At 39.0% G+C, this 72,089-nt stretch overlaps 2 protein-coding genes across 3 annotated transcripts in view; both read right to left on the minus strand.

Annotated features, from left to right (window-relative positions):
* Positions 1–8,679: 8,679 nt before the first annotated feature.
* Positions 8,680–49,915, minus strand: LOC105939452 (vasorin). Its single transcript, XM_036137383.1, has 2 exons — positions 49,672–49,915; positions 8,680–14,165 (listed from the first exon to the last, which is right to left on the minus strand). The coding sequence occupies exon 2, from the start codon at positions 14,143–14,145 to the stop codon at positions 12,052–12,054; it is 2,094 nt and encodes a 697-aa protein (XP_035993276.1). The 5' UTR covers positions 14,146–14,165; positions 49,672–49,915; the 3' UTR covers positions 8,680–12,051.
* Positions 49,916–72,017: 22,102 nt separating this feature from the next.
* Positions 72,018–72,089, minus strand: part of LOC105939462 (beta-1,3-galactosyltransferase 2) — a 10,373-nt gene continuing 10,301 nt past the window's right edge. For both annotated transcript variants that reach the window (XM_012881624.3, XM_012881634.3), the window contains exon 3: positions 72,018–72,089. This exon is cut by the window's right edge and continues 1,167 nt beyond it. The gene's annotated coding sequence lies outside the window, so the exon portion shown is untranslated.

The following is a 72,089-nucleotide window of genomic DNA, read 5'->3' on the forward strand; positions in this document are numbered from 1 at the left end:
CTCAGTACTTCAGCTGTGGATAAAGGCCACTTGTTAATTATCCATTCAGCTTGGGTTAACTAGGTTACGTTGTGATGAATACTTTAGGATATCTGCCCTTTTTTGTGCATTCACACTTATTTTAATATTTCTGAACCTCAGTCAAAGAAATAAAAACAACCATAATGAGCTAGATGTCCAAATACAACTGAAAATGAAAAGCTGTAAGAGTTTGGACAGCAAAAAACAACAACAACAACAACAACATTTTCCTAGTGCATCATGCTTTAACACTTAATAGTAACTCATAAATCTGCGGTTGTAGTAGTTTCCCACTGTGCAAAGTAACCGACAACTAGTAGGACTTAAAACAAACAAATAACATGTCGTAAAAAGAACAAACATGTCCAAAGTTGTACTTGTACATTTCCTCCTCCTCCTCCTCCTCATCTCCTTCTTCTCTCCAATTTATCCCCCCTTTCCTGTTTGCCTTCCTGCTGGGCCGTGTTAAAACCTGCTCCACATCTGCCCTGAGAAAAAACAATAAAACAAGGCTCTTTGTTATAGGAGGCAGTTCAACAGCTTCATTGGTATCAATTTGATGACAGGATAAAAAAAAAAAAAAAAAAAAAAGCCCAGGGGCTTAAAACGTGTTTGTTTGCTCCGTGGAGGAACAGGCTGAATGAGATGAGGTGGAACACGGAAAGATAAAACCGATGAATAATGATCAATGCTACGATGCCAGAAATGAACTTGGATGCAAACTTTAAGCTGCACCGTGGTTTTTAGCCTGAAAGACAAAGGATAAGAATGATTTAGAGAAAGTCCCATAAAATTAATTAGAAACATGCCGACCGGAGTGAGGGCTGGACGAGCAAATTAAAAGCAGCAAAGACGGAGATGTTGGAGGGAGAATAAGAGAAACCGCCTAATTAAAGCTGACAGGGCATGAGATGTGTTACCCAAAATAGATCAATACTCCAAACAGACCCTTTCTTGTATAAGTGGGCATAAAGAGGTTGGTCATAGGCTGTTCCTGCGTGGGTCAAAGGTCACATGTTAAAGAGGTGAAAGGTCAGGGTCAAAAAGCCCTGCAGCCGTGAAGTGGTTGGAGAAAAACAAGAAGCATCATTAAAAGTAGATTTAGATTTTAACTCAAAATTAAATAGATGAAAGTAAGTAAAATTAATGATATCTGTCAAATCAGTATGAAAACTCAGCAGTGATGTGTTTTTATAAAGGAACGAGGTGAATTTACCCAGGCTGTTAGTTTATAAGTTTATACTTAACAGCCGCAATGTTTTTAGACTTGCATGATAAATAATGTACATATTAAACTATTACAGAGCCAGTCAAGTTTTCTACTGCTCATTACTAGGAGCTGACAAACTCTTCTTTTTACAAATACGACTTAAACTCAGTTTATATACCGTCTGAGAGATATTCAGTCATCGCTACCACAGGTAGTCACTACACAACCTTAGAAAACAGCTACAACAGGAGTTAAAAACAAATAACTTATCTATATATCTGTTCTCTTCTCTACCTTGGACCATAGACTCACCTTGCAATTTTAACCAGCCCGGTGTACAGGGTCTGTATATGTTAGGTGTTATCTTTTCATGCTAGGAGTGTTTGATGTAATGTGTTGGGCCCAGCCACGGGATGAAGTGAGGACTGAACTAAACACAGAGAGCAACAGAGACGGGTAAAATCTGAATCACAGATTCTGCAGTATTAACCCACTTTCATGACTCCTCCCTGGAAGGAGTAGTTTCTAACAGCTGGATTATCTGTGGCATCACAGAGGTGCGAAGCTTTATGCACAGCAGTATTCTTCCTCTTTGCCCGCAGCTCTCCACAGCACGCATTGGGGAGGAAACTCGCATTTGAATGTCTTGAGCTTGCTGGCCGAGTAAGATACTGAATCTTTGAAGGAGCCATAGCTCCAAAGTAGAGTGCGGTCTGATGTTTGTGAATCCGGAGACTAGCCACCAGAAACTGGCTGTCTGAGCTTCTGTAGAGATGAATCTGAGCCAAATACTCTCCAAGAATTGGAGAAGCGGTTTTAAAAACCACAGCTCTGCACGCCTGATGCGTGCACCAGTCCGAGCAGATGCTGGGCTCAGCTGCTAGACCAGTGCTTCTCAAATAGTGCACAGGGTGCACAAGAACAGTCTTGCCTTTTTTTGTTCAGAAAATACAGGCCTGCTAAATGTGACAACAGCACCCACCGTTGTTTGGTCTGTAGCTGCGGTTGATAGTATGATGAATACTATTAATAAACTCCTAAAAGAGTACAAAACTTAATGGAACTGAAGATTATTTTAATATTAATGGCTTGGTATTAATTTAGCCATATGTGGTACCTAGCTAGTTAAAAGTTGACAGCAGGTATGAGTCGGGCTAAAAGCCTCTTATATTGTTGTTAATATTGTATAGTTAAAAAAGTGTGGCAACGTTGAAACATTCTAGTTGTCAGAAACCATTGTTATGTTATAAATGAACCCATATATGTTATACATTTTAAAAGGGATTGTGGATAATTTTCAGAACGACAGCACTAAAACAGAAAATCATAAAAGTTACATTTTTGGCTTAATATTTTTCCTTCTTCAAACTAAAGGAGGGCGCAACAAAAAACATCTGAGAACCACAGCGCTAGACCAAAAGCAGCCGCCATGTCGCCTCTGTGTGTTCTCCTGTTCATGTTAGTGATTTCTAATTTAGAAAAAGAATTTGTGAAACATTATTTTGTTAAAATTGTGTCTAATTTTCCCTACTGCTTTGCATAGTGAACTAGTTGTTTAAACACCTAACAACTGTTGTTTTTTGTTAGCTTTCAGGGCTAATTTGACCTCATTCCTAATTCCTTATAGCAAACCTCGATTCATAAAAATACAGATTCACAGTGAATAACTATATTCCTGCATTAATATTTTAGTGGCATTTCAGTTTTATTCTTATTTGTTACTTTCTATAATTTTTCCCTCATAGTTTAGTAGTTTTCTTCGTTTTTTACATTTTTACTTAGATGTTTTGTTCAATCTTACTAACCTTGTGGAAAAGTTTCTTGGCTAAAATAATTTAAGTTAAAGAATCTTGTAAATTCATTCTTGTAATCTGTGAAGATGTGTAGTGCTTGCTGTTGGAAAATGCCAGTGCATGAATTCACTCCATTTTTTTATAGTACCACACCTCGCCAAGCAGGTATTCATAAAACAATAACTGACAGAGACTGAGACCTGTTTGGCGGTTATTTCCTGATAATCAGGTGGTGGCACAACTGTGTGAATTGGATTAAAGTTAAAAACTTTCTTAATGATTGCCTTTGGCACTTACAAATAACTTCCGTAGCCAAAAAAAAACAAAAAACTTTTGTTGCACAAAGATTGTTTTGGAAAATGTTGTGTTATGCAAATGTGAAGATGTGTGATGTTTTTTAACGGCTGTATTTTGACTGAGGAAGAAATTTAACTTTGTGCTACTTACAGGATATTTAAATCATATGTATATAACCGACTGATCAACATGTACTAGCCTAACTAACTAAAAAAACTTAGAACAGGTCTTCACACCTAATAGTCTCACATAGCAGTTTGATGGAGGACTCAGTTTGATTGGGGTTGCCACATTGTCCTGCTTTCACAAACACAGTTTATCAAATTAACTGTACCTTTTAACGATGTATTACCCTCCTCACCTGCTTTGGCTCCGCAGACAATGGCGTCTAGTTTTTTTTTCTTTCAACAAGGAAACTTGTCTTTTTGTTATCCTGCACGGCCACTTCTAGCAAGGCGTGTTAATTTAGACATTGTTGGCGGAGGTTTTTGTGCTGCACTACTTACACCTATACAGGGGAATCCCACAGATTCTGTTTTCATACTATTTGTTTTAAAATGTCATTCTTCTTGACTGAGAGCCTTGTGTGTCCTTATAAGCAATCGTGATACATGTTTGTCTCTCTATATTCCTGTCAGAGTTTTAAACCTGCTCTGTTCTCCGAAGTGATGAATTTTGCTTCTCCATCTGGCAATCTGATAGATTGATTTTGGTGGTTACCAGGAGAAAAGTACTCGTCTGACTGTAGTGTGCCAAGTGCCAAGGAGTGGAAGGGGGATTCAGGTGTGTGGTTGTTTCCCTTAGTCCCAGTGAATGAAACTCTGAATGCTTCAGCATACCAAGAGATTTTGGACAATTCCAAGCTGCCAATTTTGTGGGAAAAGTTTGGAGCTGGCCCCTTCCTCTTCCATCATGACTGTGCACCAGTGACCAAAGCAGGTTCCATAAAGACATAGATGAGAGTTTGGAGTGGACAATATTGACTGGCCTGTACGGAGTCCTGACCTCAACCCAACTAAAGGGGATTTAGAGCGGAGACCGAGAGCCTGGCCTTCTCGTCCAACATCAGTGTAGGACCTCACAAATAAACTATCAAGAATCTCCATAAACACTCTCCAATACCTTGTGGAGAGCCTTCCCAGAAAAAAAATTAAGCTGTTATAGCTGCAAATGGTGAACAGATTGAACCTTATGTCTGTCTGTCTGTCTGTCTGTCTGTCTGTCTGTCTGTCTGTCCGTCCGTCCGTCCGTCCGTCCGTCTATCTAATGTTACTGAAAGTTAATTTGTTTCAAGAAAAGTCTCACTAGTAATCTGTGACTCTGTTTCCTGAAGTATAACTGTGACATCACAGAGTCCCATTTCCGTCAAGATGGGAAAGACGAGTCATTCAGCTTAGGCAGATGTGTGTTTGTCCTCATGTGTCTGGTAATGAAGGCTAGAAAATATCTTAACTTGAAAATATCTGGAGTCATAAGTAGAATTAAAATTAACTCTAAAAGATCATCACAAATTTAAATACGCACAAGTGTCCATTTACTGGATTAAACTCGTCTGTTTTAGTTGCAAGAAATCATAAATTTAATCGGTTTGCAAAGTTTCATTACCTTTGAATCGGTTCTTTGCTTCTATGTTTCAGGTGAGCAAAAGGGAATGTTTTTAATAATAAATTCATGCATTTCGGTGTTAAAGTATGTGGTTTATATGCAAATAATCCTCGTTGTGGTGTAATATAGTTCTGGGCTGTTTTGCTACTTGAGGCCTGAAAATGTGGGTGAAGTAAGTAATCCCTGCTCAGTGCAGTTATGTCATCTCCTATCACAACATGACCCGGCCTGACCCCGAGGCTCTGATGTTGTGCCGCAAAGACAACAGAACCTGTGAACCAACAATGGCTGCTGTTCCAAGGCCCCGTGTTTCACTGCTCATTCACACATCTCCTCATTCCATTTTTACTTTTATTGGCTGTTACTAAAATAATATATTATGCACAAAGCACAAATAAAAGGAAGTTGTCAGTGTAAAATTATACATTTATGGTTCAAATGTATTGAAATGAATCAATTGAAAGAACAAACCGATATTTCTTCCATGCTCTTTCCCGCTTTGTCATTTCCATTTTATAATACTGTGTGAAACAGAAATGAGAAAAGTTCTAGTTTAAAATTACAGTTGTTTACTGAGAGATAAAAATGGTGTGACATCTTGGGTGGGCCTGCATGCGCTTTGTTGAAGAGCTGAATGTTAACTTCTGCCTCAGAGAGAATGGAAACCATTAAGGTCTCTGGGTAAGATGAGTCCACATGGTCGCAGGAAGAAATGAATAGCAATTACAGCTAATTCAATTAAACTGTGTGCATTTTAGAAAATAAAATAGCCGTTAGCAGATTTGATTTTTTTTTCTCATGAGAGGGAGAAACAAGAGCTCTTAAACCAGACAGCGTGGGAAGTCTCTCTGAACACCTAATTTGTCGCAAAAGCTGAGCAAGTCAACAGGAAATAAGGGCAAATATTTTTGTCCTTCTTTTTTTATTAGTCTGTTTTTGTTCTAATTTAATCTAATATTTTATTAAAGAACAGAATTCCAGCTGAAGATGTTTGAGAAATAAGTTTATTGGTAAAATAGAGGAAATGTGTCAAGAGGCAGTGAAATTTTAGTGTGCAGGAATTTGCAGTAAAATACATGTGACTTTTCTCTCTAGACAGCCCACTTGGGTATATCTTTTTATTTTTAACTCTGTTGTATTATCTGGATTAAGCCACTGCAGGAGCTACTTCTCTGACGTTTTCTTTCTGATCCAATAGATTGATCAGAAATACGATCAGACAGAGGGCTTAGATTCAATTAAATTCAATTCAATTCAATTTTATTTATATAGCGCCAAATCATGAAACATGTCATCTCAAGGCACTTTACAAAGTCAAGTTCAATCATATTATACAGATTGGGTCAGATTATACAGATTGGTCAAAAATGTCCTATATAAGGAAACTAGTTGATTGCATCAAAGTCCCGACAAGCAGCATTCACTCCTGGGGAAGCGTAGAGCCACAGGAAGAGTCATCTGCATTGTACATGGCTTTGCTGCAATCCCTCATACTGAGCAAGCATGAAGCGACAGTGGGAAGAAAAACCACCCATTAGCGGGAAGGAAAAAGCTCCGGCAGAACCGGGCTCAGTATGAACGGTCATCTGCCTCGACCGACTGTGTTTTTCTCTTAGGCAAAGCCATTTATTTAGCTTATTGCTTTTTAGTTGTTTGCATTTCTGCTCTGTCCTCACAGTTTCAGTCAGGTGAGGCCGACGGTTGCTGCAGCTTTCCTCCCGTTAAAAAGTCTTTTCTTCCCATTGTTGCCACATATTTGCTGCAAAGTTAATGGAAAATTGCCATTAACCTCCTCAGATGGATACTTTTTTGACAATTTTCTTAAACTAAGCAAATTTGACTGCACTGTATTTTACACAAGTTGGAAGTAGAATGTATGTGATTGAATATGTCTATATAGTCATATTGCATTGATTTCACGTCTCAACATGAATAGGACCATTTTGTTTTTTAAAGTGCCTGAGATAACATTTGTGAACTGGTTTTGTGTAAATAAACTGCACAGAACTGAATTATTGTGCAAGTATGTACAGTAAAAGGGGGAAAAAACTATAAAACTCTTTGCCCTAAAGAAAAGCTCTAAATCTCCTTTTCTTGCACTTTATTGTCTCAACCTGAGCTGACTTTTCCAAATACTGTACATGTTTTCAATCCCCTTTCTTGGGACTTGGGCTGCAAGAAAGCCCCCCAAAAAATCAAGAGTTAACTGGTTTAGTTAGTTAACATCTGCCATTTTAAATACACATGGGAACTGAACAGAAACCAGAGACAGGGAATTACTTCAATCTTTTGTGATTGGTTTTAAGTCAAGAAGCACAATGCCCCGTCTCCTTCCTTTCATTAAGGAAAGTGGTCTTGTGTTACGATTCACTCAATTCAGTCATTGTTTTTATCTCGGGTGCACAATATTTTAAACATTTAGCATTTTAAATGTTTTTAAGGATAGAAATATCTTATTAGAATCCCTAAAATGTTAATGTAGGGTTGTTGCCTTTGTTGATTTAAGGACATTTGACATATGACTGACCTGTGAAACATCAGGGAATAGTGATACTGCTTTTAGTGTCACAAAAAGTTCATCAGTATTGCATTACATAATTTTCACATTTTCTTGTTTCTATGTTTTCTTCACTTTTGTGCGACAACTACAGGCTGAATATTAAAAATCTTTTTATTTGTGAGTTTTAAAATTTAGCGTTAGGCTTTAAGTGGTAACCATCATTTCATTTTGCATGAAAAGTATCCGTACCTCTATTGTTTATTTTTAAAATACACAGGTAGGGCCAAAATGACGTATTCTATGACTAATACTTTGCACTTGGAATTTATGGGCAGGCACAATAAAGTATGTTACGTGCAATGTATGCGTGCTCACACACAAATACTGAACCGGGAAATTTATTGCCTTGCAAGACCCATTTCAGCCGTTATCAAGTCCAAAAATCTGTCTGCAGTTGGATTTCAACCCGTTCCTTTATTCATCTGCATTCCCCTTTCCAATCATCCATCCATCCACCCATGGCTAGTTTTGACAGCTTCCATTACAACCAGATTGTTTAAATAAATCAAGCCTCTTTCCCTTCACATTTTTCTTTGTTTCTTTCTCTGTTCTCCTGGTGCTCAGCAGCAGTCCATGTGGAGCAAGGTCTCTAAATAAAAATCACGTTTAGGGGGCGGATGAGGGAGAAAGACTATAAAGCTGGAATTTGTTTTTTCCTTTTTTAAACCAGCGATATTAGCAAATGATTTTACCATGTTGACTGCACTATAGCAAGGTTTTTAGATTCAATTTGGGAAGAAATTAGAAATGCTTGGGTAAGTAAAACAGTAATTGAAAGCATTTTAGAGTTATTAAATTTTGGGAGTGTGATTCAGAATAAGGGGCCACACCAATTCAATTGTTTTATCTCTTCTCTGGCTACCTTGTCGTGTTCAAGCTGACTGCAAGATCATGTTTCTAACCTACAGGTCCTTGAACGGATTGGCCTCCTCTTACCTCTCACACCTTTTGCATTTGTATGTCACTTCTCGAGCTCTCAGATCTCAAGGAACCAGAGAAAATCCAGCAGTGTACTGTACATTGTATTGTTGTTCAAAATAATTTCTGATTAATTGTGGAAGTGTATGTCAGACTTCTGTTTGTTACCTCTACCTAGAACCCAAACAGCAATCTCAAATAAACTCTCAAATAATCTACCAAAAAATCATTGAACCTGTAGGCAAAAGTGCATCAATGACAAAACAACACAGATAATAACAATAATAAGGCATTTTAATACTGTTTTTTTTCTGCATTGGCAAAAGGTATACAGAAATGCTACAGCTGAAACTAACAAACAGATGAACATCAACAAGTTTGCCTAAAAAAAAAACGTGAAGTTAGTGTTAAAAGCATTTAAAATACCACAAACATAATCTGTTATTTTCACTGGCCAAAGAAATATGGAGAATCTCCCAGCTTTGTGTTGGAGAGAAACCCAACTGTATGGTTATTCATGACTACATAAAAGAAAACGGTAAGACAAAGCTGATGCTGGACAGTCTTAATGTGTAAAACAGACAGAAAAATACACAAATCGAAAGAATAAAAAATTATTATTGTTTTTGAATTTTGACAAACTTGACTCCAATGTAGTTAATGTTTCTTTGCATACTTTATAGTGTGATAAAATACAGTGGGATGTGGGGCACAAATAAAAGACCTTTCAGATCTTCAAATTCACATCAGCATGTATTCAAAACCAAAACATGTTAGTCAGAGTCTTAAGCATTGTCACAATGGCACCTTCTCAAACCACATAATTTTGCTAAGTAATTTTTCCCCCAGGGAAAATAGATTGAGAAGAATGAAAGAAACACTAGAAGTTTGTCACAGTCTCACAGCATGTCACAGTAGCCTATTCTTGCTTTATTTGGGCTCCGTTATGAAAAACACAAACATATGTGTAACAGAAGAAGCTGTTTTACCCTGTTTATTTATTTCTTTTTTGCTGTTTTTTTTCTATTTTATCCTGTAAGCGATGTATTTGTAGTCATCTACCTTTCTCAGATCCTTCTAATTATCAAACAGTTTGTGTATAAGTAGCCCCAATCTTTACAACTCTACGCACGACAGTTAGAAATCACCAACAAATCATTCATCAGTGGATTAAAAACCTAAGACAATATGGCCGACACAAACGTTTCCCAGTGCTTAGGAGTCTGACCCCTATATTAACTTTGTGACTTTCTTGTATGCAAACAGAATTAGACTTTCTATACCGGAAGCAAATACTATTTCAGAATATTTGCACTAACTGTGACCTAGGAAACTTTAGGTGATGTAAACAAAAATGCAAAAAAAAGTAAGAATAACATTGATGATGAATCTATTTTAAAGGGCAAATATCATCAGATGTTTGCGCAATAAATGTGTAAATATAGAAAATATGAACATTAAGCGCTGCGTGTCCAGGTTGTTCCCCGCCTCTCGCCCATTGACAGCTGGAGATAGGCACCAGCACCCCTCACGACCCCAACAGGGATAAGCGTGTAGGAAAATGGATGGATGGATGAACATTAAGCGTGATTGGCTTCCCCACCGGATAATTACTTTTAAAAGTAATTTTAAAAGCACCTTTTGACACAAAAAAGCAGGTGTCTCTCTTAAAAAACAGGAGGCGAGCACCATGTACATAGGGGCCGATGACATGACGTCTGGATCCGCATAGGACAGGGACAGCTATTTAACAATAACATTTTTTATGGGAATATGTCAAATGGATGTGTGGCTGCCTGATTGGCAACACATGAAAAAAATCAACAGTTTATTGCAGAAAGACATTGCCAGGATTTTCAAACAATCTGGACCAGAATCTTGGATTTAGAGGAAAGATGAGGACAAAACAGTTTGTGCCCCAGCTAGGACAGACAAAGGAGAAAACCTCAGCTGTTTTCTATGAGCATAATTAGGTTGGAAAATGTGTCATTTTATAGCACTTCTTATGATATGTGTACTCTGTTGGTACAAATGTCTGCTGTGTTCAATCAACAACTAGTTTGTCCAATTGATTCTCTTGCGCGTTTTACCACGATAATTAGATTCCGCTGCAACTCAATTTATTTCCCCATAACTGAGCCAGATTAAGAAGAGAGTTTGATTACAGCTGGAGTCTGATCAGTATTTTATCTTTGTTTCCATCCATTACATTTGTAGTAATAGTTTAAAGTGACTTTTTATGGTCAAACGGTTTGGTAGATCTACAAGATACTGCTCCCAGAAAATTTATCTCCTGACTTCTTACCCTTCACTGAATAAATCTTAACCTTATGAATCTAAACTTGTTAAACTATAATTTGAGCTGTAGACTTGCTAACATGACTTTTGCCTTGGGTGGCCGTTTCATTATGCACTGTAGCCCAAGTTTTGCCATGTCAAACTTAACATGATCACATATCTGTAATTTTTAACTTCAATATTGGCGGCTTTGTGCTATTTTTTCATTCCTTTTTCAAATTGATTATGGACATAGAAGTTAGTGTAGTTGTCTTGAACTACAAGCCTAAACAAAAATGAAGATGAAAAGTTGATTAGACATGATGATATATGCCCTTTAAGCAGGAACAATTATTGTTACCTTTCTCAACAATATCAATACCTAATGACTATTTACAACAAAGGCATGGTAAAAATGCAAAAATTCACAAAATAACCACAACAAAAAAACAACAACTTGCAAAACAGCCTCTCCATAATTGGCACACGATATAAAAAAAGGAGAAAGTAAATGTTTAAATTTTCACAGTAAGTTCAATTGCAGAGAAGCCAAAAGCTCCATGATATGGGAAACTGCGGCGGTTCTGTAGAGACTGCCGCATACCAAGTCTGTATTTGAAGAGGCTTGAGTTTTTCTGCCTTCAATTATGCAACGTCAGCACTTAAATACAGACTGTTGGACAGCTGTCATAGCCTGTAACATTTGCAAAGTTTCCAAACATAACTTTATTGTTGCTTCTCCATAATCACTGCTAGCCTTGTGGCAGTCTTCACGAGACAAACAAACGGAGTTTTCAGTGCAACTTTTTTTTAACCCCCTTGCAGGTATTTGAAAGTCCATTAGCATTAAAACTTGTGATTCAAAAGTCTTCATGTCTTTTGAGCATCTGGCACGTCTCCAGTTCTAGGCACTTTCTTTAGTTTTATACTCCCATATCCAGCAACGAGATTTAAGTGTTTCTCTGTCTTATAAACAAAGAAAAAAATCTGTACAGAGTTATAGTAGGCCACTGAAGCAGGCACTGTTCACAACGACGACCCTTCTAATTGATTGCACTTGATTTGTTGATCGGATTAAATGTTCCACTGCCAAACTCTGTTAGATGAATTTTAATCACATATTCTTCATTGTCCCATAGCGGTTAAGCACATTGTGAATGTGCTGTTATCTGAAATCCCTGTTGTTGAGTCTCTTAAATAGATGATCTGCTCTGTTATTCCATCATGTGCACAACAGAGAACAGTAAGTGCCCTTTCTCAAATAGTGGACATCTGCTATAGGTATGAAAAATGAAAAATAAAACTACTAAGAGAGTTATAGCAGGTTCAGGAAATCCCGTTTGGAAACTCCGCTTCAACCCTGCTCAGCGTTAGAAATAAGACGGCTTCAGTGGTGCTAGATTGTTGTTTGACGGGCAGTGTCCTTTCATCAAGGGAGCTTCATGGTCCAAGCTGCCGTTTTGTTGCAGCAGTGAGGGCGGTTGTGGCGTCTGGCAACGATCCGCCTCAGGCTGTTTGAGGAGAAGCGTACCTTTGACTCCATTCTCCAGACAAACCTTTCCATTCATGTCCATTGCCTCTGGGTCCGCTGAGCCCAGCTCTGACTCTGTTCCTGCATTTTCCTGCCTTCTCTTCTTCACACAGATGATCGTACCGGCCACCAAAGCCAACGCCAACACTACTGCCAGGACCACGTGGGCCGCGATGAGCGTCTTTGTCATAGGGTTCTCTGGATTCAGCAAAGGCTCCACAGTTATAGCTGGACTAGTGCGAGCTTCGGTGCAGGGACCCATTTCTTCACTTTCTCCAAGGGGACTGGCACAGACGGAGTAGGTACAATTTGGTTTCAGGCCACGCAACGTGTATTCAGGGTAGTATGTTGGTAAACTCAAGATCATGGGGCGACGGTCAGGACCTGAAAGGTTACGGTAGGTCAGCCTTATACCACGGATGTTGGGCCGTGTCTCAATGAAGCGGTGCAGGTCAAGGAGTATTGACGTGGACGTCACCTCCCGTGAGCTGATCGCGTCGAGTTTGTCATTCATCACAGAGGTTACCACCAAAGCCTCTGTTGCAGAAGGCTGTGGAACTTCAGGACTCTTTCTTACAATTTCACAGTATTGGCCAGCCGTTCCCGATAAACACAAACAGGTGAATTGGGTATTTGGGTCAAAAAAGCAGGTCCCTCCATTGAGGCAAATGTTCTGTGGGCATAAATGTGACTCATTTTCCACGACAGTAGCGCTGGTAGAAAATGGAGGTTCTGATCCAAAGGTGGGGTTGTCTGTTATGGAGGTAAAGGTTTCATCACTAGGTGGTGGAGGAGGAGGGATAGCATTAGTGTGGGTGGTCTTTGAAGGTGTTGTAGGGATTTGGGGAGCAGGGGTATTTTCTACGGGGGAGCCAGTAGATTTCGTCGTTGTTAGTGGACATGCAAAATCTTTGTGCTCCAACGCCGAAAGCTTCTTCCCAGCGTTGACGAGGGGAAAATGGCATCTGGTTTCCTCGGGTCTCTTCAGATTGACTCCCTTCTCTTTTAGCCAGACGGGGAACCAGGCTAACGGACAGAGGCAGTTAAACGGGTTCTCCGCTACGCTCAGTTGTGACAACTTTGGGAAGCTTTCGAAAAAACCTTCGGGAAATCCCTGGAGATTAATGCCACTTAAATCCAGTTCTTGAAGTGCAACCAGTTGCTGAAGGTCACTCGCGTTCAGCTTAAAAAGTGGGTTAGTAGCCAGGTTTAGTTTGGTAAGCCCCTTGAGAGATTCCTGCTTTAGGGCTTGAGGGACTTTAGTTAACTTATTCATTGATAAGTCAAGCTCATGAAGGTTTCTCAGGGAGGCTATGAGATCCTCGTCAACAGAGGAGAGCCCTAATGATGACAGTTTCAGTGCTTCTAGATGGGGAGTGTGGAGGTCTGAAGGTTCCAAGGTTGGGATTTTATTATGACTAAGGTCTAAAAGAAGTAGCCTGGGAAAAATAAGGGAAGGCAGGGAGGTGAGGTGGTTTCCTTGCAGCTTCAGCTCCAAAAGCATCTCCAAATCTTCAAAAGCTTCCCACTGAATGTAATTTATGAGGTTTCCATGGAGATACAGCCTCTCTAACTGGATCAACCCTGAGAAACTGTCCTTGGAGATGCGAGTTATACGGTTTGCAGAAAGGTCCAGGTTCTTCAGCCTCGACAGTGACTCGAATGCCCTGTCAGGAATTTCTGCTAACTTATTCTGGCTCATGTCTAGCGACAACAACTCGGTGATGTCTTTGAAGTCATCCTGGGCCAAGGTGACAATATCATTCTGGAAGATGTATAGATGCCGGGTGGAGATAGGGACAGTGGGCACAGTGCTAGACCGCCTGTTGGAGCAAAACACGGAGTGTGGGGAGTTGCAGGAGCAGAATTCTGGGCAGTCACTGGACAGCACCCCTCCAGCGGCGAGCAGGAAAAATGCAATAGAAAGGAGCATTATGACAGCAGGCCAGCACTCTGAAACATAAAAGGGAAAGAAAACATTTGTTGTTAGTGATTTGTTAGCTGAGCAGGTCATATTTACAAGACATTTTGAAATAAGTCTGAATGGTATACTGATTTTATGCTTATGTCAACATTTCTAACATGAGATACAGATAAAGCAATTCTTCTTCCCTCTGGGTGTAGTCCTGCACACAACAAGGTAAAATACAGACTTCTCCTCATTGTATGGGATGTATTAAATAATAGGTTGGATAAAATGATCAAATGTACTGTATATACATACAGATGTACAGATCTGCATGTACTAGCCTTTCTAACCTCAAAAGAAGCAAATGTATCTGGGGTATGAGCAGTATGATAGTTATATTTGTTAGACAATTTACTTGTAAACATGGCCAAACTCAAAATGCATATTAAAGTTACAATCAACCTGAATGCAGAAGGCACTATTTTCTTATACAGCCATTTAAAAATCTCTATATTTAATATATATTTTAATAAAGCTGTTCAAATTATCACAGCAGACGCACATAATATTAACATTGTCAGCATTTGGAAGGAGGTTTGCTCTGTTTAAACCTCAGGTATTTATTTTAGTGTGTTCCCAACGGTTGAAGTGAGATTGAACACCATGGTCGGATCAAAAGAACTGCCTAAGGTCTTCAGAAAGAAAAAAACTGTAGCTGTGTGTGATACTGGTAAGGGATTTATAGAGGTTTTCAAACAAATTTGAAATTAGTCCTCCCACTGTCTGGACAATAGTTTACAAGCAGAGGACACTCAAAACAACATACCCAGGTTTGGGCTTCAAAACTCTATAATCACAGGCCAGGTCACAAAACATGCAGCACACAGACATTGATGTAAAAGTACACACCTTTACAACCAGAAAGGGACTATACAAGTTTAATTTTTAAGGGATGTGCTCAATAACGTAACTAGCAAGGGGGTTCCTAAGGAAAATGGGAGATCAACTGTAAAAATAAAGCAAAGCTGATACAGAACTTGACCCTCTAACATTATATTGACTTAAAACATACCAATAACTTAAATTGACTAAACGCTAAATCTAAGAAAGGGAAATCCCTGCGCAGAGCTAAATATGCAAGGAACATGCACACAAAAAAAAGTCAAACATCTTACAGCCATCATGGGTAACAATAATAAAAAAAAAAAAACGATTAGACATGGATTGGTGAACACTGATTTTAAGATAGCCGAATATTTAATGGGGTATCCTAGTTTTCCACCTTCTACAGAAGCAATTGGAAATACATGATCAAACTTGTAACCATGCCAGGTCTATTTCACATCATGCTCTGCTTTTTTGCTTTAACTGGACAGACAGCACTGACAGACATTAGTATAGGCCACCCATGGTGACCCTGACAGGAAATGAAAGATACTCATTCACTTCCATGTGTTTATGGCACAGTCTTCAGCCAGTGAAATCGATGTTAAGGAAAGCAACAGACTGAGACGTTATTCAGTAAGTAATTTTTTTTTAAAACCAAACTCCAGCCTCAAATGACCAATGACTGAATGAATAGTCTCTGATGAGATCCCATCAAGTCTGCCTTTAAGAGTCAATATTTATGGGTTACAAATTCAATTCAGTTCGTTTGTATAGCATCAATTAGGTCAGGTGTAAAATCAATAACCGTTTTGTCCTTAGGCCTGATTTCACACAAACAACAATTCTGTTTAAGCAGGTTTTTTAAAATAAATAAATTATAGTGCAGGGACAGTGAAAGTGTGTCTTGTCTCTTCATGTGTGGTCAGCCTAAAGCTTATTCCTGTTGACTTTAAATTAAAATAATCTAATAAAAAAACAGAATAACAATTTTTAAATTTATTAGTATGTTCGTAAAATATATTTTTTTATCATACCTGATTCAACATTATGCAAAGCATATTATATTTGTAAGGTTTTTGTTTTGGTTTTTTTTGTCTCCAGGCTAAAACCCAGAGCAGCTGCTTCGTGGACTAGACTTCGGATACAACAGACCGGCTCTTACAATTTTGTCACGCAATGCTCTGTTTTCTGTATATTGATTTTAAACAATTTTATTTCTTAAGATTTTTTTTATTTATTTTAGCGACTGATTAACTTTATTTCCCAGTTGTTTAACTCAAAAGCAGATTTAATCGTTTTAATTCCATTTTATCGTTAATGATCTTATTTGTTTTTTGTGCTTTTTCATGCTCGCTAGTATTCCAGCTTCTCCTCATCATTGTTAACAGTTATTTTCCTCAATAGATCATATTATTATCTATTAAATACATTTTCTTTAAAAATGTATATCCTATGTTTAGCTCCTTCTTTTTCCCTTCTTTTCTGCCTTTAGTTTTTCTTCCTCTCCGGTGCTTATCTTATGTAAAGTACCAAGCGTTATCTTTGCTGTGTCAGAAAAATGCTCTATGATTAAAACGGGATGATAATTACACAAATTGGCTTAATTTAGACAAAAAAATAGCAAAGTAGATGTGCTTTCTTGACTATTACTTCATGCTGTTACTTTGACTTAACAAGTCAAACAGCTCATTGGTTTTAGACCAAAAGAGAGTTGTTTGCCAGGATGGAAATAAATTTAGATTACTAGACTTTCATTATGTGCAGTCACTTACTGATTATGGAACATTAGAACCACTTGCACGATCCCAGAGTACTACTGGCACAGTGATTCAGTACGTAATTACATGACAGGAAAGGGGGGAAAGATAATTGTGTGTTAGTATCACAACAGGAAGAGCAAGAGCATAAACTGGGAAAGCTTCTGCTCTTGCTCTAAATAATAATAAAAAAACATTTCTATTTCTCCTTTCACTTTTTGTAGTGTTAGTAAAAAAAAAAAAAAAAAAAAAAGCCATAACCCCTATTTTAAGCCTAACTTTCAAACATACTTCTCAGATACACAAAAAACAGATTTTGAATTTACAAACAAGCAAAATGAAATTCCCTTGAAGGGGCAATAAAGAGCTCTTATTTTATATTAAATATAACCATAATTCTTTGAATACAACCGTAAGTTGTCAGTTTCAGGACTCAAGCAAACATGTATATGGTTTTTAATGTGTCCGCAAGGCGTCAAAATGTCAACACAAACCTTCGGCTAACTGACTGATTTGAAAGCCGTAGCCTCGTTGGAGTTTTACATATGGAAGCCCACCGCTCTTCGTTTGGTTAGTTATTTCAACTTTGCGCTTGCATTTTTTTTAAAACCCTAAATAGACATGGGCAAGTGTGAAGCAAAACACAGTCACATTGCCTATTCAAAAAATGTAAATGTAAAGGAATATATAAAATGAATGTCGTGGAAAATTATGTCCCGTCAAAAATATTGCTTTAGGCCTGTTTCAACAAGGAGACCCAGAACATGATGTACCCAGGACTAGTACTACAAGGTGTAACTGTAACAAACTTCATTTGACTGCATCAGAGGCTAGAGGAGAGGAGGAAAAGTTTCATAGCATTTACACTGTGAAACTGAATTATAGTCACTTTTGAGTAATGTGAGATGTGTAACGTCAACAGATATTTAATAAATAAATTTTCAGAAAGGACTCCCAACAGAGCTTGAACCACACCTTGACATTCACACATCAGCAGCAGCAGCAGGAGAAGGTCCGGTTGTTATTCCAAAATATGCCTTAGGATGAAGGATTTATTCCCTCTTTTGCAACAGACAGCAGTAAAAACATGACAATGATTTGAAATCTTTACGATTAAAGCAAAAACGAACAGCTATCAGAAACAGAACCATCCAGTTCAAAACACTAAGATGCCTTCCTCCACAAAGCTAAATAATAATACATTTTTACATTTTATTTCAAGCGCCTTTCAAAACACTCAAGGTCACTGTACATGTAAAAACAATAAATGGTAAAAGCAGTCATCATAATTAAAAGTTCCCTGTACATGGTCAGGGTGTTTTCTATGTTGTAAATATCTACTCTGGTGATCTGTTTTTACCATGTGAGATTGCAGCCTCTGAAATCTTACATGGCTCCTGGAAAAGGGTTCTGCAACGCCTCAGAGTATGGAATAAGACAGGATTGTCTTATTCCATAATTTATCTATACGTACATTTTATAAGGTGGAGTTTACACTGAGAACAAAGGCACCCTAAAAATTAGTTGCACTGAATGCTAGGGGTGTTGTGAAATTTTGTAGCACAGGATGTTGTGATGTTAAAACGCTGCAACATTTCTTGTCAAAGCCAAGTCTCTCTCAACCACCTTCAAATCATTAGGGTGACATCATTTTGAGTAGAAAAAGGAAACAGGGACGGACTGACTAAAAAGATTTGTTAGCTCTTTGAGAACACTGTGATTGGGTAACTGTATGCAGCATGAGACTAAAATCTGAAAAAAGAGGAAAGTGCTGCTTGACAGATCTTCAAAAAGTCAGGACTACAGTTGATCAGGAATAGTTCAATATTTTATTCTACACTGAAAAGAGATTCTTCTTAAAGCACAGACTCCTGCCAAACTCAGCGTCTTGCTGATCTTCCACAAACTCGCTGGCTTTGCTCTAAATTATGGACAACCCTGACCATCCTCTTCATGGGACTGCCTTGTGAAAACACACTGAAGAGATCTTTCCTGCCAACAGACATCAATATCTACGATAACTCTTTGAAGAATTTTGATTAATATGAGTTAGAACAACATTTAATTTCCCTTTGGGGTCAATAAAGTATTTTTGAATTTGAATCATCTCAAACAGTAGGTATCCACGTTGCTTTCCCTGCCACACTTTTTCCTTCCACTCAGCTTTCCAGTAATCTCACAGTATGCATCACTCTGTGAACAGAGTCTTCATCAGGGCATTAGAGGTAACATTTTGTGTTAATGACTTTATGCTCTATTTGTTTCATCAATGTAATGTTCTATTCCCTAATTTAAGTTTCTGAAAAAAATAGTTGTTGTTCTTTTAAACTATAAGCCATAATGACTCACCTTGTGTGTAATTAATTAATATGTGATATACTTTTGACTTTTTTAATTTGAATAACAGAAAAAAACTTTTTAAACATTGAATCATTTACTGACGCCGGTATGAAGTTGCAAAACGTATCCTTTTTTTTTCTTTCTTTTTTTTCCGAGATTCCCAATTGTTTGTGGCTAATCTCAAAATTCAACAACAATAACCAGGCCAATGAACTTCTGCAGCCTACCTATCAACACAGAGACTCACCAAAGCATGAATCTCAAGATGCATTTTGGACACATCATCACTGACAGCACCTGGGGTCACGGAGGATTTGGGCTCTTTCAACTCATGCCCCTCACACACAATTTCCTGCGCATGTTTGCACCGGCGCGTGCATAAACTCAATCCACCACACAGCTGGATTCTGTTACCCACAATTCACCGCAGCTATCCCTCACCGTGAGACAGAACGAGAGACCCACATAAACCTTCGCCCTCCCCCAGTGATAAGACAGAGGCGGTGGGAGAACAGAGAATGAAGTCTCCATCTGTGGTTCCCCGCTACCTTTCTTTAAAGACGTGGTGGGGGGGAAAGGTGAACTGGGAGCACAAAAGAAAAGAATTAAAGGAGGATCAACCGTGTGTAACTTACCACACGAAAGCGCCACAGCTAATTTTGGGATGTCCCTGCAAGAATGGGGTTTCATGCCAGCTAGAGGCATCAGAAAGATTCTAAAAGTCACTACAAGAAACGTGTTTTACGGCATCTTTAAATCACTCCAGAAGAACTCAAAATCAGTCAATAAAGACTTTTGGGATTACCAGTATGGGAAGGTACGGAGGTGAAAGGTGAAGGACGCAGAGCCGGGGAGACAAAGTCGCAGAGCTGGGATCGTATATTGCACCAGTTTCCACTGGTTGAGTCATTTTCTTCGAGAAAGAAAGGGGATTTGAGTTATTGCCACCGCATTCCCAAAGTGAAATATCCTGTTACCTCGTGCCTGGAAAGCTTACCAGCCAAATCTGTTTAACAACTTCAATCTTCCTAAAACTCTTAGTGTGTTGCTGGTGTGTAAGGAGATAAAGTGTGTCCAGCATACGTGTGTTGTCGCACGAGAATGTTTACACACAGGCACGCAGAAGTGTGTGTGTACAGACGTCTCAATACTGAATAAACTCTGAGTTTAAAGTTAAATCCCCATTTTATAGTTCTCATATTTCATTGAAATACCCATTACAGACTAAAAAATAGCTATAAGTGTTAATTGATAATTTAAATGTAAAGATATTACCTCGAAATAGTATGTGTAGATAATTTGCAACCACCCTGCAAACACTTGTTAAAATGTCTTGAGTTGGGTTAAAATATGGAAGGGAAAATAAGTCATAGGCTGCTCCAGTGTTGATGTTTAATACTGTGGTTTCAAAATGTTTTAATAAGATTCCCAAAGAACATGCAGGAGTTTGTTCCATCTGTAGGAAGTATAAAGTAAAGCAGTGCTCCCCCACCCCCACCTGTTGCTATACCCTGCTAATCAGCTTGCTGAGAGAGAAACCCCCCCACAAAGGATCATTTAGCCATGAAGCCTGATTGTTGCAAGGGATTAGCCTGTGCATGACACAAACTACTCTATGGATTATGAGTTCACTGATTTGTCTGAACAGCTTTTACTTTTGAATAGATGACTAATCCCTTGTTTGTGGTTGATGACTTGTTAAACAACAGGTCGTGTGGCTTAAAAGTCCTCTTGGAAGTGCAGGTTTACAGGGAAATACTGTAAAGCAGATCAGACATTAAGAGGTGGGGTGGATGTATTAAAAAATACTTTGGTTTTAAACAAGTTGCTGGTGATAAAGTAAATCAGAGTTTAATTTGGTTGACAGTCAATGAGGTTTTAAAGTGTAACTCACTCCAAAAATCAACTTTTTTTTGCAGACAAATTATATAAACTGGGTGGATAAACTGAACCATGGGTGCTATTTTGATGTTACAGTGCATTTTTATTTTACATTATCATGTGACATTGATTAATTTTGCAACGTCCGCATGTCTTAGTGTTGCTCTCTTAAGGTTGAACAATGGTAATTACAGTTGAATTTTTGCTACTGGTTCAACCGGTACATGTTTTTGTCATCATAGCACCGTGTTCAGGTATAAAAGCATCTTAAACTCGCCCCTGTGGCGAGTCAAGCTTAGGAGTTGGAATTGCAAGCATTGATTGATAGTGTTTAGCATTTGTCACCATGTTAGCAGAAACTGCACCTATTCTCCCGTCCACCACAACGGCAGCACCAGCATCGTGCATCGCTGAGTCAGCGCCTTGAGCCAGCTACTAGAAAAGATAACGCTCAGACCCGCTGGAGTTCACAAAGTCTCCCTCCACCTTCGATGACGAGGGAGGTGAAAAATCCTCCACCTCAAGAGACCAATCTGTGGCGAAACCACCACTGGTCACTATTCATGTTTCAACATGTCACTGTCCCTCATCCCGCGCTCATCCCCACATTTAGTCCTGTCCCTCAGGGTCTCTTAGCACTGCCCACTATGGTGGGATGACTTAAAATTGGTCTGTGGGTGGGGATATGCTTTTACAGCGGGGTGAGTTACACTTTAAGTATTTTAACTTAGATGCCAGAAGACCGGGAGTTTTCTCGTACTGTGTGGAACATTAAAGTGCGACCCCTCCCCCACCTGTTTCTGTGAACTGCTGGTCACTCATTTGAAAGAAAACCCAACCACCTGACAGCGCGACTAATTAGCGAAACTACAATCAGCTTTTAAAACCTGTCTATCTCTATAAAGAGGCACACTTTATTTGTAAAATCCAGATTGATGTTCTTCAGACTCCAAGAAGAAGACTCCTCACAAACCTTTGACAGCAATCAACTTGACTGAAGTTACACAAGGTTGAAAAAAGACCCAGGTTCATCTTCTCATCACACACAGTGAGCAGAATGGTAAAGGACGTATAAAAACATCTCCCAAGCTCACTGTTAATGCAGTTAATGCAGTGACTCTTTTATCTATTATTTGGAAGTAATCCGCAGTATCAGTGTTTCATCACCTGATGGATCCTGATCTAATCTTAATTTGGTTCTTAGTTTATTTTTGTCGTGTGCGACCTCCATGATTTTTATTTTAGACCTCAGTCACGCTAACACACCAGCTTTTACGATGCAAAGTTGAGAAAATCAAACACACAGAGACTTGAAAATCACCTTAAATGGACAGTGCGTACCTAATTTGGCTTTTAATTAGCAAAAATCCAGTATTACTTTTATAAACACATATTCTGGCAAAGTCTAATAACTTCACATTAAAATTGAGAGCATTGTTATAACTTAGAATTTGTAGTTTATAAATACAAAGGTCTCAAAGCACCCATTGGGAGGCGCCATGTTGCATCGCTATTTTTTATTTCAGTAGTCGAAAGGGGATAAACTTGTCAGTCATACGTGTTTTCCCTATCTGTCTTCTAAATGAAGATGTGATGTCGGTGGAGGAGTAGTATAGAAGCAAAGACGACCGTAGATCATTCTATTTGCCGTTTTCTGTTGAAATGGACCATCCATACTCTTTGCCCAGCGAGAGGGGGAAAAAAAGTAACCAAGAAGAGAAAAAGAAGTAATAACCGGGAGAAAACAAGAGTCTATATCAGATATTATTGCCAGGTGGAGGTAATTCATGAGGGAGCGGGTATTAAAAACGGATGCGGAGGTCTTTATTTATAATCGCTTATATTAGAGCCCAAATAAGTGACTGCACGATCAGGAGCCAGCCCAAAAAAAAACTTAACTCGCAGAATTTTCAAGCAACTTTAGAAAAAGACCAGCAGTCTTGGCAGAAGTACCAAAAATAATTTCACACGATGACCGTAGAAATTAGCTATTAGCAGTAGCTTGGTACCAAATACATTAAGGACATGTTTACATTGACACATTTATGACTCTCCACGGCTTCTGTAGCAGTTATGACGCACTTAACGGTGAGATCGTTTGTAGTTCATGTAGCGCACCAGTAGATGGTTCGCCAGTCAGTGTGAAAATCTTACACACTGGGGGCTTAAAAGAGGCGGCTATTCCAGACCTTGTACTGATACTAAAGATAGATCCGCCCAACTAGTTGTTCAGTTGACGCTGGAACAATTACATTTGATGGCATCCACATCAAACCGGATTGTCAACTAATTCATCCCAACTAATTGTCATCCTTTGACCACGGTTTAGACCGGCGACTGTGACGCTATGTTTTTCTTCTTCTTTTGTCTAACGCAGGTATGCCAGCTTTGCTTTTGCTGCTGCTATGATGAAAATGCAGACCGGCATTTAGGCGTGCTACTGCTCCTCATCAGACCACAGCGTTTTACCTACAGGTGCTTGTGGGTGAAGGCAGCCAAACTTTACTGCCCCACTATTACGTAGAGTGAAAGAGGAAAGCTTGTATCCTTATAGTGTGATTTGTGAAGACTTGTTCTTTTACTCATCTTATGTGCTGAGAGGGAAAAGCCCTTAGGCAATTGTAGGGCCTGCCCGTAAAAATGCCTGCTTGACACTGACTTAAGCTTTGTCTTGAGAATCAGACCCTTCAAGAAGCAGCCTTTTTAGGTTTAATATATATATTTTAAGCCTACATCTTTATTTTTGTGACAAAACCGATCTGTCTGACACCAGGTGCATCTTCTGTGTTCTGGAAATGGGCTAGCTGTGAAGATTGCGAGTGTGTTTGTGCGTCTACTAATTTCACCGGTCTGTCAGCAGCTAGATATAAGCCTGTCACCTGCAGTCGGCTGCACACAGGTGTGCTGGCAGCAGACACAACCCTGTCAAACATGTCCACCTCTCTAAAAAGCTTTTCTTAATGCCTTTGTTAAATCCTTCCTGAGTGCTGGGAATTCCTCCAGTGTCTAAAAGTTGTCTTGAGTGTTACACGTTACACTATGTGTGCTACTTATAGAAGAATATTCTGTCATTAGATTCTAGAAGTTACTATGACACAGTTATAACAATGAAAAAAAAAGAAAACACATTAAATGTACAGGTTTTTCTATTTGATCATATGTTATGATAATAAACAAGTGAAAATGCTGGAGCACAATCTGTAAGGAAGGTTTTCCCATGCTAAAATCTCCACACATGACATGTGTTGACATTCACACACAATATACTTCCAGCATTTCAAAAATGTGGAAGAAACACATGTTAAAGGTTGTATCACCTGTTTCCCATTAATATGGGACTTCATCACGTGATGCAGCAAGTTACTACACAATACAATTTTTACTTGTTAAGATGTTGGTTCAGAAAACTATCTTCACATTTTAACCACGAGTAGGAAAACGTTCCACTTGTTGAAGGGTTTCTCACGTTTCCCATTTTATTATATGATCAAATTTTAACATGTGGAACACATATAGGAAAACATTTCATACATTGACAGTATTCCCCATGTTTCCTATGTTACTATAAGAAATAACGTCCACATGTGTTTCACATATCTCACATGTGATTTTAGCATTTGGCAGTTTGTTAAAGTCATATTACCCTTTTGTGTGTTTGGTAACAAAACCAAGACTAAGTTCCTCTTCAAGTATTTCTAAAACTGTAATAAGGGGCCATTTGACCCTGAAACGCTGCAGTCTGTAATTGACCCTATTTGGCCTCCTTAGGTCAGTCAGTTTCTAACCTGTCATCACTTCTCCTAATAAACTATTCCCATCTGGGAAAGGCATCTGCTCTGAAGACACTGACTGAAGCAAAAACTCTTCATGCATGTGTTTTTCTTAGCTTTTACTTCAAACCCACTGCAGATTACAGTTTGTCAACGTCAAATATATATACAGCTCACAACTGTGGATTTATCTTTTACGCCTCTTCATCTGTCTGTCTACTCTACCACCTTCAGGACTGATTACTGACTCATAATCATCTGCGGATTGCTCATTCAACAGGGGCCACTCCATGCTTGTTTAGACCTCCGTTTCCAAGTTGTGGCCCCTGGCGAGATCAGGAATAGATTGGACTGAGGGAGATTCATGGGGGTACAAGAAACACTCCCTCTGTATTTGTACAAGTCTTGACAGGTATTTTAAAGTTCTTCTTTAACACTTGTGCAATCAACGCAATCATGTACAGGAAATAAAAACAGGAAAGCACACCTTAGCTTGAATTTTACATAAAGAATGAGACTTCGGGCTACGGTGTTAAAATTTCACAATCCTCCTTGTCTTGTGGAAGTTTGTTGAGAAACACTGGAGCTGCAACCATCAGATACAGACTAAATCATTTGGGGGCAGCCTTTTCAGTTCACCACAGGGAAAATAAACAGTAATTGACTAGGTATGTACGTTTTGTAAGGACTGTGAGAAACTATTGCCCTTCACCAAAGTTGACTAACTACAATGTAATTTGCAAACAATTCCCAGCTTTCCATTTGTAGTTAGAAACAACACAAGAACCCCTATAGTACTAGTCAGACATCAACCAAAGCATAACTTTGATAAGTTTGACTTTTTCATACCAGTAGAAACACAAAAAAGTAATGATTTAAAGGGTTTTGGCACAACACAAAGACGGCACGTACTTCAACGTGATCTGGCTTTAAAAACGCTATTTTACAGTTTTTTTGTATGTGGCTGGACTTTATTCACTGAGCCAAGTTCTGGTTTTACCTTTCGACTGTCGATGCTTGCATTATCAGATACAGGGATTTCTGCAGAGTTAAGAATTCAGTACAATCGACAGTCCTCCGTTGACTTTGAAGCCATATTTATAATTGGATTTATGTGAACAAATACAGTGAGGTGCCATTTGTTGTGAGTTGGCGCTATTATATGAATTGCATTGAACTGAATTCAGTCATCTGTAGTTCAAAGTCTAAAACACTAGACTGATTAATATGAACTTTTTAGGTCTAAATTAAACAGAAACCTTCAGATGTGAAAAAAATAAAGATTTTTTTCCCCTGCCAATATTGTTGTAGTAAACCAAACATCATTTAACATCTTGTCTCTTCAGCTTTTTACAGAAAGATAGGTTTCCACTTACTGGAGCTTAGGCATTATAGGCATGATCGTTTTTTTTTTTTTTTTTTTTAATCAGGTGGGGACATCTGTCTCTATGAGACTTCATCTTAACAGGTTGAATATGTTTTTGACATGCAAAGTGTAAATTCACCACACTTGGAATGTACTACTACAATTACTATATCCATACTTGCACCTTACTGATGTTAATATTTTCTACACAGATATTATGATGACAATATAGTCCCAATATGTTGTGCACGCGCTATGGAGCAATTCTTTACAAGTCACTTTGATTATTGTTATTAGTTCACAGATTAGGTTCTGGGAAATGTGGGATTAGGAAAACAGTCCAGGTTTACTGAAATTCATTGTTCTTCTGATAAAACAAGTTCATGAACTAAGAATTTGTCTCTAATTTCACTGGTGACTCATCCTGAGCCACAGACGTTGAGGGGTTTGCCACAATCACGGGTTCGCCACTAAAACCAACCAAGTAATTTTCGCTGGAAATCTACACGCATGGCAGACCTTCACTGGAAAATCAGGAACAGTCAGAGCTGTTATTCAAAATCACACGTCTCCAGATTCAATTTGTTCAGTCCAAACGACACTTTACACCATTATGAACGCTGCGCCTGCCGCACTCTCCTAATCTCCTGCACGCCCGCGCACAAACACACACACAAGGAAACTGAAACAGCGCCAGAGATCGTCACTAACCGTCTCCTGCAGTTGGAACACCTCATTAGCCCAGTGTGTGGACGGATTTACCGCTGAGAGACCTCGTAGGAACTGACGGAAGGTCCAGACACACAAATACGCACACGATCATGATTGGATCACAACTGAAAAAAGGAGTTTAAACTATTCTCACTTTTTTTTTGTTAAGAAGGTAGAGAGCACAGCCATATTCCTGCAGAAGGATGTTGTTTTGTCGTGTGTCTGGGGTGGCTGTTTACTTTGTCACTTATCTTTTTGCTCCAACTCCTGACAGATCCCTTAAAGTAAACACACACACTTAGACACATGCTCATTCTTGTCTCTGCTGGAAGGCGAATCAATTAGCGCAAACTGAACTGCGTTATGTTTGTTTGGTTCTGTTAAAGCCAGTGACCTTGACTGGTTCATGACCCAGAAACAAAGGCTGCATTATTCACAGCAACAGAAGAAGAAGAAGAAAAAAAAAAAATCAGATTTTTAACTCTTTGCGGTGCCGCTCAGGGCTGCGCCGCGCTGTCTGCTCCGTTGACTTCACAAGACCAGGCCTGTTCCCTGACAATATTTTTTTTTACAGTTTTAAAGCGGCTGCTAAGATGTGAAATGTGTCTTTTGGAGGGCGAATCTGCCAGGAAACCTTTTGTGTCTCCAACGGAGTGGAAATATGGAACCCATTGAAGTCAGAGCACGGTTTAGCATCTGTTGAGAGATGTGTTACGGCCAAAACAAAAAACAAAAATACGTTGCACAATAGCAGATGTGTTTAATTATATGCAGCTTAATTTTTAGATCAGCGATGACTTCATGGCTTAGTCTCACACACACACACACACACACACACACACACACACACACACACACACACACACACACACACACACACACACACACACACACACACACACACACACACACACACACACACACACACATACACAAACCCATCACGCCTTATCTGGGCTACATACCATTAATCATGAGAGAAACCAGGCACTCAATGTTCAGCACTTGCTTCACTATCTGCTGATAAACTGATATGTGGTCCCCTTAAATAAGAAATAACTTTTTATATCTCTAAACTAATGTTAAAATGCCCTTAATCCATTAACAGTATTTCTTTGCGAACATTCCTACGTTCCTCCCAAATACCAAACTTACCCTATGAATGATTTAGTTGCTCAAGGTTAGAGGTCATGTTAACACTGTGTTTTGCGCTCACTCTTTTTTTCTCAGGAATGTCACTGATGTTCAGCTGAAACCTAAGTAAAGAGTAAAGTAGCCAAACACACACATACACTCACTGGCCCCTTTATTAGGTACACCTGTCCAACTGCTCATTAACGCACATTTCTAATCAGCCAATCACATGACAACAACTCAATGCATTTAGGCCTGTAGACACGATCAAGACATTCTGCTGCAGTTCAAACAGCATCAGAATGGGGCAGAAAGGTGATTTAAGTGACTTTGAACGTGGCGTGGTTGTTGGTGCCAGACGGACTGGTCTGAGTGTTTCAGAAACTGCTGATCTACTGGGATTTTCACGCACAACCATCTCTAGCGTTCACAGAGAATGGTACGAAAAAGAGAGGCATTATAGGTGAGCGGCAGTTCTGTGGGCGTAAATGCAACAGAAAGGCAACAGTAACTCAAATAACCACTCGCTACAACTAAGGTATGCAGAAGAGCATCTCTGAACACCAACACGTCAAACCTTGAGGCGGATGGGCTACAGCGACAGTCGACAGAAGACCACACCGGGTGTCACTCCTGTCAGCTTAGAACGGGAAACTGAGGCTACGGTTCTCAAAGGCTCATTGGACAATACAAGATTGGAAAAACATTGTCTGGTCTGATGAGTCTGGGTTTCACAGTTGTCAGGACTAGGAAACTTACCTGAGTGTTTTGGGTCAAGTATCAAGCTTGTTGCAGACCTGATTATGGCATGGAGCTTTTTTAACAGGAGTTGGCTTGGCTCCTCAGTTCCAATGTCAGGAACTCTTAATTATTCATCATACTAAGATATTTTGGCGATTACATGCTCCCAAATGTATGTGAACAGTTCAAGAATGGTTGACTCTTTAATGCCATTCATCACCATAGTTCATGAAAATATGTAACGGGAGATGAATGGCCATCAAAATGCTTAAATTCAACTATACATTATAATCTGGAAACTTTTTTTTTTTACTACAGTCTGTTCCCACTTATTTTGGTCCTGATCTTTGTTGACTCTCACAAAATATATCAGATAAGGTTCTGATCTAACCAAGAATAACTCCAAGTCTAGCACACTGGCCGCCCGCTGCACACCTGTTTCTACACGTGTTGCTCCTACATGTGGGCTGAGACGCCTATGTTGTGCTTTTACTCCTTTTATTGTTCCCGCTACGACATTAGCAAACACACTGACGGTGATGGAGAGGCATTCCCTTCCCGAGCCAACAGCAAGGTTTGTGCGACACAGGAAAACATACAAAGCCTCTGTGCATGCCCTGACAGAGCATCTCGCACAGCACAACTCTGCACAATGACAATGTAATGGCACTTTTTCCAACTTTTTTGAAACACAGACAAAAATCAAGTGTCCATGGATCAACTTTGTTCTGTAATGCAAGCAGAGACAGTGACGCGAGCGCTGCCAGAAAGTATTGTAGAAGCAGAAGTCAGCTGGAACTTTACGTTTCTATTGACAAGTTGACATCCATCATTAGACCAGAACTGGGTGATATGATCCAAAATCATCTCATCTGAGGCTGAATGGAGGTTTTAGTGAAGTAGTAGCCCCTTATCATCATCTCACAACCACTTTTATTAAAACAAGACCATGATAAAAATAATAAACAATAAAGCATGTGTGGGGAGGCGGCGCACACCTACTGACCGACTCTGTTAACCCTCACAAAAAACATACAGCACAATTTAAAGTTGAAAGTTTTATGTCATTATTGCCTATGCTGATCGGCAAGTGATCAAAACACATACATTTTCCCTTTATTGTCTCTGACAATGTTTTTTTTTATCCGTTGTTCGTTTTTTTATCCACTCCCAGTTTCTACTAAAGAACTTGACTGAAACCGGTCTGAAACTCAAAAACTTTTCTGGCCGCTGATTTCACCATATAGACACGGTCGTTTGGTTCTTACAGTGCGAAACATACCCACAGTTTATCATAGTCAGTGATGTGTTTGTAAGTAAAGCTTTTTAAAAAGGAAACTGTCCAGACATCTTTGTGTTTCTTTAGGGCCATGAGAGAAAGTGAATCTTAAGCAGATAACAGGAAGGCTCAATATGTTACAGCAGAATTGGTGGCATTTGGAAATGCTGGCAGCCTTTTGGACATTTCAGTGTTAAGGTAAGGCTTTATTTTATTTAGGCATTATATAGAGACTGGCAGCCTGTCCAGAGTGTTTCCCTCTCACCTAATGACCACTGGAGATGAGCACCAGCTCCCTCGTGACCCTGAACGTATAAACGGGTATAGACAATTGATGGAAGGATGAATATACTGCTGCTATAGTAATATAGGTCATGCTAAATTCAGTTTAAAATGACCTCTGCAGGTTATTTATCTGTAGTTTTGAAATCTTAGTAAAATCCTTTTTTAAGTAGACTGCTCTTTCACACACAGTGTAACATAGTCTCTAACGCAATTTGAGGCTATAAAATTACATGATGATTGATCCTTTTAGGGTGCCTTGATAAAAATGTTGAAAATAGTGTATTCATACCGTGCCATATCATAGCTGTTATTGAGAAATTAGAATCAGGTAAAATAGATACTACAGAAATTAGCTACAAAATGCCAGAGTGGCTCTAAAAAGTTAATAATATAACATTAAAGCAGACTTTTTGTTCTTGACATTATTTCACCAGAGATGCAACAACTGCAGGTCTTGCCAAGTCCGCTATCGCTGAATTTCCAAAGGATCGCCAAAACAAAATAAATAACATTTAATGACATTAGTCAGAGCTAAAAATATTCAAACTGCAGCCAGTCGTTGCATGACGCTGCAGAGAAAGATCAAGAACCGGAATGACTAATGGACAATACTGAACAATAAACCTTTAGCACTTTTTAAAGTCCGCTGATGCAGTGCTGTCTGTGACAAAGCTCCAACCAATGTTGACTTTGATCCCAAACATGCCATTCCATATGCTTGTGGTTAAATCACAGGCCTCGCTGCGCTCTGTGGGGTGAAACTGGACTCCGAGGTAGAAACACGTGAAGGAATGGCGACGACACGCTCGACTGCAGACCAGGCGCTGACACACGACTATGAAAAGGGCCTCAGGGGCTTTGCAGGGATTTTGAGAGGGAGGAATGGGGGGGAAATGGTGTCGTGTTTATATAGATAAGGAGGGCTACATATGCAGACACACATGCAGCTAAAACACACACTAACAGAAAGAATGAAGAACCAGACACATGAGCACAACAATATAAACACAATTAAAAGTGCAATATTAGCAAGAGAGCCTCTAATTTGCTCTCCAAAATAAACAGTAACCTAACAAATGTGAAAAAACAAGATTCTGATTTCTAATTTTTTCTTTCCGGACAGCTTGGTTCTACAGTTGGCTCCTTACCTTAACTGGATACATTTGACAAAGTCTGAGTCCCCACTGTTCTTTCAAATTAGGAGTATATCTGCTATATATTTGCTTTGGAAACGACCAAAAAAATTACTATAATTACACTGTGCATGAACATAATTCGAAACAACTATGTGTATTTGTCTGTTTTCCATTTAAATTTATATTATTTCATGTCAAAGTTTTTATTCTACCTGTACCCTGGTTAGTTGCTCACTTGTGAACCCGACCTGATTCAAAATTAAAAAGGTTTGGGGCTTAAAGAAACATTTCTGAGAGAAATTTTACATCATGAATATCTGCATTGTTGGTTATTATGTCTTTTTTATTTCTTTTTGGTTCTCCTGTTAGTTCAGCCAATATTCAGGAAGTTATTAAATAAGTCCTTCACCATTATTCGTGGCTGATTTTTGCAAACTTGTAACAGCATGTTTTTTTTCCTCGGTAGGCCTGAGCCGTCTCGCTTGGTGCAATTATATTTGATAAATTACAGACATAAATCTTCAGAAATTACTAAAATCCCACGTATAATTTGTTCTAATGTTATGTTATGAAGATTTTATTTTACCCTCTGTTTCAAATTCCCAGTTGCACTCTTGTGAGTCTGACAGTTTATGTCTCATTGTTAAACCAAACAACATCCTGCAACTAGATCATATTTATTAGTCACATGACTGCTTTTTCTTACACTGGACAATGAGTAGGTTAGGTAAAACCCATTTTAATCTCAGGTTTTAAAAGCTGGTATGAAAGATCCCCAAAGCAGATATTAATTTATGCATGATTTGTACAACATGTCACCTGGCTGACAGAAACTTGTAATACTGAAAAAAAGTTGCATACAAATCTACCAAAACGCATTATTTGCAAAATATTGAAATAAACAGCAACCGTTCGAAATGCGCGATTTTAAGCAGAGGCATTATTATTATCTCTTTTTGTTTCTTTTTAGTGCTTCAATTAGTTTTGGAATCATTTTAAAACAAATATCTGAATTAGACTTTACCGTGCTTCTTGTCAGCCTATACAATCTTTAAAACAATCCCAAGATTAAAAACTAGTAAAAAAAAAGAAGAAGAAAAAAAAACATATTATTTCAAGCAGGCCTGAACTCTTACATTTCAAGTTGAGTCAATATATTTCTGAAAAAACAAAACAAAACAAAAAAAAAACTATGATGCAGCCGTTGATCAAGAACCTTTTCCAGTCACTTTGAAAAATGGCAGTGATCAAATTTTTAATGAGCCGGCAACTATAAACTGGCTATCAACCCAATCAAGACTCAAAAGAAATGCACTAAGTGCATTTTCCACAGTGATTGAGGCTGGAAAATTGCTCCATTAATACTTGCTGCATCAATTTGTCTAATATGTCTCATCTGTCATACTGAGAGCAGCGTGGTGTGTTTTGGCCCTACCAGAGGTATGGAGTAATGTTTCTGCAGCTGACTGACCTGCTGACTGCTTGGTTTGGGCCTGCACTAGTCTGTCTTTGTTTATGGAGCGTGTTGCGTTAGCCAAGAGCGGTTACAATGTCCTGATGTAACACACATGACAGACAGAAACTAACAAACACTCTTTTCTGGAAGCTCAAACTAGAAGCTGGCAGGTATCTATACTGCACAAAAAAAATTTTGGCTTTGATAAGACAGCTTCAGTTTTGCCTGTGGCAATAATGTTCAAAACTGATGTAGCTTTTACAACAGAAATGAGATCAATGGCAAAGGTTCACAATGATCTTTGGCAACCTTTTAGTGAAGATCCAGTTATTACTCTGGGAAAAATAGGTTTCAAACAATGCTTACTGTTTCAACCAAGGCTATAAATGATATGATCACTTATAGTGGAAATGACTTGAACATTTCTACTTTTTAATTAACTTAAGACAGATAAAACCAGTTGCATATAAAACAGGATATAAATGTGAAGGTATATTGGAGTGTGTTCCAGATTTGCAAATATGTTCAAATGAACACAAATTGCAATGATTTTCTTTCAGGAGGCAGAAAGCAAATGACCTTCCTGAAGTATTTTTTTTTAGTTATTTTGCGATATATATTCAATTTACAGTGTCTCTCAAAGGTATTTTTCCTCCACTAATTTTTATTGGGAAGCAAAAAACCAAACAGGACAAAATCCCAGCAAACTTCAGCGTGCATAACTGTTCACCCCCTCCTAAAGTCTGTACTTTATAGAGCCCCCTTTTGCGGCAATTATATCTGCCCTAAAATGTCTCCATGATCTCTGCACATCTAGAGTAAGGGGCTCTGCTGGTTTATGTTTGTTTGAAACAAAATAATTACAATCCAGAATCAAATTAATAACATAAAAACTTCACGCAAATGCATCATTGACTTCTCCTCCCCCTTTCCATTGACTAAAATGTACTAGTCCATGTCGTCACATAAAAGATCCTGGAAATGCAGCGTGGAGCTTGAGCGAGGAGCGGGACTGATCAGAAAGGAGAAAGCGGAGCAGTCAAAGCTGGAGCTGAAAGTGGAAAACCAGAGAGAAAAAAAACGATTTTTAAACAATACCGAATTTGGTTGAAGCACCGGATGTTTTCTAAACATCCCTGGATCTCAAGGAAGAAAATATTTAGAAGTCTGTTAAAAATGTGCGTTATAGCCCCAGATTTAAATATTTCATTTCAAATCAATTACAGTTATTTAGATTGTATTCCATGTGATCACTATCAGTTCAACCACTAACTGACAATGAGTCAAAAAATAACGACAGAAGAAAATGGTAGTTGCGCAATCCATGACACCGTAGTTGCTGAACCATGAGATGTACGGACTGGAGGCTTCTCCGATCCTGAAAAGCCAGAATGACGGTTCAGTCCAGAGCCGTCGGCCTGCTTCGTTCATTAGTACAACCCGGCTGCAGTAGGGGACCTGGGATATTTAAGAACAGCCATGGAGTGGGTGCAGTAATAGGTGCGTGTGGCGCAAAGGGACAGGTGGAAGCGCCAGAACCCAGACTGAAGTTAGCAGTAAAACCTGAATTCTGACTCGGCTGATTGTAAGCTACAGCTAATCACTTATATTCACCCACCAAGACGTGAGGTGGAGGTTGACTCTGATGACCATCACCAGAGTCCTCATGAGGGACTTTCGCCTGTGCTACAGTTGGACTTAAAAGCGTTGGCTATGATAGAAAACAGCAGGAGCCCTTTCTGTGAGCTTCCAGCTGGATTTGCATCATGATGAGAAAAACATCTGGTATTTAAATATCCTTACATCCATATTATAGAGCTAAATTGGGGCCATACAATTTGTTCAGTTTAGCTCCATAGTCCTTAGTTCAGTGAAAATCGAAGCATTTATTCTTTGTTTAGCTAAATACATTAAAGGTCCTTAAGATCAGCACGGTACTTCTCATTCCTGCAGCCGGTTCCGTTCTGCATGTAGAGAACCAAAAGTTTCTGGCACGACTTCACCGACTTCCGAGGTGCATGAAGACGGTCAATGAACCGGGAAGATAAAAACTTCAGCAACAACAACTTGAAGCATAAGGAGACTTTATTTGCGGACCGACACATTTTGGCTTGTGGCCTTCTTCAGGGTCATTCTTTCAACATCTAGACAGAAGAATGTGTTGCTCAATAAACCAGGAAAATATAAAATATCTTCTGGTGCCAGTAGGACATAGCAGTGAGTGTAAAAGTAAGCCTCCCCTCTTATTCTCCTTTATAAGTGGGCTCTGGGAAGCCATTTCCAGAAGACTGCACCCCCACGCTGAGTCTGATCCTCCCAAGCCTTCAACCAGGTGTCCTCAGATCAAATCCTCACTCCCTGTTCATCTATCGCTTCAACCCCTTCAATAAACCTTTAATCTGATATCCCTGTGGTGTGGTCCTTGATAGTGATATAAATCTATCAAAACTGTAACTGTTTTGCACTTACAGTCCATCCCGAACATTTGAATGTGCTTGAGTTTCTGCAAGTCTTCTGCTTGTCTTCCATTTCGAACACTGCTAATATTCCATTTTCTCCTTTGTCTAACTTTTGATCCACGTTACAACTCTCTGAAGTGGCATGTGGTTCTCATCTGTGAACAAGATGTCCAAATTAAAAACACCACAGACATGTCCGCGACCACAGCGCGCTACGCTGGTCTCCAGAAGAACAATGGTTTCTCAAGCCCGCTCAGATTAAAGTGACGCGTCTCACAACGGTAATGAAAAGTTCAGCTTCATTTATCACACCAAACTGTTTGACAGCGTGGACTTAAAAATGTTTCCTTATTCTCAGATTTAGCTAAACAAGGTTTTCCAGTCTGCAAACACCCTCCGTAGGGACGCGGTGGAATTAATTAAGCTTTTGTTCACATGTAGCTGCCTGCTTTGCATGCACTAAGTTCAAAGGTATTTTTTTTATCATTAAAGTCTTTCAAATCTTTGATGTTATGACTCATTTCAATTGAATCAATATCATTTGATTAAGCCATATAAGGTATGATTATGATGTGAACAGAAAATAAAACCAATTTTTTATTATTCTAAATAAAAATGTTAAAGGTTGCGCTGTTCATTTGTAGTCAAAACTTTGTGGAACCGCCTTTCACTTCGATTACTGTTTTAAGTCTTTGGGGTATTATTTCACCAGCTTTGCTTATCTAGAGACTGAAACTCTTGCCCAATTATTTTTTGAAGAATATCTCAAGCTCAGTCAGACTGTATGAAGATCAATTTTCAAGTCTTGTCCCAAATCAAAATGTGTATTGGACCATTCTGACACATAGATATACCTCAATCTAAACTATTTTATCACGGCTCTGGCTGTTGTCCTGCTAGAATCTGAACCTCCTTCCCGTACCCAAATCTTTTGCTCTCTCCAGGTCAGTGGGTCCCAAACCTGGTCTTCAAGAACTCCTGTCCTGCAGGTTTTAGGTATCTCCTTGCTGTCGCACACCAGCCTTAAATGAACGCACGGGTAAGATGTTTCTGCAGCACTTGATTGCGTGCAACCATTTGAATCAGGTGAGCTGGAACAGAGAGGCATCTAAAACATGCAGGACAGAGGTAGTTGGGGATCAGGGTTGGGAACCGCTGCTCTAGGTCATTTTATTTGGGATTGCCCCGTATTTAGTTCGAGGCATCTTCCAATCACCTCTGAAAAGTTTCCCCCTCCTCCTAAAGAAAGGTCTCACCACAGCACTATGCTGCCACTACCATTTGGCCTCATCTGACCAGATCACCTTCTTCCCCATGTTTGCTTTGTCCCCTGCATGACTTCTGGCAAACTTTAAGATGGACTTCTTTTGACCTTCTTTTTCCACCGCTCCATAAATACCAGATTTGCGGATTAAATGGGTAATAGTTATCCTATCAACAGATTATTCCAGTTAAGATTTGAAAAATCCCAGTTTGGCCGCGCCTGCAACTGTTGCTCTGTCTGTCAGGTCTTTCACTTCAGGTGGATTGTCATGTAAATTGTGCCATTCAAGATTAACTGAACAGTGCTTTGTGATGTGTTCAAAGCTTGGGATATTATTTTATTACCTAACCCTGCTTTAAACTTCTTGATGACTTTATCTCTGATCTGTCTGCTGTGTTCCTTGGTCTCCATGATGCTTTTTGCTCACACATATTCTGTAACAAACCTCTGAGGCCTTCACAAAGCTTAGTTTAAACTTGAAATATGTTTAAACTTGAAATATGTTTAAACACAGGCAGCAATTGTTTAGGAATTTGGTAACTAATTGGTTTCACCAGATTTCATTTAGGGTTAGTGAGACTAAAGGTGCCGAGTCCCTTCCTCTACACGCTCTACACCAACGACTGCACCAGTCTGTCCCCCAGAACCATTTAAAATGACCATTCTGATGACACAGCCAATTCTTGATTTCCTCACAGATGACCTCTCTGTTCAGGAATATAACAACATCATGGGTCACTTCACTCATTGGTGTGAAGACAATCACCTTGACCTTTACGCAACTAAAACAAAAGAGCTAGTAGTCAGTCCTCCCATTCCGTATCAAGGCAAGCCTTCATCATCAATAATCGAATCATGGGAATAGTTGACAGGTACAAATATCTGGGGGTGACGTTGAACAGTGAACTCACCTGTGATCAGCACATCGTAGAAATTCAACATCAGAGACAATCGGCCATATGTAAACTGAGAGCACTCTATGTGGCTCCACGTCTGCTTCCGTCACTGTGCCAAAGCATAATCGGATCCATTTTAGTGCAAGGCTCCACCTGCTTTCACAATATGCTCACTGTCAAAAACTGGACCAAACTCCCAAGCATAACCAGCATCACCAGAAAAATCTTTGGCCTGCCCATGTCCAATCTCTCTGAACTGAATAATAAGGCCATTAGCCGCAACTTCACAACTTCAATGGCACAGTACCCTACACACCCGCTAGAGGAATATCTTAACCAGTTACCCTCAGGACGCAGATACAGGACACCGAGGTGAAGGAGGGCTGAAGCCTGATGCCTGCGGTTATAGCTGCGCTGCTGAGGATGCTACGTACTGCTATGTGGGGCCCTGTGCTGTATTTTCATGATGTATTATTAATATCATTGTTATATTATTGTGCTGCATTATTAACTCTGTAGGCTGGTCTGTGGAAAAGAATTTCCCTTTGGGGACAATAAAGTCTCAAGTGAAGTTACCATTTTTATTTGTAAAATAAATGAAAACCATACATTATTTTTCCTTCCGTTTCACAATTATTGCTCTAGTGTGTGTTGGTCTGCAAATACATTAAGGTTTGTGGTTACAGCATGACAAAATTTGAGGAGTATAAATTCTAATGCAAGTTATTGTAATCACTGCTTAAAATATGTGATGGTCCTTGTAATATCTGAGGTCTTGTATTAGAAAAAAAAAAGACTTAACACTGAAATGTTACCTGGCAACATATATGTGAGTACCTGAAAAATTTAAAAGTATCTTTTACGTTAGTCAAATTAATTATGTTTACTTTAATGATATTCCATGATATTTTGGATATGTTACCATCCTGAGCAGTCCACTGTCTAGGGCCTCTCATTTTATCTACAAGGAGTTGATGCAATAAGCAGGGTTGTCCAGCTTCAGTCCACAAGGATCAATGACCTACGGGTCTTAGACGTGTCCTTCCTCCACAGCTGATTCGGCCCGTTACCGAGCTCTGCAGAATCCTGCCAATGAAGCCGAATCAACTAAATTCAAATTATTTCTTTTGCACTCAGACGTATAATAGCTGGTCCCGTTTGTCTTATATTAAAGGTGCTCCACAAAGCTTAAATAAAGAGTCCTCTACCATAAATATTGCTGCATTTTTCAAAGTGGGATGATGATTATTACGAACCAACCGATCCACTGGTGAGTAATTTGCAGAGGTTGAAATTTCAGGATTTGGTTGATTAAAAAAAAAGTTAAAATTTTGCACAAAGCACATTAACAACTTGCTTCCTCTCTGTATTCAGATGTTTGTGGACTCCAGAAAAGTCAATATAATCTTGACTCAATTTAATAATAATGTAGGCGTGTTGAAAACAAAATAAAGGGTAAGAACAAACATGAAACAGAAATTTGTATTCGTAGAGAATGTGTCGGTGATAGTTCTTTGTGAATCCTGTGACCAATTTAAAATAAAATAAACTCAATTAAACTGCTCCTGATCTACAAGGAAATTACTTGTTTTGCTAAAACTTTAATTTCTCACCAACTTTTATTTATTATGTTTTGGCAATTTCTGAGCATTTTTGCAATGAAGCAAAAATAAACACGTTTCTCTGTTGTTTCCCTCGCCTCTAGACCTAAATACATTTGAGATTTAATAATCTAGGCTTTAATGTTAGCAGCATTACTGACACATCTACATTCATCACCACTTGGATCTCGCTTTGATCTGTTTATCTTCCTGCCGTCATCAGACGGTGGGCTTCCAGTCAAATCTAAACATGGCTAATCTCTGAAACGCACGGTTTTCATTACGCAGTCGGGAAAATTTATTTGTTTTCAGCATTCGATGGTAGGTTTGACGGATTGTAAACGTCTTCTGTATCTGTGTTTCTTCTGCTTCGCTGGCTTCTCTGCGGGTCGACTCGTTCACCCTTTGGCCTCTGACCTTTTAATCCACAACCAGCTGCAGCGAGGCCTCAGAGGACGACTAAGTGATTCTGCGTGCGAGGGTCTGAGTGTGAGAGTGGGATGGGAAAATATGAGCGCGACAGAAAACTGTAAACCTTCGTTTCTTTAGGAAAATCCGTGGAGTTTGCCTGAGAGGACAGCCTGGGATTCGCTCAGAGCAGCGCTGTCACACTGTGACACAGATAATATTACAGCTGAGTTGATATTCTCATGTGGTAACCCTCATGTTTGCTCGCCTTGTGGGTGCAGTCTCTAAGTCTCCTTATGCAATATAGAATTTTGTCCCATTTCACTGTAAACGTGACCTTGAAAGGTATCTCAACTCCCTGAATTAATTGAGTTTTGGGAAAATCAAACATTTTTAAAATGTGCAAATCTAAAAAGTTTCTTGTGAATTTATATTCAGCCCCTTTTAATCTGAATCCTGTGAATAAAAAAACCCCTTTTTACATTTTAGCCTGCTCTCACAAACAAAATTGTACTTTAGGGAAGTCGACTTTATCAGAATATGTGCTTCATTAAATTCATTTAAAACATGTTTCTGGAAAAAACATGATTATGATCAGTAATGAAGTCATTATTAACAATAAATTGTCCTGACAGAGATCTAATGTGTAATAAAGCCAGTTTATATGACTTAGCGGTTGATATCATCTTTCTGGCTGGTTGTATCTGACAATTTATGGGTTTTAATTATGATTGTTTAGTACTGTATGTTATCCTTTTAAGCTTTGTTCTTTCTGCCACATATTCACACAGAGATTTTACAGCTATCTACATCAGGCAGCTAAGCTTTTCCTGGAAGTTATCATTTCTGATGGCCTTCTGGGCTATCATTCCTCAGCTATCATTTCTGAGGGCCTTCCCAGTATGATATCTCCCCCTTTTGAGGAACTTATCATGCTGGGGTATTACAGTGAAGTGATTTGTCTGTTCACAGGACAACACTTCAGCAAATCTGGCCTTGATAAAACAGTGACAGGCTTAAAGCCATTGTCAAGGGAAAGCTGCAGAAATACTGCTTAAATGTACCACAAGCCTTGTAGGGGACACATCAACCATGTAGGATAAGATGGTTTGGTCAGATGAGACCAAAGGCCAACGTGCAAAACACTGCTGTGGTCTGAAAAGAAACGTCGCCCAGAACACACCGTATCAACAATGAAACATGAAGGTGGCAGGATCAGGCTGCGTAAAGGGCTGTATCCAAATTACTCAGACCACATGGGAAGGTGAACGGGCTTCAATGCAGGTCAGAGCTGATAGCGGCAGAAAAGACTGGGATGGGGGTTCGCCTTCCTGTGGGGCAAAAACCCGTAACGCACAACCATAGTTTCAAGGCAATGGTTTAGATTAAGGCGTTAGAACAGGCGTAGTCAAAGTCCAGATCCAAATCCAAATGAGAATGTGTAACAAGACTTGGAAATTGATGTTCACGCTATATCGTAAAGAAGAATGGGCAAAATGATCAACGTCTAGATGTGAAGAACTGCCACAGACACACCTCAAAAGACTTAAAATCGGCTTACAGCAACAGGTGGGCTAAATATATAATAGTTTAAAAACGTTGCATGCCTTTCCTTCCACTTCCCATGTATGCCCCCATGATGTTTGTCTCTTACACATGTATTTATATACAATAACACTGAAGTCTGTGGTTATGTGAGGCGATCTGAAAAGGTTCAATGGATGTGAATAATTTTGCAGTGCACTGTAATCTGTCTGTAAATTATGGATTTAGTTATGACCAAGCAGGAACCTGGTAAAAGGGGGTTAATACCTGCGGCGTCTGTCGCTCATTAACGCATCACACTCCCTGACAGCAAGAAAGTCCAAGAGATCCGAATCTCTCTTAGGGTGCCTGTCAGAGGTTTCCAGCATTGCGGGTTATCTTCTGTCACCCTGCATCTCACCTTACCTGTTGGGCCTTTTGGGTTTGGAGGAATATCACAGGTTCAGACCTCTGTCTTCTAAAGTGCTTTGTCAAAGCCCTGCAGCCCCCAGGGAGCTGTCTATTTACAGCCTGAATGTGTGTATTTAAGCTCTAAAGTATGCTCAGGGGAACCCGGCCTATTGAATGAGGATGAAAGGGTGTATGCGCATACCGCCTGACTATCTGCCCCTAGGACAAGAAGATAGTGGGGCTCAGGAGGGGTGGGGTTCCTGTGATCTGTCAAAACCTCCACCATCTCAGACCCATACACCCTCAAGAAGTATTGATCCTCTTTGCGCGATTCAATGCGCCATTTTTTTCTTCGGTACAAAGAAACATAAACTGCCACCTCTGATTCCTACTAAATCAATAACTGATTCTCCTAGATCCTTAATAAAGTTTACTTTTAAAAGGTGCATAGCCACGTTATTTGACTTATACATCAGTAGCTCAGTCTGGTTGCATACAACGTTTTTATGAAAGTTTACCGCGTCCATATTAGTTTGTTATTTTTGGCATTTTACGCTTTGTTTTTGCTCAATTTGTTAGTAAATAAAGCTTTTAGTGTTTATTTTTAATAATACGTTACTGCGCATGCGCGGCAGGGGTTGAAACAAGGAAGCAGCTAACGGCTATTAGCATCTCTCAGCGAAACAATGCAGAATGGTCCAAGATCCAGTGAAAAAAGAGCGCAAAAACATATATGATTCAAAGAGGGAAAAGCCTGGAATGCCACTGGGAATACAGTATGAATGTTGGTGTTCACTGAAGTGGACACCAAACCTGTCACCTGTTGATTGCTCAGATGTGACCCCAGAGTTGATTGACGTGAGTAAATGTTCTGATATGAGGCTCTTAAAGTTTTTGTAGATCAGTGAATTTAATTAATAATGGTTGGTCTTCAATCACGTCGAGCTGCCGCTTTACTGCAACGCATTGCAGAGGGTCAGGCTTGGTCTGGCATTATTTAATACTGCTTTATTAATTAAGCAAACCGGCATTATGATAGTTCTACGATACTGTCGCTAGATGGCGCCACATCTGTTTATATCTGCTCATTGCGCCCAGTGGTGGATTCTATTTAGCCTCAAAAAGGATCATCAAAACACTATGAAGATGGAGGCTTGGTGTATATGACTCTATTTTATCATGATCAAACGGTTTTTGGAATTTGTTTTAAAAGCATATCACATGGCTATATACCTTTAATACTTAACACGTTAAAAAATAATTCAGCATTTTAATAATCAAGTATATGACATTTAATAGAAAATAAATTAAGGTAATCCTTTCACTGATCTGCGCATTAAGGCATCGTTTCTCACTGGTACCTTGACCAATACACTGTGAGGGTAACTTGGGGGAATGTTCTTAAGGACATGCTTCATGGGTTAGTAAAGGAGTAACAAGCCCTGAACCGTGCCGGCAGAGGCGAGGAGGCAGGGTGTGAGCTCAGACATTGCAAAGGTTCCAATCCAGTGAGCACATAAAGCTTCAAGTTTGAGCCTAAAATTCCTTTGGTGTCAGGGAAGGTTGTAAAGATGTAATGCGAGACATTTCATGACTCTGAAAACAGAAACCAAATTAGGTTATATCCTTGATCCTGTGAGACACAGTGTAATAGAGTAAACTCATTTTAGGATCTGATTTTGTAGACACAACAATCAGCTGAGAACACAGGGTGGCAGTAACACTTCCTACTTCATTCATTAAGGGTTTTAAAAAAAAAAGCCTGAAGTGTTCTTTTGAATTCTTAAAATGAATATTTACTTTTGTCACGCTAAGTAATTCTAGTGTCATTTCTGAAAACTGTAAATGTCTCTTCTGTATGTGCACCGCTCAATCAGCTGGAGACGCTAACTGGCCGACGTTTGATCGGCTGATGAAAAACATGGAAATATAGTCGTCTTTCAGTAAGTGAATAAACCACACTAACAGCTCATGCCAATTTCACAATTCAAAGTGGAGGAAACGGTCACTGAAAGAAAAACACTCAAAGTTAGTTGTTCTCAGTATTTACAGTATAAAGTGTTTACCTTCTCTACAGAAAAAAAGTTAGTTTTTTTTGTTTACCCTACCATTCATATAGCCCTTTAAAAACACATGGTTGACCAAAGTGCTGCACAAGTGAGACACATCCATCCATCCATCCATCCATCCATCCATTTTCTGACCCGCTTAATCCCTCATACACACAAAATAAAATTAAGAAAACACAATAAAATCAGACTAAAAACCTACATTCAATGTCAGACGCATAATGTGTTAAAAGCTAAGGACTAAACGTGTTTTCAAATGCCATATTTAAGCTCAACTGATGGAACTTGTATTAAGTACAAAAACGGCCGTTCCACTTGATCAACTCTGAATTTCCTCTGTGATTTAGGAACCACGCGCAGCATCTGGTTAGTGGACCCGAGGGAACGAGATGGGACTTAGGTGTGCAGCAGGTTGGACAGGTGGTGCAGGGCCATTAAGAAACTTGAAAACAAACAAAACTGATCCTGAAATAAATGGGCAGCCAGTGTAAAGAGGCTAACATCGGCGTAATGTGCTCTTGTAGTTTGCACGTTAAAAATCATGTTGCCGACGTTGTTTTAAAAAAGCTGAAGTCGAGACAACTCTGAAATCATTTTGTTTGTTCTAACGTAAAAGTGAAATTCTATTTTAAAGCGGCTAATCTTTAGCACACGCTGTATAACGCAGCTTTTGCTCCTTCCAGCCATGCCTCCATTGTCTACACCTGCTTACACTTGCAGGGTCACCTGGGGGCTTGTGTATATTTCACAGTGTTGGGCGAGACGTGGGGTACACCTTTGGAAGGTTCCTGCATGCAGACACTCATACCAACCACCAACCAAACATGCTATTTTTTGTTTTTCGACTGCAGGGGAAAGCTGTTGCATCCGGAGAGAACCCATGTATGCACCGGGGGAACATGCCAGCCTGATGCAGAAAGACCGTTTTGCTGTAAGCCAATAGCGCTGACAACAACTATGCCACTATGCAGCCATCTTTTCTCCTGATGTAAGTAGTGGATGACTGCTCTCAGTAGGAAGGCAAGGATAGAAAGATGTGAATGCTGTTAATTATAGTTGTTAGAAAGAAATCCAAAGTATGTACGGATGAAAGTTTTACAGAAACTACACGTTGGACATCTGCCATAACACTTAAGGCTGTGCATCTTTTAGAATGACTGCACTCGATAATTTGTGTATTTTAAAGCATTATGATTGAAGTATGGGTAAAAGAGTTATCAGCACTGTAAGAACCATGATAGCTGCCCCCCCCCCCCCCATGCTTAATTTGGCCCTTGTTGCACCGAAGCCTGTGTCAGACAGGGAGTCTAGATATTGGTTTGCAGGTACAGAGAGAATCAGAGGGGAATGAACCTGCACCTCGGGGTATTTGGACCTCTTCTCTCTATTTGTCATACAGCTATGGCCAAAATAACCGCAGATATTTAGTTTTTAATTTTCACAAGAGGTGATGTTGTCAGAACCAGGATGTGATCAACGCCAAAACCAACAGCAAAATATTGTCCCTATTTGACGCTTTCCAGACAAATTTGACACCTCATTTTGCTATTTGACAACCAAAGTAATAAAATATGTTCACAGCTAAGTTAGAATACTGTTAATGCAAGCAAAAAGAAAAGGAGAGAGTTCATTAGACCTACAGTAAATAAGCTCTCAAAAGACAGGTTGAAAATGCAGGAAAATCATGTCATTCATATCGGAACGATACGAACATAATGGTGTACATTTTAAAATGTTATTTTATTTTACAAAAATCAAAAATGAACAGGAAATAATGTTGAAGCAGTGAATTCTGAGCATAAATTAACTGCTGAGCTGTACCTAAAACCAGATCTTGGGTGGGTAAGCAGGAACAACCCTGCTGGACATGCAGTAAAAAAATAAATCTCAAGGCTAAATATGCCCCAATCTCAACAGAGGTATTAAAATTAATACACATATACCTTTTCTGTTTTCAATATCAAACTCCCGTAAACCACATCACCAATCTTTGTGACTACTGGCTCTCTGATTTCCAAATGTGAAAACAACACAGCACTGAAATATTCAGAACTAGAAACCTTCTTGGTTACTAGATAGTTGACTAAATATCCCATAAATAGAAAACACCAACGTCTGATCTGTTGTGCCAAATTATAGAAACGTGTGGATCTGCGTTCATTTTGTCTCATTTTTAAAGTTGGACAAACAAAAGAGACAGTAATTTGCAACCTGAAATGCAACTTCAGAGCTCGTTATGGAGGAATCGCCCTGAATTTAGTCTGCTCGACAAAGTCTGATGAATGAGACGCTCGTTTATATAATCACTGCAAGTCCACTCGCTCTGGTTGATCAAAGTGGGGTAGATTACGTCACACACTGGGACCTCATTCAAAATATCGGTGTGGTAATTTGGTCTATTTTATTCTAACTAGGAATTTCAGCGACGTAAACTTCGGCTAAAGCTTAACCAGAACAGGAGAGGGAGCAGCTGAAGCTGGAAATCAGATTTGCCTAATGGAGGTTGATCTCAGAAACCCACACCCGAAAGCCAAAAAAAACTTTGTGCAAATGGTTTAATGGAAATATAAATTACAACATGTATAAAGAAGCCAAGCTTAAGGAACAGGCATAAAAAAAAACAACAACAACATCACCCGTTTTAATCAAAGTGATGTTATTTCCCATTAAGACAAACGGTACAGTGACCGCAATCTGACCTGAGCAGAGGAGCAAGCTTTGTGTGTATCAGAGTGCGTTGAACCCCACAGGGCCCATTTAAGCTCACAAAGAGGAGGGATTTTTAGTTAATGTGGCTGACGGCAAGCAAAACGTCACACACACACACACACGGGCACACAAAATTCAGCGCAGAGCCTCATCTTCTTCACCTTCCCATCTTTAACTTCCCCTGTGGGGTTATTAACTCCCTGATTGGTGAGCTTTGGTTTCGGTCCCGTCCTGTTTAGTCGTCACGGCGGCATGACCCGAACACTTATTAGCTGACCCTCTGCGGTTAGTCCGGCTTTGAAAACGTGGAGGGTGAGGGGGTAGTTTGGGTTAAGCCTTCACCTCGAGGTGTTCGCCGCTGCATCTCACAAGAAGCTTAATTAAATTGCTGAGACACCGAGGCAGGAATGTTTGCTCTGCTCTCCGCCTCTACCTTTGCCATCACTGTGCCGCCACCTTTCTTTGCTTTTCCCATCCTCGTGCTCCACTTTAGGCTTCTTAGGGCCTCTGACTCCTCACAGATTAGACAATGAGGGCAGCAAGTCGCTGTATATTGTAAAGGCCGCAGCATGAGATCAAAATAAGACTGTTGAGTCTTAATAAACACACAGCTCAGTTGTGGGATATTCCTTTAAATCACAATGCAGTGTACATTTAGAGGCCTACAAATAGAGAACTATTAATTATTTTACTATACAAAATATTTCTGTGACATAGAATTCCCTTATTATTAAGTAACACCACATCACTTAAAAAATAAAAAAAACAAAAGTTAATATACCAGTCTAAGCTGTGGAGACACAGGTATTCCTGTCTTCTTAAAGCTCCTATTTAATTGATAATGGTACTTGTATTATGTTTTTATTCTTATCTATTTATTCATTTTATTAATGTATTTATTGGACCATGAGTCCGGAATAAAGTTTATCTATCAATCTAGTATGTATAATTGCGAACCATTTAGTATTTTAAAAATGTAACCAATAAATTATCCCACACAATATTCCAATTCTCAAAAATACCATCTCTGATTTTTTTTTTTTTGCACAATCAGCAGTTTGAATAGAGCTGCACGATATTTCCAACCACAGCCATCAACATATTTTTTGGGTGCAATTTTGTGTGACTACATGTAAATTGGAAAGTATTTGCACTTCCTGGTATTCACATTCTTCAAGCAAATAAACGGATAGCAATGGAGACCTTTAACCAAAATTCGGATGCTCGCTGAGAGCTGAAAGAGAAGGGCAACGGAGACGAGAGCTAATGGAAACTGATACTGCTATTGTAACACTCAACAACATCGTAATCAGTTGTTTGAACATTCTTTTACTTATGTACTAACCAGATATCATATGTCAAGGAATTCCAAGGTTTTCGAAAGTTAACGTATCAAAACTGCAAACATTTTCTCTCAAACCGCTCCATTGGATTAAAGTCATTTTAATGACAAAGTGCTGGAGTGACCAGAAAGTTTTGGTGCCGTACAAAACCCTCTGGTCCCAACGTGAAGCAAAGCACTGTCAGCTGGCTAAAAGAAGGGTCTTGCACTTTTCCTACAATTACAAGACAGATACATTTGTCTAATTCCAATTACAAAATACGATGAAAATCAAGGCGAGCAAGATAAAGAAGCTCCAGCCATCACTTTTAAGTACTGAGACCACAGCAAGCTGCATGTGAGCAGCATGTCTGTCAGGGTTAGGGCTAATTGGCTACCTTACCAGACAGCCTGACGAGTTAACCAGCTAATATTAGCTTGTTCGACTCCTAGAATTGCTCTATAAAGATAAGAACAGCAAAGGGAAAAATACTCTTCAATAAATAAATAAAAAACACTCTTGCCAAACTGTGACATTTCTGATGTCATAACCTTGAATGCCCGTCCACACCATTAGAAACATTGAGCAAAATTCCAATTTTGCATTCTCTATGAAAATAAAGTTAGATTTAGTAGCACTGCATGGCAGCAGAAAAAAATATGTTCTTTCAATAATATCTTATTATAATATGTCGATTACAATTAACCAACATTCTTCTGACTCTTTCCTTTCTTAATCCATTACACAATGTCTCCACCACTCTCTGGGTTTTGGTGTCACAGAGATTAAAAACATCCAGCTGTGGGCTTTAAGGGCAGTTAAAGTCAATCTAACAGGCCAAATATATGATTGATATACAAAACATAAATATGTGACACTTGAGATATAGTATCCCATACCAAATATTACGTCCACGTAATTATTTGCAATTTTGATATTACTACTATGATTGCCAGTCAACATATAATTAAGATATAATTAAGACATTTTGACCAACAAAAAAAGCAATCTTCATTGAAAGCTGATGACACCTGTCGCTTTGTGCTCATTTCTCCTAACGTGTTTCCTTCTGCTTAAATTGTATTATTTTTGATTGGATTGTGTGTGAGTTTTTTTTTTCATCAGCTGTAAAACATAATCTTTAAAATTGGCAGAAAGAAATGCTTGGACATTGTGTGTAAGGAAAGAAAAGTTTAAATTCTTGAACAGAATGTGTAAAATAAATTTAATGAGGTGCACTGAATGGGAGAAAGTAAAACATCTGAACAAAAAGCCAGCAACTTTAACAATTTCCAAACATATTGAATCTTTTATGTAGCCAGTCATCTTGCATCTATGATGTACAATTTGTGTTTTTAAAGTATAAAAGTAGTCTGCCATAAACAACACACTTCCAAACAAGAAGTGAAGCAGGTCTTATCACAAGAAGTGATAAGACCAGCATCGGCGTGACCCGGCAGGCAGGCAGGCTCCCTGTGTTGCGCCCCCCCCCCCCCCCCCCCACCCCCCCCCCCCCCCCCCACCCCCCACCCCCTCCCGGGCACCACAAACTAATCGCGCAAATAGAAGTTCCCCGGACGGAGACGATAAGACGGCCAGAGGTCGGGCTGGAGCCGTGGAGAGGGCGCAGATAACAACCTCTAATCCGAAAAATTCAACACTAACACGGTCTGAAGAAGCGATAGAGATAAGGGCTAATCCTGTTTCCACATATCTCTGCAGGGAGCCCCAGCCCCACCACCCACCCCCCTCTTTTTCGGTCTCCCTCCTCCTCCCACGCAGAGCGCGCCCGCTGGAGCGGAGCCTGACCCGGGAATACCGAGCCGTGCGCCGGGCGCGGAGGAATGCGAGGCACCGCCGCTGGAAGACGGTCTTTGACATGTGAAGCAGGCTGTGTGCATTTTTTTTTTCACAGAGCTGAAGAGAGATCTGTTCTTAGGCGTTAAAGTTTACCCAGGAATTGATCAGCTCTTAATCTAATCGATATCACAGCGTTCAGATTCAGTTGATGCATTGTTTTTTTTTTCCCACAGCTTTAAAAGCGCAACTTTTTCAACAGATAAACAAGAAAGGGTCTGTTAGATTCAGCGTGCGCGCAAAGTTTTCCCACCTCCGTGGAAGCGCAGGTCTAAGAGAAGCTTACCTTGGCAAAGTATAATCCAGAGCCCGCTGGAATGCAGCTTCAGCTCAAATTCCTTCTGCGCTTTAGGAGCGCGTTTCTCAATGACATTAAAAAAAAAAAAGCCTGAAAGAGAGGAAATAAAAATCTCAGCGCAGCGGTTAGCTCCGGGACATCGTTCAAAGGGAGCCGAGAATCACTGCAGCGCACTGAAGGCTCGCATCAGGTCCGCCGGACTTGCAACAAAAGCGCTCAGCAGAAGCGAGAGGAGGCGAGCACTTTAAGGAGCTGCGGGGAAGTGGGAGGGACGGGCGGGCAGGGCGCGCGTCCGTGCGCGCCCCCGACACACAACGCACCTGCAATCAAAGCTGATCTCAGAATCTTTTATGGTATTCATTAATATAGCTTTATTGGTTACTTATTACAGGTTATTGGCTATATATTTTTACAAAGACTGATATGAAGCAACATTGAGCGCCTCACATCCAGCTCACAGCAATAAATCAACAGGAGTCTTCATTTTTGTTCAGCAGTTCTCTCCCTTTTTTGCTTCATAATTGTTTAGTCTTTCTTCTCATTATTATTATTATTTTCCTTTATTTAGAGGCCGCTGCTTTACATGGAATCATAAAGTCCAATCACAAACACATACCTGCCCGGCCCGCCCTGGAAGACGTTCACACCTCATGGTGTCTCTGGAAGGCATCGAACCTAAACTGTTTGATCATCTCCCATCAGGTAGGAGGTACAGGTCCATTAAAAAAGGTCTAGTTTTTATCCAAGAGCCATTGTTGCTCTGGACTCTGCAGGAACACCTTAATGTTGATATAAGCATGTACAATAACATAACACTATGGACACTTCAATAATTTAACGCTGTGCATAACCTGATACTGTGTTACCTATTAGTGAGACCTCATAAGGTCTGCACATCGCCCTGAGCACACCAGGCTTATGATGGTGATGGTGCTTTTCATCAGCTTACATGGAAAAGCTGTTCTGAGTCGGTGGGAAGGTGGATGGAGCTAAACACACAACTTTCCTGCCTGAAAACTGGTTTGAGGTTGCAAAAGATTTGATGCTGGAGGTGTTCACTTTCCAGCAGGACAACATCCCTCGGGCTAGTAGTACGTGGTTTATATCAAAGCATCGACGTCTGCTGGGATGGTTCGAGTCAACGTCTAGATTCAATTCCAATTAAGATTTTGTGTCAAGACTATAAAACTGACGTTCGTGGACATAATAATTCTAACTGATTTGAGTTATTTACAATGAAAAATGCAAACGCATTTATAAATGCACATCACATTACTCGTGCTCATTTGAAAATATGATTAAAAGAAAAATATAATTTCCCTCTACTTTACAACCATGCAGATACGTTTTGCTAGGATATCACCCATTCGTCCGTGCAGGGTGCCGGTACTTATCTCCAGTGGTCACTGGGCAAGAGCTGGGGTGACCTTTTGGGATCAGGCAGTACAAACACGTACAGAACAACAAATACACACACACACACATGATTTGGACAGACCACTTAACTGAAACAGACTTGGAGAGAACCCACAGGTGGAACATGCAAGCTCAATTTAAAAAGACCCCAGGCCAGGAGTTGAACCCAGGACCTTCTTGGTGCACTGTAAAGCCCCTTAGTATATCGCCCGACATCTTAATTAAATGTACTGATGTGTTTGGATGCGTGACATGAGTTAAAATGTTCCACAGGGATAAATGCTGCTGCACCATATCCCAGAATTCTGCAGCTCAAACTGAAAACTTTGGCACCATGGGCCAAAGTTGGGAGATTAGGATGTCTTTAGCTTCATAGTATTAATTTGCTAAGTCGCTGTTGGCATCTTTCTGATCCCCTCCGTCTTCAATTCACAGAAGAATATTATTTAAAGATAAATCCCACTTGTGTTTCACCTGTTTTTCTCTCTTCAAGCGTCGCATGTCAACTGTTCCAAACTGTCTCCCTCTGCGGTCACATTTCGTTTTTATTTCCAGTACAGTCTGCAACTTTGCTGCTCCGTTCTAAGCAGGTTTATTTATACACAGTCTTGGGATAGTTGCTGCAGGTGTGCTGCTAAGCAAACATTTCCTTCTGTCAACCAAGGTTGACGCGTGCTGAGGAAGGGAGACACTAAATACGTGTGTGTGTACGTGTCTGTGCCATGTGTGTGCAGGAACACACCGAAATCTGAAACTCGCATTGCTTTTCACCAGCGCTCAGCCTGGGGAAAAAGGGTTCCATCAGCATCACCGACAGCTAAAATGTGTCCGGTGGAACGTACCGCGCACAAAGACAGGATCACCCAAACACATGCATTTAATCACGCTATTTATATATATATATATTTGGATCAGAAAGTTGCTGACACACCCATGAACAAGGTAAGACATTAAGAAAAAGACCATAGCATGCCATTTGATAATGTTTTGCTAAAAAGCTAAAACACCAAACGGCCAAAATGCTCATTTTTGAAGAAACAGTTTATCATATTTTTTATCAGAGATGTTCATTTACTGTTTTTCTGAAAACTGTAACACAGAGGCAACCCAAATATCCATGATAATCTTTCAAATTTGACATTTCACCTTTTTTTTTTTTTGGTTTTGTTTTGTTTTCCCTTTAGGTCGCGCACATAGTGTTCCTCTAAATTATTCTGGTTTGAACCAGAATAAATCTTATCTCCACAGAGCCTAAGACCTTGGGTTGTTATACGCCGAGATCCAGAGTCTCTCCCTGTCATTCTCACAGAATTAGCTCCTTACTAACAGGGAAATTTACTCGGTTTAAATCATTCTGTGATTGGTTCTAGCTTTAGTTGTTCATTTTGGCTTTTAACGCAGCTTGAGAGGTTGGCTTTTATAGCTCTCATTGTTTTATGGTGTTAACTGTTTTATTGCTTTGACTGTTTATTTGATTTTTTATTTTTTTTTAGGTGTACAGCACTTTGATCAACAGCACTGTTTTTAAAGTGCTTTCTAAAGAAAATTACATTGCACTGTATCGTATAATGGTGAGGTCAGACTTTTAAACACGTGTGGTGTTTTATTTAATGACGTGACACCATGCCTCGAATGGTTTTGAATTATTTCCCGTCATCATTATAACAATGAGGGATTTCATGTTTAAATGTATTTTTAGTCCTCTGAAGTTGGTGAAACGTTGGGAGGGATTGGTTATTTCTCAAAGTTAGCCATTTCATTGACATCTTGGAAGAGGCTGACATTTTATCACTGCAAAAAGGGAACTCAAAGTGAGTAAAAGTTTCTTGAAATTTGTGTAATTTTTCTTGATTTGAGCAGGTAAATAAGACTATTTGCCAATGGAATGAGATTTTCGCACTTAAAATAGGAACAGTTCAACTCCATCATCTTATTTCAAGTGCAGGATATCTAATTATCTTATTTTAGGGGTAAAAAAATACTCATCCCATTGGCAAATAGTCTTATTTAGCTGTTCAAATCAAGGAAAAATACACTAATTTCAAGAAAATTGTACTTACTTTTAGTTCCCTTTTAGCATATCAAGCCGGGAATAATTTGCATCAGTTTGCAGTAGCTGTGGTCAGTCGGCAGTGCTGGTTGGGACACTAATCTGTTATAATATTACATGAGGCAGACCTTCTGTGTTGAAATAGTGAACATAAATGGTTAAAAGCTTTATTAATGCATGAAATCAACTGATTTAGTTGAGGCTTAACTTAATGAATTGACATTTTCAGCGCAAACTATTTTCCATTTATAATGAAGTTATTGATCATAAAACTGTCATTTTAGTTTATGTATTGTCGGCAAAGCTCTCCCAAACATTATTTTGCTGTCGGTTTAAGACAGCTATGTTGAAGCCAGACCGAGCTCGCAGAGCTCCATTAAATCACCAGGCCATAAAACAATAAAAACAGCTACGCGCACGTGGTCAAACCAATCCTTTGCTAGGGAACACTTACAAAAAGTAGCTGTGTGTTGTATTTCCTATCACAAGGATAAATAAGAGATTAGAATAAAATTAACTACAACCTACTAACAACCTGAGATAGATTGTTTCAACTCTAAGCATATGTTACAAAAAAAAATATCTAGTCAACACTCCAAATCAGACTTTCATTATAAGAATTCATTTGTGGGATGAATTTAAAATATTTTAAACTGCGCCTCTTTAATTGGTGTTGTAGTGAAATAAAATGGTACACTGAATCCTTAGAATATTTTTTATTGCTGCCACCTACTGGTATGTTTGTTTACCCTTCAGACTGTTGTCCTCCTGGGTTTGATGCGTTCAATCAGCTGGTTTGAGAAATCCTTTAGTTCCTCAGCAGGTGAACTCCTCAGTCTTTCAGCCATGAAACCAAAACCTGCTGAAAACAATCTGTCTTTTCAAAATCAATAGAGACTTTAAAAGTTGTACAATATTTTCCCAGCCTTACCAAAATATAACATTTATGTCAAGGCACAGATAGATTACGTTTGGGAAACCCCATTGTTTGAGCTAGATGAGGAAAAAGGTGTTCCCGCACAATGTTTCTGAAGATCCAACAATCTCTAAATAATCATTAGAGTTTAAGCAATTGAATAAAAATGATTTATTCACTACTGGAGAATTTTATCTGATTTGTAACTAGCAGAACTAGTCGTTTGTTAGTCTTTGTTATTGTTATTATTTCAGTTTTACGACTTAAATTTTTTATCAGAAAGTGCGTGTATGAATATTGGCATAATTAATAACTGATTTACTTTTGATTCCTTTAGTAGGTCATAGTGGTTTTCTTAAGATGTTTCAATTATATTTTATTGCTGATTACTAATGAATTGTAGCATTGAAAAAAGAAACTCCTGGTCTTAAAAATGTGGGATAGGAATTTTTCAGTGGAAAGGTAAATACTACTTTACCTCAAATTGATACATAAATGATGGGAAGGATTTATAAACCCTTATGGTTACATTGATACAGAACAAATTCAATGTCAAATTTGACTTAATTACAATATTCCGGATTTTACATTTCTGAAAGAAAAAATAATAACGCTGTTATAATATTTATTGAATTTAACAAAGTGACAGTTTAACTTTGCAGACATTCTTTGATAATATTGTCAACTTGGAAAACGTTTTCAACCAAACGGTTACACAATTATTAATATTAAAAAATCGTTCAGTATTCATCTGAAATGTTTGACATGAAATCCAAACGTGCTAATAAATATCAGTGAAGCCAAAATATTGTTAAATTTGTAAGAAGCATAAGGGTTGTTGTTGGTATTAATCATAAAACATGGTAGGAAGAATCCACAACCACTCTAAAATCTAAGGTTTTATTGTACACGTGATCATGCTTTCATTGTGTCTAAAATTAGAAACCAATTCCTCTTTCCATAATCTCTTCAGATCATCCAGAGTCTTGGGATCTCTCTTTGGATCATTCCATGTGTTTTCTATAGGATTTAGGTCTGAAGACTGAGAAAGGAGGTTGATTTCTGTGCCTTGCGAAATATTTCTGCATTAGCAGGTTGCAGCTTTCTAGATCAGTATTTTGCTATCAGTCTCAGTAACGACCCAATTTCAGTTTTCTGGAAAAGTCTGAAAGACTTTCCATTGACATCTTATGAAAACGCAACAAATTCAATGATGCAGGGCCCCCTGACAAGGTTCACAGGACCTTGGAAAGAGACGCAGACCTTCACATGTCATCCACCACACTTACAGGAGCAATAACCGAAATTTGATTATTGTAGATAGAAAGAACTAAAAAATAGTGATTTAAAGAACTAAAGGTATGTTTTAGATGGATTGTGACGTCACCCACTCTCTGCGTTGTTCTACAGAGTCGTGGCTTGTCACACGTCTTGTTTTGGTCTACAGCCAGGTGATCAACAGCCCACCTAGTGGTGAAATTTCGCGTATTGCTCCTTTAACAATAGGCATGCAGTGCTTTTCAACATATTTTATTTATTTATTTTCTATATACATATATATTTTACTCCAGACACATCTGAACTCCACATTGTCTCATCTGACCAGAAGTCACAGTTCCAGTTCAAGTCAAAAATGTGCTCATCAAACCCCCACATGCTGAAATTGTTTTAAGCGCTTCAATATTACTCTGATTCTAAGATATGGGAAAGTGTTGCCCAGCAGCTACTTTCTTACTTTCTCTTCTCACGTTTGAAGATGACAACAATCTAACAATCTTCCTTATTTGAATGATCTGTTCTCTTGTCTTTCCTACTTTCACGGGTAGGGAGAAATTGGGTTCTTTCACATCGTATGCCAAGGAAAACGGGAAGTCGTAGACTATTAATTGTAACTTTCTAGACACGCTGGTTATCTTAAAGAAGTACATTGTGAATAAAATGTGTTCCACGGTGAATTAAAAAGTTTGATTTAAATTCTTGTCATCTAAATCCCACAGCTCACCTCCTCCAATGCTGCAGAGCCCAGCAGCCATCAGTTCAGTCATCAGGGTTCCCCTGACCGGTGGGATTAGAGCAGCCTTGTTACTATAATAGGTACGTTATGTGTGCCTGCATGAGCGTGTTAGTGTGAGAAAGAGGAACAGATTCTGACAGGACTGCGAGAAAACAAACACAGCTATCCGGATCACTCGCAGGTATGTTTGGTCTGCTGTTTGCAATGAAACTCTAAAGTGGGATTTTCTCATGGGAAGAAATCAATACAACACAGTAATGAACTGGAGTCAAATTTCATTTTAGATAAAAGGGGTCAATTGGAAAAATCCATGTTATTTTAACTGTCAGACTCCTGAAATCAAGTTAACAAAGAGTATACACTGAGAATAAAGGAGGTCTAAATATAAGATATAAAAACTAAACTTGGAAAGATTAAGAAATTATTTAAAATTAGCTGATTTAGAGGAAACAACCTGCTGGAGATTATGCAGAAACAAAAAAAAAAGAAGCAACACTTTTTGACCGGTTTTAAGATTGCGCCACTATCTCTAAATATTGCAAAGAAATCAAAGTGGCCATGGAAGAAATTATGAAGGCGGTCGTTCCCTTAGGGTTTGAAGTTCTGTGTTTGGGGTTAAAACTGGACACTGTGAAGAGGCATGAATATAAATATATGTAACATTCTATTATTAGAGAAAGAATGTAATCACAAGTAGATGATTGTCAAAAGACCCTCCTACAGTCAAGGATTGGATCAAAGTGGTTGAAGATTTTTATGAAACGGAGAAGCTAACATTCATTAGCTTGATCAAGTTATAAATAGACAAGATAGCAGATAAAATTACCCAGTTCTCACTCCACTGAGGTTCTATTCTTTTCTTTGTCTTTATTTTTTTTCCCTTTTTTGTTTGAATATAATAGTGTCACTCAGATCTATGTGTGTATGCACAAGGTAGCTTTATCTTTTTATCAAGGCATTTTAAGGTATAGATGATCATTTGATTCTCATCTACTTATTATTAAGTTACATACTATTCATCTATTACATCCAGAGGTGGGTAGTAATTAGTTATATTTACTCAGTTATATTTACTTGAGTAGCTTTTTGAGATAATGTACTTTTAGGAGTAGTTTTACTGCACTGTACTTTTTACTTTTACTTGAGTCACATTATTACTCAAGTATCGCTACTCTTACTTGAGTAACATTTCTGGCAGCTCTACTTTCTATGAGTAATTTCATGAATAAAGAACATCCTTATTTTAACCAAAAATGCACTAGAGAGACAAACCCCCAGAATATATGTTAAAGTGAGACTTCTTATTCGTACACAAGCTTTAATATTTTAATGTTATTTTCTATCTAGTGAGCTCATAGAGTAATTCGGAGGTCATATGAACGTACAGTAAACCGTAGATATTGTCTTTGGAAGTACTCTGCGCTGTTTTAACATACTGTATATACATTAACTGCTGTCAGTATTGCTTTCAAGTTTAATGGTGAGAAAATGGTTTGAAAAAGTTTGTTCTGCCTGAATTTGTTATTTTGCAATTATGTTATTCTTTGTATATTATTTTGATTTTTTACTTAAAAATGCCAGAATTTGCACACAACCTTATATTTTTGTCAGTTCAGTTACTTTTTAAAAAAAATATTAAATCATCAGTTGTTATGATTAGTTACTCAGTACTTGAGTAAACTTCTTACTGAATACTTTTTTTTAACTCTTACTTCAGTAACTTCTTGGCTGACTACTTATGTTGAAATAGTGCTACTCTTACTTGAGAGGAATTTTTTTGCTACTCTACCCTCCTCCTATTCATATTCAAATAAAAGATTAAATAAGAAAGAAAACTGTTGAATCATCTGACCACGCACCAAAATAAATTCACTTAATAAGAAATCTTGAAATAAGATGATTAGATCTTAAAATAGGCACCCATGATAAGTACACAAGACTAAAAAAAAAAGCAAAGAAATCCAGATTTTTAGATAAAATTGCAACTTCCTGGAGCAAGAAAATAAGGTAAACATGCAGAGTCTAAGTAAGGATTTCCAATTTTGTATTTTTAAACTATTAACAGTAGCAGAATTGGGGCTCATTTTAACACAAAAGACATAAAATGAGTGCACAACACACACGTGTGACTGCTTTTAAAGGTGAGAAAAACCCTTTGAGAAGAACAGTGTTGTGTGTGACGGTCCAGTGGAGGAGGGCTGTTTAAAGTGGGCGGGTTGCACTTAGTGTTTATGGGGATTCACGCAGTCAGGGTTGTGGAAGGCTTGATCCTTCACAGACTTCCCCAACATAACGGAAATTACTTCTCTAGCATGTAGAACCTTCTCCCCTTTCCTTCAACCCATGAAACACCCCAGTTAGTAAACTTAAACGCATACAGAAAAGACAACGTTGAAGATGGAGAAGCAGAAGAAATGTACAGCTGTGCATTTGTATGGTAGGGGCCTAAATGTATGTTCAGGAAAGCTACTCAGCATGTGCTTTTATAATGCCAATAGCTGCCTATACATGGAGTTTTACAACATTTATGACAACGGAATAGTTAATTTAATGAAAGCGGGTGCACAGAAGGGGGAAAAAAAATGTTGCGGCAGAAAGTAAACATGAAATAACGCAAAGGAATTCAAGCTTGGAGTTACTCTCCCCAAGGGAGGCAGTCAAATTTAGTGTTTGGGTCTGAGCCAGGAGAAATAAAGGAAGGCAAAAGCAGCAGCATGTGTTTTCCTTCAGTCCCGTTTCCTCATCGTTGATCTGCATCGCATGAGTGTTTTGGTTTTTCTGGATGTTCTTTAGAATAGTTTCTATACTCATGATACCCTCATGATACCCTCCGAATTTCTTTACTTGCAAATATGTGACAGTGTTGCCTCACCCCTGGTATAAAAATAGCACATTTCTTCCTCTATACTTATGACAGATATACATTTACAAACAGCAAGGCGAGATACGGACCAGAGCAATGTTGTCTAAGAGACATTAGTGTAGGTTGATGCAAAGCAGAAAGTGTACAGTATTTCTTGGAGGCATTCACACAGTTCCATTAAGACCACAGCTGTACTGAATTTATTTTCCCTTTGCATACATTCTCATCCCACAGTTATGTTTTTCTTTACAAGCTTTTTAGGTTAACCCTATATTTTTATTTTATTTTGAAGCTTGAAATGGAAGGTATTTATTTATTCAAAGGTGTAGAAACACTTCTAGTTTATCTGCATCCGCACTTCATGAGGTATGCATTAAGAAGAAGACAAACACGACTCCGCATAAAATTTGATACAATAAAATGACCAAGTTACAAGCAAGGCCCAGGCTTAAAATGTTACCCAATCTTTTTTTTTTATCTCAAAATAACTCAATGTTGGTCCAACTGGATGCAAACATCATTCTTTTAAGTTCTGTCCCAGATGGGAAATCAGTCTAGACTTTGACTGTGCCATGAACTCATGAATATGTTTTGGTTTAATCCATTTTATTGTAGCTCTGGCTGCATGTTCAAGATCATTGTCCAGCTTGGACAATGATTAACATACAAGATCAATGTTAAGATTAACCTCTGCAAGTCTCAAATCTTTTGCAAGCTTTTACATTTTTTTCCCCCCTCAGTCCCTGCATTCAGCTCCATCTGTCTTCCTGTCAAGTCTGGACCATTTTCTTTGTCCGTGCTCAAGCAAGGTATCGCCACACCATGAAGTTACCACTAAAATGTTTCAATGGTGTGTTCGAGGTGAGGTGCAATATTGTTTTTATGCCACATAAAGCATTCTGCATGTAGGCTAAAAAAAAAAAACACTACCTCATTTTTCTTCTTATACCTGTTTCCTTTGGTGTCTATTTTCGGAAAACATTGCTATGCAGATGAGTGCCAGATTTAACTCCTAATATTTCATGCCCCTTCCAGCCCCTCGTACATTTTCTTGAAGACGTTATGGCTTGGCTCTAAATGTTTTGAGCTTCAATGAAAGCAAACATGAGGTTATTTTATTCAGGCCTAATAATACCTCGTGCAACCCGCTGATTATTATTGGTTCCCATGAGTCATTCATCAAACAGCGCTTAACAAATCTGGGAGCCATTATGGACTCACATTTTAAATTTGAATGAACAGATCAGTTCCCTTTTGCAAAAATGTTAAAGCAACTACCTCAATCATCTTTTTTTTTTAACAGCATTGGGTCCAGAGTGAATAGAGACACTCTTTTTTATTATATCTGTTCTGTTATATAAGTGCTTTAATATCTGTTATATGTCTTGATTCTATTTCTTCGTTTTACCTCTTATCTTTTATTGTATTTTTCTACAGCGCTTTGAGCAAATTTGCTTTTTTTTTAATGTGCTTTATAAATAAATTGGACTGGACTCTTTTAAGAGCATTTCTATTTTATTTTTTTAAAACTTAGCTACCTACTATAAGACTGACGCAATGGCCGATTAAAAAGCAATCATAAAGGAAGGAGGCAGGACAATAAAAAATCTGTTTATGACTTTGCAGGTAAGGAATTGAGTAGAGGGAGGAGTGAGAAGAGAGGACAGGTGAGATTAGGTCAATCGACTGTAAGTGAGAAGCTGGGAGGAAGGAAAAACAACAGGGAAGAAAGGAGGCTGACACCGGGAGGAGGGAGGGGACTTGAGCAGCCATGGGAAAACGTGTTTGGTTCCTGCAACAGACCCTGCAGTTGTTATCCTCCTCAGCGTTGCGTTCACATAGCCTTTAACCTTCCTGTGCGGACCCCCGAGCAGATGTCAGCGATGTTTCTCGCCACCGTTTCTCACTCAGAGTTTAATGATGGCAATGCAGGACAAAGAAAACTGTAAAGACAAAACACACACCACAAACTTTCTCCAGAGAACGAACGGAAAAGGAAGTTTGAAACATGAAAAGTCAAACGGAAACGGCGTTCTACATAAGCCATTAAATGCAGCACCCCTATAACTCTCAACAGCTGACAGTCGGTGTGAAAACAGGTGGGAGTAGATTCCAGTCGGGATTACAGGGAGGTGAAAAAGAGTGAAGGATCACGGTGAAGTGATGAGTTATTAAAAGGAGCCACGCTAACCTTAGAGCGCTCAGCCTTTTACTAAATGAGTTGTTCCGGTTTAGTTTCAGTCTTCTTTGTTTCCCACTCAGGAAAGATTGTATTATAATAATACTGCATCACTTTAACGTTATCACCACACTATGTCACAATATGACTGCTTTCATAACTTAACAGTTTTAACACCAATTACATTATATAGAAGATTATTATCTTTTTAAGAGTAATCACATACATGAACATTTACATTTGTACCCCCACTGCTAACCCTTTATGGACATCTTATCCTCTGACACCTATTTTAGTTTTAAGGACATTTCTGTCTTCTTCTACCAGGTTATTCCAGGTCTGTTATTTAGGTGTTTCAGTATAACGTTCCTTGAGTAAATATTGACTCTCTATTATCTCACTATTTATATTACTAAGCTTAGATTTAAAATGCTACTGTAGCCTCTGATTGGCCCTGATATCCCTGTCCGAGTATCTTCCTTTGTATTTCTTTAGCATTCATAGTTAAACATAATCATGGATCACATAATCCATACTGGTTTCTTTAGAAGGTCCTAAATTGGTTGAGCCAGAATAAAACGCAAACTCCAGGACTTTGTAAATCTGAAGGATCGGTTTGAGGCTTGAACACAGTCGACTCACGGCATGAAAATGATCTCCTGTTTGGATGTCAGTTTTTAAAAAAAAATCTGAGAGGAGTTTGCCTTTTTCACACAATGAAAGTGTTGGCTTTCTCCGATTAGTCCAGGTTCCCCTCACATCTTCCCAAAACCCTGAGGATGAGAATTTGGAAGCAGGAAGCAGGTGGATAAATTGACTTTGAGAAACTTAAAAGCAGAATTAACACCTTTTGTTCTTTTGTGCTGTTTACTGAATAGGAATGGGCCAATTGCCACTTTCAAGGTAGAGCATCCATCCATTTTCTAACACGCCTATCCCTTGTGGGGTCGCGAGGGGTTGCTGGTTCCTATCTCCAGCTATCAATGGGCGAGAGACGGAGTACACACTGGACAGGTCACCAGTCCGTCGCAGGGCAACACAGAGAGACAAACAGGACAAACAACCATTCACGCACACACTCACAGCAAAGGAGAATTTAGAGAGGCCAATTAATCTAACATCAAGGTAGACCAAGATATTAAATATTTAATATTATTGTTATATATATATATATCAATATAAAAAACTGTTTCAAAAATCAAAAATTTTCACCATATAATTTTTTAAGCCCTTTTACCCAGATGCCAGAAAAACAAAAGTTCTTCCCCTCCCCCGCCTGTTGCTGAACACTACCAGTGAGCTGGCAGAAAAAAAAGATACCACAAAATACCATACCATACCACAAAATATTTACTTTCAGCTGGGTCGAGCAGCCAAAAATGGTACTCAAGTAAGATTAGCACTACAACTTATTTTTACTCAAGTAAAAGTAAAAAGTAGCCGACCAAGAAATTACTCAAGTAAGAGGGAAAAGGTGTGTAGTAAGAAGGCAACTCAAATACTAATCTGATATCTGATTTAATATTCAAAACTGATGTAATCGGACAGACAAAAATATAGAGTTACATATAAATTGAAGTATTATAAAAACTGAAATAAGAAAGTAAACCAACAGTGTATAATTACAAAATACATTTAGGCAGGAAACACTTTCCTGAATCATTTTTAACATAAAATTTGTGAGACCAACATTTACAGCAGTTAATGTATGTAAGGTATGTTAGAGCAATGCAAAGTGCTTCCACTGACCAGATCTACTGTTTACTGTATGTTCACTGGACCTCTCAACGCTTGATAAGCTCAGCAGATAAAAAAGAACATTTAACCAATAAAGCTTGGGTACAAGCAAGAAATCTCAGTTTAACAAGTCTAAGTCTAAGTCTAAGTTTAAGTCTGTGGCTTTCTGTTGCATTTTTGGTCAACAAAAAAAAACAAAAAAAAACAAAAAAAAAACAAGTCTGTTCTTTATTCAATTAAGTTGCTTACTGTTAGTAGAGTAGGCAGAAATTTTATTCAAGTAAGAATAGCAATACACCCTAATAATATTACAAAAGTAAAAAGTACAGTGCAGTAAAATTACTTCTAAAAGTACATTTTGTACAAAAAGTTACTCAAGTTAATTAACTGAGCAAATGTAACTAGTTATTACTTACCATGGCCATTTTTTTCCAAGGTTGCCAACACTGACAAGTCTCTCAAAGCTCTCCTCAAAGTATTTATAATGGATGGTATTTTCACTATTCACTGTTCCCTTTGAAAAAAAGAGTTTGACCAGTTTTGACATGTTTGGTGTTGCCAGCAAGGATTAGGATGTATCTTCAGTGCATTTGGACTTTCAGAAAAAGACTAAAAAAAACACGGTTCTTCAGTCACACATCATTTACCTTAAACAGGTTGAAATAATGACATTCTTAATTTTCTCACTATTTGTCATGACTCCAAGAAGGGAAAAAAAAGACAAGACACATGTTTGTGCTGCTTAAATGCAAATAACTACAATACAAATCACACAGAGGTGCAGCTATAGAACTGACATTCCCAAAAAACAGACATCCATGAATCCTCCTTTTTTAACACAAGCATGGATCCTCCTAATCCTACTGTAACCAAGATTAAACTCCCCAAATGACTCTGGGTGTAGTAGTTTTGCTTTGGGGTCTCTGTAAAAGCTACTCTGGCGTCTACCAGAGTATTTACTCCTGAAACAACTGCTAATCACCCGCATTAACTGTAACTACCACAACCCCCATAATAGCTCCAACAACAATTAGAACGATCCCAGTAACCAAAATGATTTGGCAATTGGGTTGATTTGCACTGAACCCTGCAGTAGAGGAACCTGAACAGATGCTTCTAACATTTTATGGGATAACATCAGGATGCCGGGGGGCAGAAAACAATCGAAAAGGACGCGCGCCTCCTGAGTTCTTGCGTGATGTAAAGCATGCACCGACTTGTGACGTGTCAGTGTGTGTTTTTGTTTTTGTCTGAGCGAGCAACGAGGGATCGGCTCGCAGCGTGGGGCGGGCCTCGGGCGGCCGTGGGTTCTCACAGTCCACAGGGCGGGCTCTCTGACATGGATCGTGAGAACCTGATTGGCAGGGGGTCCGTGTGGCGAAGAGGAATCTGACAAAACGTAGGAGAAGAAAAAACATCTGCCTTCATTCATGTCAGAAGATCAACGGGATCTGTGGAGCCAGTTCAGGCAAAACGGACATGACTTTTGACTTTCATCTTTTTTACATTGGAAGCATCTTCTGATTGTTTTCCTGCCACATTTGGGCAAAAGAGGAAGATGGAGGTAAAATAAGCTGCTTCTTGTGTTACAGATCATGAGGTCTCCAAAACCACAAAGGGTGACATAATTGTGGTTTGCCCTGTAAACATATTGACACCCTTACAGCTTCTTTCACATTTTGTCTTGTTACATTGAAAAACGAAAGCATTTCACTTGTATGTATGTATGTATGGCAGGTGGTTTTGTTCAGCCCTTTTTCCTCTGAAACCCCAAAAATAAAATCCAGGGGAGCCAATTCCATTCAGAAGTCAAGATTTGAACTTCGTACAGAGAAATCTTCAACCCATCATCTGAGAGGGGGAAAATGAACAAACGTAACTAATCTGCGGGTGTGATGGTCCACCTGAACTGAAAGGAAGAGCTGCAGAGAGCCACGGTTCAGGTGGGTGAATCTGTCAAACTCTGATGCAAAACTGACGGGCTGCTGCTGAAAGAAAACCATGAGGAGTGCAGTTCAAGGTCAGCCACAAGCCATGTGTGGATCACAGCAAAGTAAGATGATCTGGTCAAAAGAGTCCTAAAGTGCTTTCATTCAAAACATTACATTTTGATGGAAACTTACAGTGTTTTACTGACAGTCACCCTTGTGAGTAAAACATGGTGGTGACAGCATGATGGTGTGGGGATGCTTTATTTCAATAGACAGAAAAGATGGTCAGAGCTGATGGGAAGAAGGATGGAGCTAAATATAGACTGGAAACAGTGGTGGAAGCTCATCTTTGAGTGGATAATGGCCTTAGACATGCAGCCAGATCTGGGATGGATTAGCTGAAAGCATACTGGCTTCCCTTTAAATATCAGATCATTTATAAAATTATTCTCCTTACATTTAAAGCTATCAATAATCTTGCCCCCAAGTATCTCACTGAGCTCCTTCATATCAAGATACCCACTCGCTCTCTCAGTTCATCTTCTTCCATTCAACTCATCCTTCCACATGCTCGTCTGGTTACCATGGGGTTTAGAGCTTTTAGTTATTCAGCCACATATCTTAGGAACTATCTGCCCCACTACATTCAACAGTGCACATCCATAACTACTTTTAAAACTCACTTAAAAACGTATCTTTTTAGACAGGCATATTATTATTATTATTATCGTGGCCTGGTCAAAGTCCAGATCTAAATCCTCACCAGAATCTGTGGCACGGCTTGAAAACTGAAGTTCCCAGATGTTTACGTCCAATCCGACTGAACTGGAGTTATTTTGCAAAGAGGAATGGGCTGAGCGAGTCTGAGAGTTGCTCCTTGTACCTCTGCTCCGCTCCATCCAGACCTGGAACCGTCAGGAAGCTCCTCTTTTCCTTCTATGCTTTTTTTTTTAACTTTCTGATCTTGAAAAGACACTTTCTCAAGTCTGTTTGCTTCCCTCTATTCTTAAGCAACAGGGTCCCTCATACCAGATTATTATTTCTGAAAGGAGGGAGATAACATGAGACAAATAACTCATCCGTTACCCTACAGCTGTCTTCCACAAATAAATCAAAACAGAGACTGGCTTATCTTCACATTGCTAATATTTACGGTACCTTATTTGAGAGACAACAAACAGCGCTTCATTGGAGTGCTTTCCAGGCAGCGTCTGAAAAAAACAGATCAGATCTTGATCAAATCTGATTTATCTGTGCCCATGAAATCTAATCTTTTTGCTTCATGGTATAAAATGCTTGAGGGTTTTATACAACGGGCATTAGGGTTACCTACAAACTTATTTAAAATGCACAATTTTACCACCTGGTGGCACAATGTTTTGCAGCATTATTGTAGCCCGATCTTGAGTGATATTGCGTTTTATTTTTAAAAGTTTTGGTGCCAGCTTTTTGAAAGAGAGTATCTGCGCAATAAAGCGGTAGATTTAATTCATTGTAATTATGCAGTCTGTAGAATTAGCTAAGTGTTCGTTCCTGAAAAAGACGACCGCCGTCCCTGTCATTGGACCGTGTGCATAGATTCTTCTTGAAAGCGAGCAGTGTTTGTGGGAGAGATTGTGCCCGTAGCCCAAACAGAGCCACCTGAGGTTTATGACCCCAGAGTGCAGTCTGTTTTCAGAGGGTGATGGTGAGGGCAGCCGGTCTGCAGGCGGCAGAGGAAGGGGGGCTACATGACAGAGACACCTGGTCCGAGTAAAACAGGCCGCCTTCTTTACACACTTGTGGTTTTTAAACGCCTCCAAGTGACTGCGACCTATACTTTCATGATCAAGAAATTCATAAAGGAGGGCTAAATGGCTAAATATGCATAACAACAAAAATATAACACCTAAAATATAACACTACTACATGTTTTCAGCGTGAAAAGAAGAACTTCTTGAGCTTACAAAGAGACACATTTTTGATTGTTTGTCTTTCAAGAATTTCTTTAGGTCCTCTCCTGTTATCTTGAACTCACCCCACTGGTTTTCTTTTGGATTTACATTGGTGGACCAAGGTGGTCGTGAGGGGAGGTTGATTCTTTGCATTGATTTGGCAAATCCAGAAAAGGGTTAAAAAAAAAACAACAAAAAAAACAACAACTTGACTTCTATTCTGAAACGGAAGACGTTTCGCTTCCCATCCTGGAAGTTTTCTCAATTCAAAATGTCTGGAGTAGTGTGGAGTTGCCAGCTTTATAGACCTGCAGACGCGGCCTCATTGGAGCTTAGATTCACATGTAGATTCACCCGGAACTGATCGCCCCAACAATGGAGAGTTGATTTGGTCATATGCTGTCGATAATTTGTTGAAAGACCCAACGTGACCCATTTTGGGTTTACCGGTAGAGATCACCAGGTTTATATTCAAAATAGCTTGCAATTCAAAAAGTTCATGCAGTTTTTATGCCATATTTATGCCATGTTCTATTATATTTATGCCACAATATTTATGCCATATTGTTCAATCATGACAAGGTTGGCAGGGCCTTTAGACGTCCCACAGCATTACAGATCCTCCACAACAACACTCATCTGTTTCATATTTAGCCTTTATTTCAGGCCAACCCACCTGGAATGTTTGTCAAAAAAACTCAGTCTTACTTCCATGTGACCAAAGCTAAACTTCCAGTTAAAGTTGAAGTGGGATTCATGCTATTAATGTCAGGAAAGTGTATCATGTACATGCTGGCATGTACATGACTTCTAATGGTTGTTAGGAGACTTGGCGACCTCAACATGTCTCTCTTTGAGGCGCGGCGGTGGCATAAGGGTAAACCATGCGTCCCAGGTTCAAGTCCCAGCCTGTGGATCTTTGCCGCATGTCGTCCCCCCCTCTCTCAACCCCATTTATTGTCAGCTAACTATCAAATAAAGGCCACTAGTGCCAAAAAAGATGGCACTCTTTTTTTGTAGCTCTCTTAAGGCCCGTTTACACTACACTTTTTTAACCGAGCCGAGACCAGTCCGAGCTCGGTAGCCGAGATAACTCTTGTGTGTAAATGGTCAGCAGACTGAACCAGACCGCGCTAACGATAACCGGACCGCGCTAACTGCAGACCAGTTCATCACCAGGTCTCGGACTGGTTTTTTTTAGCCCGGTTCCCTGATAACGAGGAGCGCATGAGCAGACCGCGTCATGCCCTTACAGTCAGCTGACTGTCAGCGGGTTTTCCAGCGTGTCTGGCTGCACGTCCCGATTCACGCTCCATTCAGACAAATTTCAGACATTCATAATAATACTAGCTTCCTTACCGTGCCACACGGTTTCCAGTGATGACTCTGCTTATGAACCTCAGCGTCTGTTGTTGTTTCCCGCGTCTGTAAATCCTTATTAGACGTTCATTTGTCTTATCCACGTCCCAAAAGCCGAATCTGTCTAAGGGCCTTTCAGACAGGAAGCGATTTGCGCTGCGCTGGCCGCGGGGTTCAGCGCAGCGCATTTGCGGTTTCTATGGCAACGCGTACATTCGTCACGGCGCGCCGCGCTCGCCGTGCTCAAAGTTCAACTATGTTCAACTTTGAGCGCGGCGCGCGAAGCGGTGCGCTGCGCTGTGCTTGCGCTTTGCTCGACGCAGCGATAAACCGCCCTGGCGCGGCGCAAGCCATTGAAAAGAATGGGTTTCACAGCGCAGCAGTGCGGTCGTCGCAGCCTGTCTGAAAGGCCCAGCAACAACAATAACATCCTGAATGTGACGGGTGCCGCCATTTTGATTTGCTCGGTCCCGCCTTCAATCCCAGAGAGCGGTAGTAACGCAGATCGCCACTAGGAGGCGAGGAGCAACCAAGGAACCATAACCGAGATAACTCCTGTGTGTGTAAACGGCTGCATTTATCTCAGTTAACTGGACCAAGCTAGGACCGGTCTCGGCATGGCTCGGTTTTTAGGTGTAGTGTAAACGGGCCTTTATACTGAGTATTGGAGAGATTGTTTAACTCTTCCCTCCTCACTGTTCATCGTGCCATATAAATATGGTTCTTCATCAAGCAATAGTCCTTTATGTCACATTACACTCTTATCTCAGGGAGACAGAAAGTCATAGACTACTAATTTAACGTTCCTAGAAAGTTTTATCAAGTTAATGAAACATATCGGTTTGAAAAATTGTTTGAGAAACTGTTATAGTTATCTTCAAGAGATTGTTAGAGGTACTATTATTGAAAAGTTAATTATTTTTAGCATCTCAACTAACTAGTGAAACACATTGTAGAGATAAATTACATACAGACTGATATTTCAAAACCTTTATATCATTATTTTCCTCTTACTGCAATTAATAACACAACGTAATCTTCTAATCTAACATTGGACTATTACAGTAGACCAATTTTAAAAAATTTTAATAAAGAAATGCGGGCTTAGTGAAAAGGAATACTCTCAAAAGTTACTTTTAATCTCACAAACGAGTCTCATTGGAACAGAAATTCAGATTTTTTTTTTTTTTTTTACATATTGTCCACTTAAAGTAAAAGTTGCCTTTTTGCACTTTTCAGAGAAAGATTCAACTTCTGCATTAAAAGGTTGAAGATTTTTTACACTTTATTACCAGGAGGTGCAAATAAATGTCATTGCATCTGCATATGTGTGCAAATCCCTAAATGAGTTACCAGTTGAGAATTATAAAACCTCTTTATTTCTATACCTGTTTGTACAGTATGCTAAACTAGCTTTTTGAAAAAACCTGACCATGGTTTTTACTGTTTCTTTCCATGCAAAGTACGCCACATAAACACAATATTCAGGATTGGGAGCACTGAATGAATTTATCCAGTTAACTTGGCCCAAAAAACATCAATGGAAGAGAAGATGTGCAATTTACTCAGCTGTGTGTGCATTTGGGAAAGTCTGTATAGTCTCTCCGTGTGTGTTTATGTCTACAACTACCTAGAATGGTGAGACAACAAATGGACCTAGGTATAGACTCAGCAGATGCCCACCCAAACAAACAGTCGAGTGGAGAGAAACAGGATGTGGATGGAAAATGTATCCTTCTGTAAAAACTAAAGAAAAAAAGGAATCCATCTGATGGCTGAGCCATATTGTATTTAATTAAAATATTTCAGATGGCACACCCCAAAGTGGACAGATGTCAGCAAATCTGTATTCCGCGGTCCGAAACAGAAGGTAATTATACACAAATGATTGATAAAGAAATTATTTTTCATTCAAGGTCATTGTCTTTGTTTAGGAACTTACAACATTGTTAATTTCCCCTAACTTCAACAGTTGGTGGAACTCACAAATGAGGATTTCAAAAAGTCCAATATGAACCATGTGTTTATCTGAGGCTTGGATTTAGTTTCACCTCGTTTAGCATCAATTCAGTCCTTTACCAGGACGCACTTTCATTTCAAGCAGTTAAAGCCAAGTTTGTTTCAAACACAGTGCAGCCTCAGTGAGCTGTGCTAAACGGCATCATGATGGTAAAATAAAGTGTTCTGGACGCCGATAAGAGTCAAGGACAGAGCAAGATTCGGCTGACGGGTGTTCCAAAAATTTTTAAATATGTCAGTAACATGCGGATATGTTTTGGTGCTCTCTGAGAGAAACATTGGGATTAGACACAATCTACTCTTTCTGTTGAAGAGTGCTTTAGTTAAAAAAAAAAAAAAAACATCTCCATGTCAGCCAAGCCAGGCCTCTGTACCTAATTTTCTGTTCCTTTTCGTACAATATTGTATAAGATAATACTCTTACATAATATTATTTAAATATTCAACATCACCCAAGCTTGGTTTGCCTGTCTCATAACTGAGAATCTAACCTAATAAGTCCACAGAAAAGCTGAAAAGGTTTCCTTCCATCAAACAATAGCCACTTCCTAAGATGAAACTGTAATATCTATTGTTACATAAATACATATATTGATGTGATTATCCTTCCCAAACAAATGGGTGAAAGGTGTTAAAAGACGTAATGGCTCATAGTATGGCACTGCTGAGAGCTTCAGTCAGCGCTGGTCAGGGTTACAGCTTTTATCTGATGCTAGCCTGCCCCCTCCTGGTGTGGTGATGAACTACAGCTATAAAAAAAATATGATTTTTTTTAAAACAACGCTTTAAAAGTAAATGATGAGGCAAAATTGAGCCATTGGATATCCTTTATACTGTTAAGTGCCAGACTGTACCAGAGCCTTGAGATTAAAGTTAAATATTAAATATTGGTAATAAAACTAACACGATTAAAGAGATGAATCTGCACGGCAGCTTCCTGTGGACTATAAGAATATTTATATATTTTATATCAACATACTATTTCTACTTTAAACTATAAATATTTATCTTCTTTACCTTTCTATTGCAGAGGTCTAAACACCATAATTTGTGCTTTTTAAAATTTTATCTCTTCGGTCACTACTTTCCATAACATCAACATCTCAAAGCTGCATACATTTCCCCCTAAAAAGATTATTCACTTAAGCTCAGACTAGACTAAATAGCCCTTTTTTAAAAAGAAGGTAAGAGTTTGTTTAGTTATCTTACGTCGGAAATAATTTCCTCTTAGTTCAGAGTCGTATTGAGGACCAAAACTGACAGAATTAAAAATAAAAGCAGAAATATTTAAATGTCCCAATAAATAAACCAATAAATTTAAAAAATACTAATTATTAAAAAACATAATAAATGTTATGTTTATTAATATGTCTAATATTACCATGGAGAAGCAGCATGTAGTTCCTATGCTCCACTTATCTGGAACAAACTCCCAGAAAACTGTAAAAGTGGTTCCTTTAAATCAAGATTAAAACCCCATTTGTTTAGGATTGCCTTCGACTGTTCTAGGTAAACTGTTTTAAACATAATTAGTTCAACTTTGTATTCCCACTGTTTTTAATAGTTGCTTTTAGCTTTTATTCTCCCATGTTTTATTTTTTTCTACATTTTATTCCAACTTGCTGTTATTCTTTTTTATTTTCCTATATTTTAATCATGTAAAGCACTTTGCATTGTCTTTGTACTGAGATGTGCTGTACAAAAAAATTTGCCTTGCCTAATATGCTTGACGTGGTTTTGTTAGTAAACTGGCATACCGTAAATTTTTTTTTACATTCATTCAGGAGGAGAACGACCAAAACGCCACACAGATGACATAAGCCACTAGACGGGCAAATACCAATCGGTAGTAAAAACTATGACATTCTAAGAAAAAAAGACCACAAATTAAAAAAGGAAAACATTTAAGAGATATTTAGCTTTTTCCCAAAATCTGTTTATTTCAACCAGCATCAAACTGTCCATTAAGATCCCACCAAGACAATTTT

The sequence above is a fragment of the Fundulus heteroclitus genome, chromosome 5 (genome assembly GCF_011125445.2).
Source record: "Fundulus heteroclitus isolate FHET01 chromosome 5, MU-UCD_Fhet_4.1, whole genome shotgun sequence".
In the NCBI taxonomy this organism is placed as follows: Eukaryota; Metazoa; Chordata; class Actinopteri; order Cyprinodontiformes; family Fundulidae; genus Fundulus; species Fundulus heteroclitus.

Bases quoted from the DNA above. Each gene is read 5' to 3' on its own strand.
- LOC105939452 (XM_036137383.1), bottom strand. From the start codon at position 14,145: ATGCTCCTTTCTATTGCATTTTTCCTGCTCGCCGCTGGAGGGGTGCTG.